The sequence below is a fragment of the Elaeis guineensis genome, chromosome 6 (assembly GCF_000442705.2).
Source record: "Elaeis guineensis isolate ETL-2024a chromosome 6, EG11, whole genome shotgun sequence".
Lineage (NCBI taxonomy): Eukaryota > Viridiplantae > Streptophyta > Magnoliopsida > Arecales > Arecaceae > Elaeis > Elaeis guineensis.
Genome location: NC_025998.2, coordinates 91,987,218 through 92,059,306, shown reverse-complemented (window position 1 = coordinate 92,059,306; position 72,089 = coordinate 91,987,218). Strand labels below are relative to the sequence as shown.

Here is a 72,089-nt window from a genome sequence, read left to right as displayed (position 1 = left end):
ATCTAGAATATCAGAGTTCTTCTCTGATACGATCTTTATTTACAAGTTTCTCAACCTATCTACATAGTTGGATCGATCAATATATTTTTATCTATAGTATCATGCAATAAAAATAAGAAAGCCATAATATAGACTTAAATCTATATAAAGAATAATAGTATAAGCAGACCATTCATGTTTGACATGCATAACTAGACGAGCACTTTTAAACTAGTTATATCTTTCACTATTTTATCAGATACTATAGCCCTCTCCTATGATAAATAAGAAATCCTAAACTGGTTTCTTAATGGGGTTGAGATCCTAATCCCTCAATAAAACCTTATGGATATCACAACAAATCTCAATGAGTTCAAAGGTAGGAAAGCCTATCTAATTGCATCTTATGCAACTCTCAACATAAATCTTATCTCTAAAAATACTCATAACTTTGTGGATATCACAACAAACTATAATATTTTTAGTTAAGTCAGACTCTTCATTTCCATACAGTCATATCTAAAAAATACTGCCCTTGTGGATATCACAACAAAGCAACATATCCAAAATATGCCATAAAGTATCTAATATGCACCAAGACAAACCCACATCAATCTCCATAGCAAGCCTTATGGATATCATAACAAACCTACTACAATTTTTAACAGGGTATTGACTAGGCATGAAGGAAAGTATATGTAGTATTCTAAATACTGAGCTACCTTCGTTGAAGATTCAAACTAATCCAATTGGTTAGAAAAGTGTTAAGATATTGGTGGGGGTCCTCCCATAAATTTTTTTAGACACCAATAAAATTGATTAGGCCAGCAACGGAACCAATTAAATAACCATCGCACTTGCAACACATCTTAGACACCAATTGAATAATTGATTCAAAAAATTGGTCAGCTACTGGTTCACAATACTACGACTTAATATAATTTTTATAAAAGCTTTAATGGTCTCAAGCACATCCTAATTCAATCAATCACAATGATGCACTATCATAGTTGTATCTTAACAATCATAATAACTAATCATGGCATCATATCATATTTCTAAGATATGAAAATATAATCATACAACATGATTATAACTAAGCATTTCAAGCATATCACATATGCATGAAGTTCTAATAACATGCATGAATATATAACACTCTTTTCATAGTTCTTCTTCTTGGGACATCATAGTAGCATCTCTATACGCCATAAGAGTACCCTATTGAATAGGAAGAGAGGGTCTATGAATCCTACTTGCTCTTATGACTGGCCAGCCTGGTGATGAATCCAATTAGAGTACTAAGCTACTAAAAAAGATTCTATACATATATCATGTATTTTATATTTAAAACATATTTTTAAGACATGCGAGAGATTGGATGTTCAATCAGGTTCAACCCTTGACCCGACTTGAACCAAACAAAAACCTATGCTTGATCATAATCAAGATAATATTTTAATCTTTGATTATATAGATCAAGATAGGCTCTGATACTACTACTAGATTTTGATGGTGCAGTGGAAGGACTAGATGTTTAAAATTTTCATTCAAAATACCTGATGCATCGAAAATCCAAATGCCCAAAAATCTTTGACTATAATAATCAAAGTATAATAAATATAAATTTGGATAAGAAGTATATCTGTAGTGTTAATTTTAATTTTTATGAGGCATCCAAGTATCCATCCTTCAATGGTGATCCACATAAAAATTGAACTAAAGACAGTACTCCTTCTTCACCTTGCTTCAAGAGTTCTAGCCCCTAGAACTTGATTAGCCTCATACCGATCAGGTTTCTCTAAGAACTTGACTCCACCCTCTCAGAACCTCCTCTAAATTTTTGATTCTCCTTCTTTAAAATTCTTACAACCCTTGTTAGGATCAGATGAGACTTTGTCCTAAATTCTAAAGCCTTGTCCTAAAACTAAAATAGGTTGTAAGAAAGAAAGGAGAGCAACTGAAACAAAATTGAAAACTCTTTCTGAATACCTCAGACACCTAGTGCCTAGGCCAATTTATAGCCACCAGAGGGATACCAAAAGAGAAGGACACACCTCATCCAAGAGGTCTATCTGATCTAATTATCAGAGATAAGAGTTTCTTCAAGCAGAAGGATTCCTATCAATGATACGTCGATCAGCACCCTGCTCTGCATGTGCGACCAGAGATGGGATGTTTTTGCATCCCTTCTCAAATCAAAAAAAATCATCAAAAATTAATGTGGATAGGAGATTCAATCTTGATCTCAGATCACCTAATAAGGAGATCAAAAAATTCATGAAGAGATGTGATCTCGCATACTTTCACACGAAGTCTGATCACTACATGCGTGCGCATGAGGAAGATTCTAGCATCCATTTGGTCATCTGATAAGTCTGAAAAAATTTTTAAAAAATCATCAAAAATAGCTTATTAAATGTGGAACATTATTACAAAATTATTCTAATTTGAAAGCATTTAATTAGGATAAGGACTCTTCAAATCATGGAGTGATGCGATGCTTCTGCGCATGCCCCAAACATCCTTCTTTTTTTAATTTTTTCTCTACCCCAAAAAAAATAGAAAAAATATATCTCATACTTTGAGATATGCACCAGAGGATAGAGGGTGAAGTGGGCTACACACACATCTTAATCCCATACCAAAAGGACTCCTTCTGCCCATGCCAACATGCACGCGCAAAACCTATTTTGCACCGAGAGTCCTTCATAACTTGGACTCTTTATAATTGGTGTTAACATGAAATGTGGCATCCCAATTAGAGCTGCTTCTAAGTGACATGATCTGATCCAAATGCTCACCAAATTGGGCTAGCTAATTTAAGAAGAGATGATACCAAATTGATCTCCAAAGGAGCAAGAATTTCCACACGTGCTGGCAAGCTTACTAGAGCCCTAATTGAATTCAAAATTACAATCAACCTTTTTCAAAAGGGTCCTTAGCCAATTTTTATATGTGTGTGACTCATTGGATTTCACATCTGTCCAACAGTAGGTCTGGATACAAATTGACCAAATTTGATTAGATTTCAATCTAATCGATTTAGGTCCAATCGAGCTAATCTGAGTTCAACAATTAGAATCCTTTCTAATTGGCGATCAAATTAAACTTTTAAATTTGATCAAAAATCTACAAGTCAAGATTAACATCTAGCAACATATCACGACTATCCAGAAGATATAAAATTTGATAAAAATATCAAATATATCCTTCAGTAGTAAGTTACCATGCAATTTAATCCTTCAATCATCTCTGCACCCTGAATATGTTCATGAGTATGGAATCATGTCAAACTCAAATATATATTTATATTAATTCTCAATTAACTAATGATAACTCTGATAAAGAAGTATTAGAAACTCTTTCTAATCTCCTTCCTACTTTTGGCCAAAAGACTTTTTCTTAGTCATCTAGGATTGAGAATACACAGGATGCGATCTTCTCTTACTAGGAGTGATCAATTCTATGTTGACCTACTCACAACCTCCATACACACTCCACCATATTTAGAACACCACGTACATATCTTAATACCATACCTGGGTATGAACCAAAATATGAGTTTATGTACACAAGATTCTATGATGGTCTCAAGTCTAAGGATCACTTGCACAACTTCCATTTAAAAAACTTTTTTTGACATGCAAGTAAGGCTTTCATAAGATGTTCTCTTTGATTGAGTCAATTCAATGGACTCATTTTTCAAATGAGTACCCATATCCTTGTATTAGTATCCCATACAAGTGGCTAGTGAGATTTGTCACCCTCTCCATCAAGCATACATAGGATGTGCCAGTTTATCTGAAATATTAATCTCCGACTCAATACTCCTACGATCAGAAATGTTTAAGATTAAGATTTTAAGATTTTAGGTCTCACTAGCACGACCCATTCATGTCTTCTAAAATCATTGTCCTAATCTTTAGGATTCATCATAATCTTAGACATAATAAGATGCAGCTAATGTGATGAATCAATACCTTAAATAATAAATATCATTACATGAGTTGAAAAATTACAAAGAAAAGTCCCATCACAATACTTGCGATTGGCTTGTAGGGTACTCTTCTTTTATTTGAAGATTCTTAGAGTTTTAGATCAAGAAGAAAAAGAAGAAGAAGAGAGAAGAATGATTCTTCTCTTGGGTCTCTCCTTTGGATTCTTCTAGGGCTCAAGATCTCATATGATTTTTAGCATGAAAAATCAGATTAGATCTAATTTTTATCATAAAAAATTAAAGAAGAAAAGTTCTTCTTAAAGGTGTGAAAGAAAGAGAAAAAAGTTCTTTCTTGTGTGTGAAAAAATTGAGAAGAAAGGATTCTTCTCTTGATCTCTATTGTAGAGATCTGATGCATGGATCTAGAAAAAAAAAAAAGAAGATCTTCTTATTCTTCATCTTCTTCATGATTCCTCTTAGATCAGCCAAAATATGGTGTCCTCATAAGCTAGCACTCTCGAGGAGATCGATCAGTACAAAGACTTCGTGTGGATACCTATAGAGGTCAGATGTATGTGCGACTGTCAAGCATCATGAAGAACCAAGTACCATAAATTTTGGATGCGGTGATCTACTACCCGCACTCAGATATGAGATTTTGATCTCAATTAATATTTAGATGTGATCTAAATATACACATAGATGTGATCTAATTACATATAGATATGATCTATACTTACTGAATTTTAGATTTCAATTTTGGATACATGCATATTAGTTCATGTTATAGATCCTGTATGGTGATTTTAGATTTATTTTATGCATGCATTATAGATTAAATTATTTAATCTATATATGTTCTGCTCTAAATTTTTTTTAAATGTATGCACAAAATCCACCATGCTTTCCTACAAATGGTATCAGAGCGAAGGTTCATTATGACATGAGCATATATGCATATAAAGTTAAAATCTAAATTTAGCAATGCATGAGATGTGTTATGATCTGATTTTATATATGATCTAATGTAAAATCAGATCTAATGTAATTTAGATTAGATCTAAATTTTTTTGTATAGATGATATGTGAATTAGATTAGATGTTCTGAGTAGCAAAGTACTCGGATTGGGTAATCACCAGACCATCTGATCATAGGAGCAAATAGGGTTACATGTTCTTCTCTTCCCATTCAATGGGGTGCTCTTCATGGTGTATAGGGGTGCTGCTGTGAGATCCTATGAAGAAGAACGCGAAAGAAAGAACTTACTTTTCTGCAAAATCTTAGATGTTGAAACCCTAGGATTTGTTGTATGTGATACAAAGCATGAATTGTATGAAAAGTAAAACATCTAATTTATATGATTAAAATTATTTTGATCATGAAAATAAAATTTGAAATCATAAAATATTTAGATATGATCTAAAGTTTGTTATGACTGATTTTATTTCAGTTTATGCAAGAATTTTTAGATCTGAAACTATGTGATGTCTATTGGCATGCCAACTGAGCCGACTAGTTTTGAACTAAGTCGATCCAGTCTCCTATTTTTTATTGATTCAGTATTGACTGATTCGATCTAGTTATTTCAGGCTAAACAGTAATGGTTACTATTCATAATCAGTTAGTCGATCAAGTATCAGAATTAGTCGATCCACTGAAGTGAGCCAACTCAATTCAGAGGTGAGCCGATCTAGTTTTCAGAGTAAAAAATTTTACATAAAGTGATGTAAAATTATTTTATAAAATTAAAATGATTTTAATTAATAACTTTAACCCATGTTAATGCTATACTTAATTAAGAATTAAAAAATATATTTTAGATCTAGAATTGTGATTAAAGATCTAATGATATTGCATAAAACATGGGGCTTCAATTAGATCCTTTTAACTTGGTTAGCCTAAGGTTAGAATTAAAAACTTAATGGACTAAAATGAGTAGTTGATCCAATCTAACCAATAGTTGATTTAGATTAGATCAAGAATACTCCAGATCAAAAATAATAGTTATAAATGATCGAGTCTATATCTTTGATTAAACCAAATGAACCTTGATTGAGGCTCAAAGGTTGAGCCCAAGTCATTAGGCCGATTAGATCGCTAGGTGACTTGGTTGACCTATATTATTAAGGTTAATCAGTATTACTAATTTAGGTACCCTGAATCAACTTATCGGTTGGACTGACTTGTCTCTAGTCCTTCTCATGACTTGGTGAAGTCAGTGGAAGGATTTATGATATGTCGGTTGGATCAGCTAGTCTCTAGTCCTTTACATGAGTTGATGAAGTCAGTGGAAGGATTTATAACTTGTGGATCGACAGATATCTTTTAAAAGATTTAATCAAATCTTTTAAATTATTAGGTCCATAAAATAAGCTAGTTATAAGGATAACTAGATCATAGCCTCCTATTAAAGTAAATGATAATGGGTCCATTATTTTTTATTGACATTGTAGGCACCATCCATCTGGTGTTCTCTCTGAATGATGAAATTATCATTCATCATATTATGACTCTGTTGAACTATCTGATGGTGGTCAGTTTGATCGAGCCATCCTCAGATCTGATCATTCTTTGGGTAGAATCACTGAGTAGGTTCATGTTAATAGTTGGACCTAACCAGAACTATCAGTAGAGGCCCATTTCCTACTGAAATAAAATCTAGGATGAAATTAAATACTAGAAGTTGTTTGAAAAACTAATTGATTGAGAACCTATCCATAGATGCATATGGGTTGATCGAGCCATCCTTGGGCTTACATGCAGTCTGTGTGGATTCTAATACCCGTTAAAAAATTAAAATAATTTTTTGAATTGGAGGTAGAGGCTACCAATTCGTATTAAATAGTAAAAAAAATTTTAGACTAAAGTTCAAATCTTTAGGCTTAAAATAGTTCATATACTGATAGGTCAATTGTTCTCTTTTCAAAAATAGATAAAAAATTATCGCCCTCTTCACTGTTAGATAGTGAAAATATTATTAGACCTAACTTCGATAGCCAGTATCAGAAGTTGAGTATAGTTTTAGAGCTAATTGATCAAAAAATCTCAGGCTAACCCAAATAGGCTTAAAAGAGAAATCAGCAAATGATTGCGGGTCAAGATAGTTATATGATAACTCTTTGAAGTTTCTCTATTGGTAATCCTACTATCAGGGTATAGGATACTGACAGTATAAGTCATGTTTGTAAATAGTTACAAAAGACTTCAGGATAGTAGAAGATATGAAAATGGCAAGAGACTCTTAAGTACAAGACATGGAAGTCTGTTCCAGTCTTAACATTAGAAATCGTCGAGTTTGTTCTTAATTCTGAAGATATCATTTTAAGTGATTCTCACTATTGTCCAATCTTATTGATGGTGTCAATAAGTATGATTATTGTAATATCATTATGAAGGATACTACAATAATGAGTGGATAATTAAAAATGATATAAACTCAATACCATAGCCTGTTAATATAAAGTACATGTCTAACTAGCACTCTAGATTAGATAATGTCACTAAAGTCTATCTTTGGTATTGTTGACTTAGTCATCTTTTATTGAAAATGGTGAATGAGTCAACGATGTTCTGAGTTTGGTACATATTGATGTATTTACACTCATGAACATAAGTGCCAGAAGAGGGCTTACTACTTCATTAAAATCTCTGATGACCTATCTTGACATGAGTGCATCTTACTTATGAAGTATAAATTTAAATCGATTGAAATGTTCAAACAATTCCGTAATGAGATAAAAAAATAAACTGCAAAAAGTATTAAAACTCGTCGATCAGATTGATGAAGTGAATACCTTTATAGTAAGTTTTGACATATCTAGGAGAAAATTAAATTCTCTCTCAATGGACCTCTCTTAGGATACCACTATTTAAAAAGATGTCTGAAAGAAAAAATCAAACTTTGTTAGACATAGTTTAATCCATTGTGGATTTGCTAGTCTATCTAAAGTCATGTTTTAGAGACTACTTGATATGTGCTTAAAAATATTTCAAACAAATTGATTACCAAATCTACATATCAGATATGAACTTGGATAATTCGATACTTCCTTATTTAGAGTGTCAGACTTATGTGAAATATTCACAAACCGACTAGCTTGGATCTTGGTCTGATAAATATTATATTAAGGATATCTCTTCTACCTTCCTGATAGACATGAGATGTTCATGAATCTTAAGGCATTCTTTTTGAAAAAAAAAATTGATGAAGGAACTGATGCCGTTAAGATCAAATTTGGTGAAGCTTGATAAGTAGAGAAACTGACTCTAACACAAACTAACAGAATTGGAGTTGATTAGATCAAATCCAGAGCTTGATGTAAAGACATCCTTGAGTAGATATAATAGAGTACCATATCATCTGAACAGATACTTCAGTTTCTAAATTTGAGATAAAAATTTGATCTCCTATACGGATGCTATATAGGGATCTAACTTTGAGAAGTGGCTTAGAGCCATTAAATCTGAACTGAAGTCCATGAAGATTGATGATGTATGGACATTCGTTGATTCACCTGAAAGGGTGAGACTCATAGGGTGTAAGTGGATTTTAAAATGGATAAGAGGTGTAGATGAAAAGGTGTAGACATATTAATTATGTCTGATTGACAAAATATTTCATCAAAGTTATAGTGTTGACTATGACGAGATGATTTCCTTATGACAATCCTCAAGTCCATTCGGATTGAATCAAGCTTTTCAAAGTTGGAATATATATTTTGAACATATGACTTTGTTGAGAATGAAGAAGAATCTTTTATGTAAATGGGCTAATAGTTCTGTAAAAATATTCTTTGTGTTGTTTGGATAAAATTCTCTTAATCGAGAATGACATCCCTACATTACAGAGAATAAAAGCTTGGTTGTCATCTCTGTTCTCCATAAAAGTTTGGAAGGTTATTAGAACTATCCTTAAGTATTTATGAAATACTAAGGATCAATGGCTCGTTTATGGAGAGTCTGACTTAAAACCTATGGAATATTGATCCTAGTTTCTAGTCAGATAGAAATGACAAAGTTGTGTCAGGTTATATTTTTATCTTAGAAGGAGGAGCAATATGCTGGAAAAATTTCATGCAATAGTCAGTAGTCAATTTTATTTACGATATGGAGTTCTTTATAGCATTTGATGCTGGTAAAAAAGTTGTTTGATTATGAAAGTTCATCAACGAGCATGGAGTAGCACCCTCCATTGATGACCCAGTCTTTCTGTATTGATAGTAGTACTGGAGCCATAGCTCAAGCTAAAAAATTGATGTTCCATCTAAGAACCAAATATTTTCTGCATTGCAATCAACTTGTTCGATAAGATCAAAATAAAGTCGACCTTAGGAAGATCGACTGAAAGGAGAACTTGACCAACTCATTAACTAGAGCAATCGGATCTAAAGAGTTCAATAATCTAAAATGAAAGATGGATATTTGATACCGATCTAATTGGCTTTAGTCCAAGTGAAAGTTGTTGAAAAATATGTCCTAAAGTCAATCATCTAGGTTGTAGATGATTATGCTCCATACAAGTATATGAATTATAAAATGATAAATATTATCTGGCAGATTCATCATAAGGAATACATCTTTCAAAATAGAACTTATATATTATGATGAAGTCCTTACAACTACTATCAAAATGATAAAAAAAAATTTATCATGTGGTTCTTAAATCCTGCTCATGACTAAATGATATAATTGTTACAAGGACGATAATTGTATCGAGTGTAGGTCATTTTATACCATATTGACTGATTGTCCTCTTAACTAAGATGTATGGTGACACAGATATGGCATATGGATGATTTGTAGGAGTATATTTCACTGAGTATGACCACTTCTAGAGCACTCTGCTATCAAAGATTGCTTTGATGGAATATGGGTATAAGTGTCCCTCAGACTTGAGGCTACCTCGGTGACTTGCAAGCAACTCACTATGCTTTGGTGTCAGACTATCCAAATTTCTAATTCGATGATAAAAAATTTTTGGATACAGTCAAGTATTTGTGAAGTCTAAGTGCGAATCAAGATAGAATTGATCGCTCCAAGTAAAATTGGAGATGATGCATCACTGTGTTTCAATTTAGCAAAACTTTGGCCAAAATAGTCCTAGTGAGGAGTCATAGGATTTTTAAGATTGAGACATAATGTGGACCACTCTTCCTGACTTGATAGTCTAACCCTTAGTCGTCCTTGACCATCAAGTGTCAAAGGGATAAATTATACGGTAACTATATCCACATTGATTCTAGAGTGTTGCTAGGCATACATTCGGTCTATCTAGATATTGTGTCCCATTGCTAGATGGTTACATCGATTAGTACAAAAATTATTCTTGTGCTACCGACTTAGATTCGAACCTATGAAGTCACACACATAGAAGTATCTGTCTGATCAAATGACTGATCGACAATTATGAATTGTTGAAGGATTTAATTATCAATTTAATTGATGATTAATCCTATGCAAAGATTGTAATAAATTATTTACTAATGGTTGATAAATTAAAGAAATAAATAATTAATAATAAGATTATTAATTAGCTTAATTTGATTAAGTAATAGAGATTGGATCAGATCTAATTGAATTGGATTCAATTAGATTGGTTTTGGATTGATTGGATGCATCCCTATTGAATAATAGGACTTGTTTCAATTGATCTCAGGGATGCAAATCAAATTCTAAGTTGAATGAGATTCAATTTAGTTTTTTATTATTTTGATTGGTCAAATCCTATTGGATAATATGTTTAATTGGATCAAGCCCTATTATCAAAAATTTCTCTGATATCCATTAAGAATCAATCCCTAGATCAATGGAATTTTAATCTAACTAATTCTCAATTGGATTAGAGCCTAATTGGTTTAATAATTGAGCTAGGATCCAATTAGTTAGTTTGTTATAACTAATTGCTAAATTGGTTAGGATTGGGTCCAAGGGTTAGTTAGAGTTGGAACAAGATATTGAATCTTATTTGGAATAGGACTCAACCAACCCAACCCTATGTGATATTTATTCCCACACCTCCTCATCTCTTCAATGTGAGATCCCATGCCCCACTAAAGGCCACACCCTTCTTATGTTTTGTGAGAGAAATAAAGCATCTCTCCCTCTTTTTCTTGTCACCAAAAACAACAAGGGGCGTCCAAGAGCTGGACGCCCCAATTCCCCATGATGCCAACCCCTCTTCTCCTCCCCATCTTGATGTGATTTTGTAAGGCTTTGCTTTTTGGTTTTTGGACCTCAAAGAGAGGCTCCTCTGTTGGTTTTACAGCAAAAAAATAGAGAAGAAAAGTTCTTCCCAAAGAGAAAAAGAGAAGGAAGAAGAAGGGTCTTCTTTCTTGGATGCCCCAATTCCCCATGATGCCAACCCCTCTTCTCCTCCCCATCTTGATGTGATTTTGTAAGGCTTTGCTTGTTAGTTTTTGGACATCAAAGAGAGGCTCCTCTGCTGGTTTTACAGTAAAAAATTAGAGAAAAAAAGTTCTTCCCAAAGAGAGAAAGAGAAGGAAGAAGAAGGGTCTTCTTTCTTATGTGCAGCCTTGAAGAAGAAAGAGTTCTTCTTCTAAATTTTTTTTAATTTTTTTATAATAAAAATTAGATTAGTTTTAACTTTTAATATAAGAATTTAGAGGAGAGATATCAAAAAAATCTGGTTGGATGTTTGGGGCTTCCTAGAGTTCTAAATCAAGAAGAAGAAGAGAGAAGAACGGTTCTTCTCTTGGATCTCTCTTTTGAATTTTTTTAGGACTTAGGATCTCATATGATTTTTAGCATAAAAAATTTAATTAGATCTAATTTTTATTATAAAAAATTAGAGAAGAAAAGTTCTTCTCAAAGGTGTGAAAGGAAGGGAGAAAGGTTCTCTCTTGTGTGTAGAAAAATTGAGAAGAAAGGGTTCTTCTCTTGATCTCTATTATAGAGATCTAATACATGGATCCAGAAAGAAAAGAAAAAGATCTCTTTATTCTTCATCTTCTTCATGATTCCTCTTAGATCAGCCAAAGCATAGTGTCCTCGCGAGCTAGCACTCTTGAGGAGATCGATCAGCACAAGGACTTCGTGTGGATACCTATAGAGGTCGGATGCATGTGCGGCTATCAAGTATCATGAAGAATCAAGTATCATAAATTTTATATACGATGATCTACTACCCATGCTCATGTATGAGATTTTGATCTCAATTAATATTTAGAAGTGATCTAAATATAAATTAGTTATGATCTAATTACACATAGATATTATCTATACTTGCTGAATTTTAGATTTTAATTTTGAATACATGCATATTAGTCATATTATAGATCCTGTATGGTGATTTTAGATTTGATCTTTGTATACGTTGTAGATTAAATTGTTTAATCTATATATGTTTCGCTATAATTTTTTTTTAAATGCATGCACAAAACCCACCATGCTTTCCTACAGGAAAATATAAGACATACACCTTTTTCCTTTTCTATGAGAAAGAGAGAAGAATTTTTTTGATGAGATCTGTAGATATCTTGTCATGGTCGGTTCTCAGCCTCATACTCTTCTTGAGCTTGACCAGCTACCAATTAAGAGTTAGTGAACCTCTTTAATCTTCTCATCCCAAGCTTTTTGACGATGTTCAAACTAGCTATTAGGGCCTCATATTCGACTTGATTGTTGGAGGCTTCAAAACTGAATCAAAGGGCATACTTGGTAATGACCCCTTCTGAATCTTCTCATCCCACATGAATTGGAAGCTCCATCGACAAGCAATACCCAAGTGGGCTCAACACTTCCCTCTTCAAACTTGTCCAATGTGGATTTTTCTTTGGGAATGGTACATTCAATGACAAAATCTACCAAAACTAAGCTTTCATAGAAGATTGGGGAATTCACTAAGCTCAACTACCCACTTGGCCATCCTTCTCGAGGTGTTGGTCTCTGCAAAAATATTTTCAATATTTGGTCGGTCAAAAAAATTATGGTATAGGCTTGAAAAATATGGCCAAAGCCATTGCACCAAGGTGATGAGGATGAACACCATTTTCTCCACCCCAAAGTACCTTGTCTTGCCATTCCATAGGATCCTGCTTGTGTAATAGATAGACTTCTGGAGACTTCCTTCTTCTCAGATAAGGGCTGAAATGACTGCATTAGATGAGACCGCTGGATATATGTACAAAACCTCACATATGCTTGGTTTTGATAATAGGGGGCGACCTGAGATACTTTTTGAGCTTTTTAAATACTACTTAGTATTCCTCCATTCAGCTAAAATCTTTTAGTTTTTATAAAATTTTAAAAAAATGGAGGCATCTCTTAACCGATCCGGAGATAAATCGATTGAGGGCCGCCACCCACATGATTAAGCATTGTACTTCCTTATGGTCGGATGCCGCATGTCGAGAATTGCCCATATCCTTTCTGGGTTCACCTTGATTCATCTCTTCATCACCATAAATCCTAGGAATATTTCTGAGGCCATGCTAAAGGTACACTTACTAAGATTAAGCTTCATTTGGTGTCACCTCAATGTGTTAAATGCCTCCTATAGATCAACAATGTCATGGTTGGCTTCTCTGCTTTTTATCAGTATGTTGTCAATATAGATCTCCATGTTCTAATTGATCTGGTACTTAAACACCTTGTTGATGAGGTGTTGATAGGTTGCATATACATTCTTTAGTCCAAAAGATATAACTTTATAGCAGTACAGATCTTTCTTACTGGTGAAGACTGTCTTCTCTTCATTCTCGGATGCTATCTGAATTTGATTGTAGCTCGAGACTATATCCATGAAGCTTAGCGACTTGTGTGCTGAAGTAGCATCTAGGTCAATTCTCGACAAAAAAAAGTTTATCTTTTGGACAGACTTTATTAAGGTCAATACAATCAATACAAATCTGTCATTTGCCATTGGCTTTCTTGACCATAACCACATTCGTTAACCATTTCAGATAGTTGGCTTCTCAGATGAAGTCTGCCGTTAACAATTTATCAACCTCCTAGTCAATCACCTATTGTCTCTCTGGGATAAAGCTCCACTTCTCTTATCATACATGTTGGTGTTTCAGGTCAATATTTAACTTATGGATAATAACATCAAAAGATATACTGGCATATTTGAAGCTAACCAAGCAAAAATGTTTGCATTCATTTGAAGGAACTCCACTAGTCGATCACAAAGGTCGGTCATCAGCAATGACTCATTCTGGTTGGTTCTGCTCAGCTCCTCTTTTAACGGGATGGAGATTAGCTACTCCATCAGCTTGCCTCATTCTTCTTCATCCTAAAGATCAAGTCCTTCAATGGGAAGGGATTTCATAGGCTTCTTCCCTTTGATTGTGGCCATAAAATATTATCGGGCGAGCTATTGATCTTCTCGGACTTTGCCGACTCCATGTCTTGCTAGGAATGAGGAGATAATAAGTTGATACTACAGTCTGGAGTGCACCTAGGTTGACTGAAAATGGCATTGTAAGCTGAAAGTATTCAGATGATTAGGAAAGCTAGCTAGATGGTAGCTTATTAAGGCTCTCATCTAGTAGTCACTAGGAGTACGATTTTTCCTTCCACCTTTGTCAAGTCATTAGAAAATCTGACCAGAGAAGTATTAACTTTCTTTAGTCGATCTAAAGACAATTACATCCGAAGAAAAGCATCACAAGATAATACATCTATCGAACTTCTATTATCAATTAATATATCATCATAAAGATAGTGACAATATCATCATAAAGAATCTAAACTTCTCATAAATCATCATTTCAAAAGGTGATGACATCCTCAATATGCCTCCTCTTCGACGAGCGATCTTCTGCCTGGCTTTTTGCCCCCTATTGCCAGCATGCGCAGTAATCATGTTGATGATCCTAGCCATAGGTCGGGTGCTGTTCTCCTTCTCAGCTTGGCATTGAGTTGGATCCTTGGTCAAACAATTTTCTGACCTCAAACATACTTTCTCAGATAGCCTCATGAATCAATGCTTCAATTTCATCTTTCAATTGGAGGCATTCATCAATGTCATGGCCGTGCTCCAGATGGAACTTGCAATACTATCACCTATTTCATTTGTCTACCAGAGCCTTCATCGATTGGGGCCTTCAGAGATATTTTTGGACCTCAATTTCTATAACGATCTAGGCCCGAGGAGTAGATAGGGGTGTGTGATTTTTAAACTGATGAGCAGGACTCCTTGATCTCGGGCTTCAGGGTCAATGCGGGACCACCTTCTCATTGCATGCCCGACTTGGTTTCTCCCAAGCATGATTCTTCTTCTTGGTGGCTTTCCAGACCTTGGACTCTTGTTGATCCACTACAGCTTCCTTGGCACACACATATTTTTGTACCCACGTGGAGCTCGGCGTAGTCCCTAGGAAATTCTTGTCTCGAAAAAAAGTAAACCTAGGTTTTGAAGTCCCTACTTCAAAGATGACAATGTGACCAATTCATTAGATTATAGATTTCTATAGTAGCGGCATTGAATCAAGCCACGACTCTCTCAAGGGTTCCCCTTCCCTTTGTTGGATGCAGAGAGGCTGTTCGAATTTTGTGGCTGCCTTCTACTCCTGTTGAAATACGTAACAAATTACCACACTCGAATAGACTTCTTGAGTGTGGCAAGAAAGGCAAGATAGAGGAGGGTATTAGAAGCCCCCTGAATCACCATGAGAGCCTTGTAGCTCTCGAGATAATCAAGTGGATTTGAGGAGCCATCATACAGCTCCAAATAGCATTTTGAACTGAGCTGAGATCGGTTCTTCCATAATTTTGTGAGAGAATGAAGGGCGCACATCAAAGCTGAGACCATCCTCCTATCCTCGCTACTTTTCTAGAGCGTCGCTAGCCGACGATCATTTCTTATAAATTACGATCAAGGTCGGCTACTCTATGAGATGCATTAGATGCTGCATATACCCTGGGGTTAAATCTCCCTCGAAAGACTTTGGGGAGTGATGGCACTAATCCTCTTGCCTTGGGCTTTGTTGGCAAGAGGGAGACTTGTGAGCTAGAAGCTCTAAATGATGAGCCCGTCTAACAGGATGTGCTTACTCGGGGCTCTAGCGACAAGACCATGGGCTGCAATGGGATTGTGTAGGCAAGGGAACATGTTCCTCTTGTTGTTACTGCTGCTTTTCTATCGTTTGCTGAAGACTCTAAATGACAGCTGTAAGGGTTTGGACTTGCTAAACTAGGGTGTTGAATTTCTGTTGGTCTGCCACAATGATGGGTTGAGATGGACCAGACTCGAGGTGTCGGTCCGGTTAGTCATTCTAATGAGATGACCACCAGTGGAAACTAGTAGAAGCATTCTGTGCTTGAGTCCTCATTATAATTTTTTCTTTCAAAATAGAACCCTGACAAAGCCTTTCCACTACACCAATCTGTTTCTACTAAACTCTGGAGAGGTTGGTAAACGATCGAGCTGAAGATTGGTTTTACAATGAGCTTAAAGTTGGTGAGAGATCGAGGAGGATGACCCCTTAACCTACAACCAAATATCCACATTTTGAAGTTTGTCTAACAAGTAACCCTCCGATACTTAAGTTAGTCGGAGTTTAGGAAAAAGCTGAGAGAAAGAAAGAGAAAATTGGAGAACTTATGTCCTAAAAAACTTATCTGAGGGTTCCCTTCACCTCTTTTATATAAAGGGCAATTTGTGAGCCGTTACTCTAAATCTTCAGGACATAGTTATAGTATTTATAGGTCTGAAATATAGGCAATTATTGCATTTATGATGAGTCATCGTAGATAGTTACTGTACCCATGATACCGAATTTGTTGCCCCATATCCGTGCAAATAAAGAAAACAGTCTGGAAGATCCATTAGGGCCGTTTGGTCCTTTAATTATCAGTCATTGGCATATGTCTTGAGGATAGAGCTCGGTAAATATCTGAGACAGAGAGAATATTCCATATAATCTAGAGAGTGAGGTTGGTAAACATCCAAGGTCAAAGAATTTGGTTATTCCCAAAACAAATTCCATGTAGAAATCTTTAGTTTTTGCAAGTTTTCTTTTTGTTTGAATTTTAAACAAGGGTTGATTCATTTTTCATAGATGTTATGTACATTTTAAATGTTTGGACAAGAAAATTTTTATTAGTCTATTCTGTTTCCTAAAGAGTCAGGTGTAAATAGATATATTTCACTTTCCTACCAAGCATGGTAATGGGTCATTGTTTCCTTGCTATCAAAACACACACAGCAATTCTTTCCCCTCTTCCTAGGTCTTTTCATCTTTTAGAGTCATGGAGTGGATGATCATGAAGATGCTTGGTTTTATATTCCTTGAGAGCCCAGAACAGTGCTGCCCATCCGATAGATTTGTTTCTGTTTTTGATGACAGGTTAGCTTATCTACCAATACAACATTTTATTTTGGGGTGGTTTCTTTCTGAAATTCTTTGTCATGTTGCTGGCCCTCTTTCATAAGGGTTTGGTTGATTGGTTTTGCGGATACCTTTATAAGACTATCCTTGTTGTGATTTTGGGGTAATCACTGATGATCTGGATTGGATGTTTTAAAACTCTAAGAATCCCTGTTTCTGTTTCGTTAGTTCTTGTGATGTCAAATTCCAATGGTGCTTACTCTAATGTTAGTCGTGATTCTTTGTGCTTCAGCATAATCTACAGCAAACAAAATTATCACAATTTTCTGCTGCTTGTCCTGTACTGTTGCCTTTTAAAAAAATTTTAAGTAGTTGGAATGAAGCAAGCAATTGTAAAACTCCTGGAAAAAAGATAATATAATTAATATACACTTGAGTGGCTTTAGAGTTTTACGAAAGCTCGAGGACCTGCACAGGTCTCATTTCCTTTTGGGGAATTCTTTGTGCAGACGGTGTGCGTGGTTATTAGCTCATACACGAAGCCGGATAAAAAATTAAAAAAAAATTTCGCGCCACCGTCCAGACGTGCGCATTTCGCACCGCATGCGGTGCACAAAGAATTTCTCTTTCTTCTTACTAATGTATGATTAGCATTTTTTTCTGGACTTTCCGAGTGAGTTAATGCCGCTAGTTGTTGGATGAACCAGAACTCTTCCCGGACCTCATCTATCGGATGAAGCAACCAAATATTGTACTTTGAGAATATATATATATATATACATATATAATTTCATGTGCTAATGCATGTAGAATTGGCAAATAATACTTGTAAATCATAAAGAAAGGAATGTTTATTAGAATATATGGATCCCTAGTTCTTCACAAATTTTCACAAAATTAATATACAGGTTACCTAAGGTTTTTGAAAAACATCTTTCTAATTCTTTAATCTAGTAACCCCTTGTCAATTGCTTCCTTACATAGGTCAAGGCAGCTAGTCCAATGACTGTACAAGCTTGGTTAGCTCAAAGATTTGGCACGTGTAAGATTGCAGCCCCAATTCCATAATCATGCATTCCTGTGATTCACACCATGATTATATAATGTAAATTTATACCAAATATAAAAGCATGGATATAGCACGTGACCGGAGCTCTTAGATCTTATCAACCCAATCTTGGCCACCTAAACTACAACAAAAGGAAGCCAAAAATAAAAAAAAAGCTCTTCCAATTCCACTGGCCACACAAATATTCTCCCAACTTATCTTTTCAACCCTTCGCATGCTAACTCGAGACTTAATTGGAATTTTAGATGATTCCGCTTCACCAGCTCGTGTCTGATTGCAAACCAACTGAAGAAGCCTTCCCCTTTGCTCAACTCTCAAATGAGAGCTATCCAAGCTGACAAAATCTCATGTAAAAGTTCTCTCTAAATCCCAACAATCCCCACCTCAAACCACTCCCACTTTATCCTAACCTACCCAACTGTGCTATCTTACCGATCCTTGTCACCCGGACCGGCTACTAGACATACCCCACCCAATCACCTTGGGAGAGTTTTCTCAGTGGGTTAGAGAATTATTGGTTTGTTTTTTAGATCAGAAATACTAATAAATTACTTAGATTCATTAATAGAAGATCCAATGGCTGATGTAGGAGATTGTTATATAATGTCTCTATTAGAAAAAGAGCGTCCCAGCGCACAAGGCTTTCACTATTGCAAAATTTGGGAAGAGTCAGACATGCAAAGCCTTAACCATATGTATTGAGAGGCTGTTCCATGTTTCAAACCTATGACATATCATGGCCTGGCCCATGTAACAAATTCCAGTCCAAATGAAAAAAAAAAAAAAATGAAAAGAAGAAACAGACTTCTTCTTTTCACCGGCTCCCAACCGAAGTCAGAAAGAGGCCCCCTCCGGCTCTATTTAAGGAGGGGATCCCTCCTCTCTCCCTCTCACTAAAAAATCCAGAGGTCCATCGACGGCAATCGCCGGAAAATTATTGCGGAAGGCCGACTCTGTGTCCGTCCAATTTTCTCGTCGAAGGTGAGCCTTCTCCCCTTCCTTTCTTCTCCTCCTTTCCGTGCCAGTGTGCACGCTTGCCGGCGATCGAAATCGCCGGATTTTTTTCAGAAAGGAGTTTCGATTTCATTTGGGTTTTAGCGCCGGTAGTCGCCGCCGGCCACTGGATTTATGTTTCCTTGGATGGTGGGTCGCCGCCCTCCTGTCGATGGCCGCCCCCATGCCGGTTGCACCGCCGATCGGCCAGCCAACGAAGGGATTTGAGATCCCCTGTTTCGGCCCAAGGCAAGCTGCAGGAAGAAGAAGAAGGAAAAGAAAAAAAGAAAAAGAAAAAGAAAAAAAAGAAAAGAAAAAGAAAAAAAAAGAAAAAGAAGAAGAAAAATAGAAAAAAAATATAGACTCTCTCTCCTCTCTCTTCCTCTTTTCTCCTCTCTCTAGAATTTCTCTTTCTCTCTTTACTTTCTCTCTTTAGATTATTCTCTCTCCTAAGATTTTTTAAAATTTTAAGAAGAATGATGATGAATTTAAATGATCCTAGTGATGAATTTTTGATCTGTGATCACTGGACGGTACACCGACATCCTCTTTGATCAGATAAGAAATTTTTAGATTTTATTTTTCATGATAATTTCAGCATGATTTGATTTGATCGATCAAATTTTTATTGAATCATATCGTCTGAAGAGTCCAAAATGAATTTCTCTCTAGAATTTTCTTTCTCTAAAATTTTCTCTTTCTAAAACTATTTCTCTCTCTTGATCGATTTATCAATGAGAAATTTTTTTTAATATTTCTGATCTGATGAAGAATCCTAATCTATGATGTCGGACAGCGTACTAGCACCCACCTTGATCAGATCAAATATCTTTAAATTTTATCACTCATAATTCTATTGAATTATCCATGTAGTAATTTCAGCATAATTTGATTAATTTATCTTGATCTGATCAATCTAATTTGTGGAACCGTATCATTTGATTAGTACAAATATATCTTCATGAATTTCTCTCCCTAGAATTGTATCTCTCTAGAAGTTTATTTTTTTAGAATTTATCAAAAAAAAAGAAAAGAATTTTATTTTGATGAGTTTGAGTGATGATGAGTTTGAATGATTCTAATGAAAGCATCCTGATCCGTTGTTGTCAAGTAGTATGCCAGCACCTTGATCAGACCATGAATCCTTAGATTTGATCATCCATGATTCCGATCTAGCCATGACTTGATTAGATAATGTTGATTTCATCAATCGAGATATTGGACCAATTGTAATGATGGATTGTGTCACCTGATCAATTCGAATTGTACCTCATGAATTTTCTCTCCTATGATTTTCTCTCTCTACTTGATTTTATAAAATCAATGAAGAAACTTCAATCCTATCACTTCAAATCTGATTTGATCTGATAGTCAAACTTTGGATCGTTTATGTCCTAACTAGATTTTGATTAGATAAAATTAGATGATCGGACTCAATCTAAATCATTGAAATATGATATTTGTATTCTTTCTGATTATTAAATTTGATCTCATATAGGTATTATTTACATCTGATAATCGGATATTGTGATATGATTTATGAACTGAAGAATTTTGAAAAAAAATTTATAGAATTATGTGGATTTATTGGAATACGTTCGAGGTAAGTAATGTTTCATTTTTTTCTAAATTTATTGACAAATTATAATATATTTTTCTGATATGATTTGTGAAACGATGCATGAATTGGATGAATGATATTTTTTTATGAAAATATCTTATTCGAAATGTTATGATGAAGCATGATTGAACATATTAATTTCATGATGCATTATATTGATTGATTTCGATACTATATGATTATGTATTTTCTTATCGAAATTAGAATATGAAATATGATTTATGAAGAATCTTGATATAAGAACAATATAAATTGACAACCTGACTATGTAAAGGACTCCGCCAATGGGAGCATATACGTTGGCAATTGATTTGTCCTGAGAATTTATGTCGTCAGCGAGACCAGCGGTAAACTGTCAGAGAGACCAGCGGTTCCGAAGGACTTTGCTGCCAGATGATTCGCAACTCACCACAAGAAGATACACGGTGTTATGATCCTGCCACAGAAAAAATATGGTCATAGCTCATGATTGACGAAAAGAACTTAAGAATGAAAGAAATTGAAATCTCGAAAGAAACTCGAATTTTTGAAAAAAAATAAATTTAACATGAATTATATTGCATAATTGAAATTGATTTCGAATTGATGAATTCTATATGCTTATATTCTATAAATGATTATTTACTTAAATGACTGATAGAATCTGTTGAAAGTAATCATTGCTTACTGAGCTGTCTAGCTCATTATCTCTTATTTTACTATTTTTATAGATGTTGAAGAATTAAGATGATACAAGATAGGAATGGAAGAGTGATTAGAAGCAAAACTTTCATACTTTTATTTTAGGTTGAAAGTCTTATTGAATTTGATGTAAGACCTATGGAACTTTGTTGACTTTATTGAGATATTAAAGTTGAAATTTGGATTGTTATATTTTTGATTTAAATTATTGACTAATTGTTCCACTGTGAAACATTGATATCGTGATAAAATACCTTGCATGCTTATGGAAAGAGTTTTCTATGAGTATGTGGTGGTTGTCATGACCCTCTATTCATAATCTCGAATCGAGGGATTTGAGATCCCCTGTTTCGGCCCAAGGCAAGCCGCAGGAAGAAGAAGAAGGAAAAGAAAAAAAGAAAAAGAAAAAGAAAAGAAAAAGAAAAAAAGAAAAAGAAAAGAAAAAGAAAAAAATAAAAAAATAGAAAAAATAGACTCTCTCTCCTCTCTCTTCTTCTTTTTTTCTCTCTCTAAAATTTTTCTTTCTCTCTCTAGGTTATTTCTCTCCTAAGATTTTTTAAAATTTTAAGAAGAATGATGATGAATTTAAATGATCCTAGTGATGGATTTTTGATCTGTGATCGCTGGATGGTACACCAATACCCTCTTTGATCAGATCAGGTATTTTTATATTTTATTTTTCATGATAATTTCAGCATGATTTGATCTGATCGATCAAATTTTTATTGAATCATATCGTCTAAAGAGTCCAAGATGAATTTCTCTTTAGAATTTTCTCTCTAAAATTTTCTCTCCCTAAAACTATTTTTCTCTCTCAATTTATCAATAAAATTTTTTTTTTATATTTTTGATCTGATGAAGAATTCTAATCCATGATTATCGGACAGCATACTGGCACCCACCTTGATCAGATCAAATATCTTTAAATTTTATCACCCATAATTTTATTGAATTATCCATGTGGTAATTTCAGCATGATTTGATTAATTTATCTTGATCTGATCAATCGAATTTGTTGAACCGTATCGTCTGATTAGTACAGATTCATCTTCATGAATTTCTCTCTCTAAAATTGTATCTCTCTAGAAGTTTATTTTTTTAGAATTTATCAAGCAAAAAAAATTATTTTGATGAGTTTGAGTGATGATGAGTTTGAATGATTTTAGTGAAAGTATTCTGATCCGTGGTTGTCAAGTAATATGCCAGCACCTTGATCAGACCATAAATCCTTAGATTTGATCATCTATGATCCCGATCTAGTCATGACTTGATTAGATCATGTTGATTTCATCAATCGAGATATTGGACCAATCGTAATGATGGATTGTGTCATCTGATCAATTCGAATTGTACTTCATGAATTCTCTCTCCTCTGATTTTCTCTCTCTACTTGATTTTATGAAATCAATGAAAAAAACCTCGGTCCTATCACTTCGAATCTGATTTGATCTGATAATCAAATTTTGGATCACTTCTGTCCTAATTAGATTTTGATTAGATGAAATTAGATGATCGGACCTAATCTAAACCATTGAAATATGGTATTTGTATTCTTTCTGATTATTGAATTTGATCTTGTACAGGTATCGTTGACACCTGATAATCAGATATTGTGATATGATTTATGAACTAAAGAATTTTGAAAGAAAATTTATAGAATTATGTGGATTTATTGGAATGCGTTCGGAGTAAGTAATATTTCATTTTTTTTAGATTTATCGATAAATTATAATGTATTTTTCTGATATGATTTGTGAAACGATGCATGAATTGGATGAATGATATTTTTTTATAAAAATATCTTATTCGAAATGTTATGATGAAGCATGATTGAATATATTAATTTCATGATGCATATTGATTGATTTCGATACTACATGATTATATATTTTTTTATCAAAATTAAAATATGAAATATGATTTATAAAGAATCCTGATATAAGAATAATATGAATTGACAATCTGACTATGTAAAAGACCCCACCAATGGGGACATATACGTTGGCAATTGATTTGTCCTGAGGGTTTATGTCGCCAGCGAGACCAGCGACAAACTGTCAGAGAGACCAGCGGTTCCGAAAGACTTTGTTGCCAGATGATTCGTAGCTCACCATAAGAAGATACGCGGTGTTATGACCCTGCCACAGGAAAAATGTGATCATAGCTCATGGTTGACGAAAAGAACTTAAGAATGAAAAAAATTAAAATCTCGAAAGAAACTCAAATTTTTGAAAAGGAAATGAATTTAGCATGAATTATATTACATAATTGAAATTGATTTCGAATTGATGAACTCTATATGCTTATATTCTATAAATGATTATTTACTTAAATACCTGATGAAGTCCATTGAACGTGATCATTGCTTACTGAGCTGTCTAGCTCATTACCTCTTATTTTACTATTTTTATAGATGTTGAGGAATTAAGATAATATAAGATAAGAACGGAAGAGTAATTAGAAGCAGAATTTCCATACTTTTATTTTAGGTTGAAAGTCTTATTGAATTTGATGTAAGACCTATGGAACTTTGTTGACTTTATTGAGATATTAAAGTTGGAATTTGAATTGTTATATTTTTGATTTAAATTATTGACTAATTGTTTTGCTGCGAAGCATTGATATCGTGATAAGATGCCTTGCATGCTTATGGAAAAAGTTTCCTATGAATATGCGGTGGTTGCCATGATCCTCGATTCACAATCTCGGATCGAGGGCGTGACATGATATGTTTCAAACCTATGACATTCGGATCAAAATGGAGTAACTTTTCATTGTACCAAGACTCACCCTTTTTATTTTATTTTATTTTATTTTTCCATACAAAGGTTGCCATGCAGAATGATGAATCATATTATGAGATGTTGTGAGTTTTTTGTTCAGTTAAAAAGGGAGAATTCCATTAGTTGTTTGTTTAGCCTGCATGCTACATGTGTCTTGTCCTCCAATCTACTTCGTTAATGACTTTGCCAACGTCCATCTATGGTTGTCCCTCTTTATAGAAGTATAAAACAAATCCATGAATTCAACAAGTCCCAGTTAATAGTTTGCATGGGTTTTCAAGGGTTAGTGATATAGCAGAATAAGTTACTAAGATATATTCAATGGATAGTGCTTAGAGCTCAGAAAGGTTGTCTGGTGGTGAGTTTTAAGTGCTATTTACTCTTTGTAATGGTGTAAATTTGCATTACATAGTCATTGTTGGAATAACAGGTATGCATGTCTTTGGTTAGCTTCCTTTCGATGGGTTTAGTGTCGCAATCCTAGAGGCACAAGATCGATGATTCCAAACACGATCTGGAATATTAGAATCCCTGAAAACAGAATATCTTGCGTTTTAGCGGTCCTTTATATCCATTCATCTATGTGGATGTTAAATGGACTGCACTTGTGCCAACATATATCATAGACCATAGACCAAATAGAAAAATTACATTTGCCATTTGAATTGTTCAACTTTGGGACCACTTGATGCATTAATAACAATCATGCAGGTCTTGGAATCTTTGATTTTTAGCCATTTTACATGTTGCAATTACATTTAACAATGTTGATTTCAACTTAGATTTCCCGTTATTAATTTTTGCACTTGTAGGATATCCCAAGTAGCTTGTTATAGATTAGTCTGCTATAGATATGTTCTAGATATGTGAGATGCCAGCAACTATTAGACTTTGAAATAGCTACTAGCCTGATACAGTCGCTTAGGGAAGAAAGAGCGTTGAGAATTATCTCGTGCTAGTGTTAGGCATGTGCAATTAGGGCTGCTAAATGAACGAGCTCAATGTAAGCAGCTCGTGTTTGGCTCAAGCAATTAATCATCAACCAAGCTAAAGCTGGAGCAGGCTTGCTTTAGCTTGGCTTGTTTAAACTTGAATTTGGAATAAGTAAATAAATAATAAATATATTCCATGTGTTATTTGTATTAGTATTTATAAATTAAAAAAAAATCTTTGTATTATAATTATCAGAAAATAATATTACATATAAAAGAATGTCATGTTTATTTATAAATTAGCTCACGGTGTATGGTGTGTCAGTAAATTAGCTCACAGTATATGGGGTGGGTGTCACCTTTCGGTTTTGGTTGCAGCAAGTGCTTATACAGAAGCTTATTTGCCAACTCGTAACACAAACCAGTGAGATCAAAGCAGGAAACAATGGAGCAATATCAAAAAGAAAAATCAGGCAATAATGGAGAATATTGCTGTTTAGAGGAATCTTATTGTACTAAACCAATTATCTTCCACTTGGAGGAAAAGATACAAATTATTATCTCAATGGAGGATGTGAAGTCAAGGGGCTCTTTACATAGAAAAGGTAGTTGTTGACAGAATTCCCTTGTTAGTAATTTACAGTTGCCTTTATTGCGTCGAGTACCTGCAAAGAGCGATAATAACCAGTGTCAGTGGATGCAAGCACACAAGCCAGAACAGCACAGGCACCCAAGCATGCACAGAATATTCAGACCTTGTTCTTGGTTGGCATGTAGAAAGGTTCATAAACAAGAGGGAAGGGAGTATCAAGACCACATATTCTGGCAACCGGTGCTTCCAACTGCAATCCATGCTAAGGCAAGCAATCAGAATCCAGAATCACAAGATTGTAAAAGGGTCTGAAAATTCATAAAAATGATGAACCTAGTTGACCCTGCAGAGGCTTCTATTACATGTGTGACTGCTTGAAGCAAAATCAACAGGCTTAAGGTCTCAAGCTATGCATATATGATGGTTTTGGGCACTATTTCACATCAAAGGCTTTATCCTTTGTTCATGAAAATCTTTTTCCTTTCTTCAATCATATTCCAGTAATGCTATTTAGACTCCTGCCTGTGATAAAAATCCAAGCCCCTTAATGAGCATTCAGAAACCTAAGGAAACGTTTGTTTCTTGTTTGGCACTATGTTTCATATTTATGAATGCAGGCTATGTTCTTTCTTCTCAGTATCGAGCTTATTTCATCAGTTTAAATGCCTAGAGTTGAACGGAGTAGCACCACGATGGTGGCAAAGAAGGGAAATGTCGGTTGGTGCCAAGATAGTGAAAATTGAAGAATGGGAGAGAGAGCAATTGAGGTCCGTAAAACAATGGTAGTGCCAATGGGATCTAAATAGAGAGAGTCATACCAATACTGAATCTCACACAAACAAACATACTCTCTCTCTAGAGAGAGAGAGCTTTAGGGATATGATCTTTCAGCCTTTACCTCAGGTAGAGAACACAAGAAGTCTAGGTTGTCTTCGGGTTTATCAAAGAAATTCTAGAAGAAAAGAATCACTTCAATCTCTCTCTTCTCCATTCTCTATTATTCAAATGGTACTATCACAATGATTGGTCAGAACATTAGAATGGAGGAGCCATGGGAGGCCAATGAGAACGTGAGAATATAATGCAGATGATCAAGTTATGAGACTGAGGGAACCCAAATGGTGCACCATCAATTGGATGAATAAAGGAGGATAATAAGAAAATAGAAGAGCGTAATGGCCTTGGATGGCTTCTCCTACCATTGCTACAATTTTATATTAATCAAAGTATATACATGTGTATTTGTTTTAACAATACAAAACAATGTTGTAAAACTCAAGTTTAACCAATTGACCAGGTCAACCAATCACTCGTAACTTGTAGGTTGGTTCATATTGGCACCCAAAATTTAAGAAACTTATTTGAACCCAAGGTTCACTGTCTCAATACCAAGTTTCGTACCGATACCATCCTATTACAACATTGATATGTGGTATGATACAAAAAGATGAGGCATACCAAGTATTGGTACGATCATCATTCGCTGAACCGGCCCGACCCAAGTGGTTTAGGACATGCTGAACCATACCAGTGGCTAATCGGTATGGTTTAGGCGTGTGATTTGGAACGCCGGCAAAAACAAAATGAGGGAGAAGGAAAGAGAAGAAGAGAGAAAAATGAGGGGAGGGAAGAAGAGGAGAAGCCTAGCGGTGGCCTGCTGAGGGCCCCGAAGGGCTGCCAAGACTCCGGGTCTCCGCAGTCCTTTGCAAGAGACTAAGAAGAGAGAGATATAGAGAGAGGAGAAGGGAGGGGAGAGGAGGGAGGGGAAGGTGGTGGAAAGGCCGTCGAAGGGCCGTCGGATGGCCCAAAACCCCCTCGCTACTACTGTAGGTTTGAAACAGAAGCTTTGCCCATGTTTTATCGAATTTTTAAAAAAATCTGATACATGGTGAAGCCAGTAATGAATTTATTAGATTTTTAATAAAATCCATTGTCGGCTTCATTGTGTGTCAAATTTTTTAAAGAATCTAATGAAATAGGGGTAAAGCCCCTGTTTCAAACCTGCAGTGACTGTGGAAGGCTTTAGGCTACCCGACAACCACCCAGCAACCTCCATGCCGCCTTCTCCTCCCTCCTCTCTCCTCCCTTCCCCTCTCTCTATCTCTCTCTTCTCAGTTTCTCTCGCAGAGGACTGCGAAGCCTGGGAGGCCTTAGCAGCCCTCTGGTGGCCATCACAAGCATCTCCGCTAGCCACCCGTTCCTTCTCTCCCTCTCCCTCCCTCTCTCCCTCTCTTTATCTCTTTTCCTCCCCAGTTCATCCCCGTTTCTGTGTCAGTGCGGGCCTGGTACAATCCGATATGGAGACGTACTGTCTCGTACTGTCGGCTAGCTGATACAGGGTCCGATTCCGAGTCAGCGATCCTTGAGTACGATACAAAACTAGATATCAATTCAGTATAAGTATGGTGTCTTATCAACCGATATGAAAGATCTTGTTTGAACCTTTGACTATGGTTATGCAAACTACCCGGACCACACAGGTTAAGCAATCCAATGACTCACATGGGTCAACAACTAGGAAAAGAAAATAAATAAGTGACACAAAATCATTGGCCATGCTATGCCTTACCTTAACTTCCCTCTTCTCTCGACCTTATGAGCCATCATTTTTGTTGGTCCATCCCAAAAAATCATCCATCATCACCAAGGAGTTGTTTTTGCCAATCATTGCTGAAGACCAAAAGAGGAAAATGTTGTTACCATCGATCTCTTCCCAGTTATTGTTGATCCTCCTCTTCTTCCAGCCTTCTTCTTGGATGAGAGGTAAAAGAGGGAGCCTACTAATAAGATTGGCATGGAGTTGCTTTTAGTAGTTGTTGGAGAACTAGCAACGAATTATCATTGATTTGCCTTTCTGTCCTTCTTTTATGCTTCATGAGCTATGATAGTGGAGGTGGTTGTTTCAGCCATATTTAGGTAGAAACATTGATGAGTAACTAAGAGAGAGATTAAGTGACAACTATGCGAGGAATAATCGAAAAGGGGTGATCCAACTATATTTTAAGCTAAGCTGCCCATGGGGGAGAGGTTTTGTAAGAAGTTGGTAAGGAATCAATGAAAGAGAGAGGTAAATGTAGTAGTTTAAGACATTAGGGAATAACAAAGATTTAGATTTTTTTTTGGAAGCAGAAGACTGAATTGACAACCTGGCTACGCTCAACCTGAAGTCTTTGTTGACACGTGATGTAAACACCACCACGAGTCAATGTTGGAGTAGGTTTAAAGATATATGATATCAATTTTCTATTAACAAAGAAAACCATACTTTCAAGATGTTTTGGTTATCCATCAAGTCATTTCAAATTTAACAATTTTTAATGGCATCATATAACATGATGATTTGAGTGATTTGATGCAATGGAAGGGGTCTCCAAAATATATGATTTATTATGAGGCATCTTAGATCATCAATATCACATTCAATAGATTAAATTTTCATTTTGCAACCCCACAATTGAACTTGGTGGTAGATGTAGGTCTAATGGTTGAGTGCATTATTTTTACATAAAACTCACTTATATTGAAAAGCAAAAATTGACAATTATAAATTAGTATACATAATTATGTATTATGAATGGATATTTATACATATCTTTTTTTATACTTTGAGCTTGAAAAAGCTGCTCTCAAATATTTTTTTCATTCAATAGTCTTAACAATATATTTAGTACTTTTTGAACTTTTGAATTCTTTCAACATCTTATCATCAAGATGATGGAATAGGGGAGATCACCAAAGTATTTGTAGCGTAATTTTAGGATCTTTATTTATGATGTTTTTACTTAAAAAAGCATGCATATAGGCTTAAGATATTTATATCTCCCCATATTGGTGATTATAGAGTTGATTCTTGTTTTCTTGGGCGAGACTAAGGCCGTGAAGCACACGACTCTCTAAGAATTTCTATCCTCAGCCATTTCAGTCCACATGCTCTATCTTCCACACATTTGCTTAGCCCTGAATCTCTAGCAACCACAACCAAGGAGATCACTACTAGAAGATCTTCCTCTATTATTGTAGAACAAGTCTTTTTCTTTTTGTCCCCTTCTTTTCTTGGAAAAGAAAATCTTTACCCTCCTTGCATCGCTCCTTTTTCTTTTAGCTTAACATGAAAACCTAGGGCACCTCCTCTATGTATTTATAGAGGAGGGAGGTCCTAGGGTTTCTCTCTTGGGTGCCTCCATTAGGGCTGCTAGAGTCCTAGTCGGACTCTACCAGAGAGGAAGGGGACCAGACAACCCTTACTTAGGTATCGGTTCTTCTAGGCATTGCACCCTGACATAGTGTGCCACCTAATGGTGCTAACATGGAAAGCAGGGGATAGCCCCTTTCTTAGTTGGCCACCCCCACTTCAATCGAAGCCAGGTAGATCTTAGGGTTTGACTCCGATTTAGTTTTGCTTAACCCGACACAACTTAAACCTTTCCTTAGACTATTTCTTTAGCCGAACCTCTTCTCCAATTTCTTGATCCGATATTTGAGAGAATAGTCAATTGGAAGCTCATTAAAATTGATCTAGAGATAGAGGGCACATAATAGATGCCCTACTAGGATAGGTTAACTCAAGTTCCCACTCACCAATGACCCGATCCTTCAAATCTACTCTAGTTACACATAAGCAACGTAGTTTAGCATGGGATGTGGTGCCCATATCACATTATTGAGCCAAAATTCACCGACTCGATATCAGACCCCGTATTGATACTATGCTGGTACAATGCTAATACACTTGATACAAAGATTAGTTTGATATATCAAAACTTGATATGCTGCCCATGCCAAGTCTCAGTTCGGTACCAGTATAATATGTCACGTTTGATATAGGATAGTGCACTAAAAGATGTGAAAATGATTGTTTATTTCTGTATATACAGCTACAATTAGTTCTCTCCTCTTATAGGCAGAGAATATAACAAACTAGGAGATAATCTCCTATACTAATTACCGGATATTCCTAGAATATTATAAGATATTTCTAGAATATTTACAGAATATTCCTAATCTAGATAAAAAAGGAAACAGTTTCTTTACAGAAAAAATAGATTCCACTGATTGTGTGATTCGATCCCTTTTTCCACACTCCCCCTCAAGCTGGCTTGAAGATATCTTCCATAGCAAAAGCTTGCTTACTAGATCCTCGAACTGTTTCTTAAACAACCCCTTCGTGAGAATATCAATAATTTGATCAATTGTTGGAATGTATGGCATGCAAATTATTCCATCGTCAAGCTTCTCCTTGATGAAATATTTGTCCACTTCTACATGCTTTGTTCTGTCATGAAGGACTGGGTTGTGAGCAATAGAGATGGCAACTTTATTATCACAGTAGACTTTTATTGATGAGGGGATAAAAAAACTTTAATTCTTCAAGTAATCTTTTTATCCATATCACCTCACAAATTTCATGGGCTACTGAATGGAACTCAACTTCAGCACTACTTCTGATGACCATATTCTGTTTCTTGCTTCGCCAGGTAACAAGATTACCTCTCACAGAAGTACAATAGCTAGAAGTTGATCTTCTATCAGTTACACTTCCTGCCCAGTCTGCATTGGTGTAAGCTTGTATTTGCAAATATCCTCTGTTTTGAAATAGCAATACCTTTCCAGATGGCCCCTTTAGGTACCTTAAGATTCTGTAGGCAGCCTCAAAGTGTTTTGATCCTAATGAATGCATAAACTGACTTACCACACTCACTGCAAAAGCTATATCAGGACGAGTATGTGATAAATAGATGAGTTTACTCACAAGTCTTTGGTACTTTTCTCTATCTACCACCTCGGTTTCTGCAGGCTGCAACTTCAAGTTGGGCTCTATTGGAGTTTCGACTGTCTTGCATCCGAGCATTTCAATTTCACTAAATAAGTCCAAGACATACTTTCATTGGTTGACGAAGATTCTCCTTGGATCTTACAAATTTCATGCCAAAGAAGTACTTTAGAGCCCCCAAGTCTTTGATCTCAAACTCTTGTGCAAGTTTTCTCTTAAGTTCTACAATTTCGGCACTATCATCATCAATCATTATTATATCGTCTACATACACAATCAAAATAGCTAGTTTACCAATTTTCGAGTGCTTGAAGAACAGTGTATGGTCAGCTTGACTCTGGATATAACCATAGCTTTTTACTGCCTTCCCAAACCTCTCGAACCATGCTTTAGGCAATTGTTTAAGTCCATACAAAGATTTTTTTCAGTCTACATACCTTTTTGGTCCCCAAGTCCTCAAAATCGGGTGGTACATCCATAAACACTTCTTCCTCCAAGTCTCCATTTAGGAAGACATTTTTTACATCAAATTGGTATAGAGGCCAATTGGAGTTTACCGTTAGAGAGAAGAAGAACTCGAATTGAGTTTATTTTTGCAACTGGGGTGAAGGTCTCCTGATAATCAATACTATAAGTTTAAGCGAACCTCTTGACAACAAGTCTGGCCTTGTACCTTTTAATGCTTCCATCTGCCTTGCACTTTACAGTAAAGATCCACTTGCATCCTACCATTGTCTTGCCTCTTAGTAGTTCTACATGTTGGGAAATATGTCCCAAAAGCCAATCGTCAACCTGTTGACGGTTGAGCAACCTTGTATTGTAATTAATTTGTTAATAAATAAAATATATTTTTGGCATTTTCATCACGAGTTTTCATCTTCTAATGAACTCCGTTGTTGTGATGAAGTCCTTAGGACTATTTAGGTTCGATAAAAAGAGGATTTATCGATTAGTCCTTAAAACTGTTCACGATCAAATGATGGGCTGTTAATAAGGACAACAGCTTCTATCGAGCATAGCTCGCTGTAGGCCATATGGGTTGGTTGTCCTCTTAACCAAGGAGTGTGGAGACACTGGTATGGCATACAGGTGAGATATAAGGGTACATCGTCATTGAACGTGACCAACTCCAGAGCATTCTGTCGTCGAGAATGTCTCTAATGGGATATAGATATGAGTGTCTCTTAGACCTGAGATCGCCTCAGTGACTTGCAAGCAACTCACTGTGCTTTGGTACTGGACTAACTGAATTTCTAATTCAATGACGGAAGGCTTCTGGGCACAGTCAACTACTTGCGAAGTTAGAGTGTGATCGAGATGGGATTGACCACTCCAAAAGTTGGAGAAGAATGAGTCGCTGTATTTCAATTTAGCAAAATCTTGGTCAGGATAATCCATCAGATGGATTTGATATTTTGAAATACAATGTGGACAATCTGATCAGAGTTGACAGTGGAACTCTGAGGTGTCCTATGAGCATTTTGGTCAAGGGGATGAATTATATGAAAACTATATCCGCATGGATTCTAAGGATGTTCTACACATTCGACCTATCCGACCGTCGGGTACCATTGCTAAATGGTCACTTCGATTGGTACAGGAATTTGTTTCTGTGCTACCGGCTTAGGTTCAGACCTATGAGGTCACACACATTAGAGTTCACGATCTGATCAGATGGTTGATCAACGATTAAGAATCGTTCTAGGGTTAAACGATCAATACGATTGACATTTAACCCAGTGCAAGTGTTGCAAGAAAATCGATTAGCAATTCGATTGCTAATTGACTTAATTTGATTAAGCCAAAGGACTGAGATGAAGTCTAATTAAATATGATTTAATTAGATTTGGTTTGGGGATGATTGGATCAAGTCTAATTGGTTTTTTGGATAAGCCAAGTGTAAGAAAAAATTAGTCCTAGTTCAAATAGGACTTGGGTCAACCTAATTTCTAATTTGATTAGAAAATTAAATCAGATTTAAATCTCATTTAATCTGATTAAATTAGGCTCTTAATTGGATTAAGACCTATTTTAATTAGGTTGATTTGATTTTGGTTTGATTTGGTTTAAGAAACCAAATTTGAACAAATCATAGATTGAATCCTAGTAAGACTAGGATTCCACCTTGCGCCACCCTAGCCCCGCGCCCACTCTCTTATCCCACGCCCACTCTCTCTTATTTTGTGCGACAAAACCTTCTCTCCCAGTTCTTCACGCACGTCCAAAACTGTCCTCTCTTTCTCTCTTACATGGAATGTGGTTGTGGATCATATCAAAGTAGAAATTAGTTTGAATTTCAAATTCTATGAGATAGAGTTTTAGGAAACCAAAACTCTTTCTTTATGGTACTGATTTTATCCAAATTTTTTTTGGATTTTCTTGACTTTTATGGCACATAATATGCGCCCTTTGCTGGTGGTCCACGGCAGAAAAGAGAGGGGGCGCCCAACTCCACGGCAGAAAAAGAAGGGGACACCCAAAAGTTGGGCACCCCTTGTCTTACCATGTTTGGATAATCCTTGACTAGATATTTGACCTAGACAAGGACTCTATCATATCTCTCTATTTAAAATAAATTTTTTCATGAAATTTTTGTGGAAAACAGAGAAAAGAGAGACCTTTAGGGCGTCCAAAAATCAAGGAGAAAGAGTCTTGGGGCGTGGAGATCTAATAGACACAAAACTAGGTGTCTGGGTTAGAGCAAAGAGAAGAAGAAGAGGATATTCTTCTAGAGTTGATGGCTTCATCTCTTCCCTTCCTCCATCTGTAAGTTTTCTGAGAGTGTCTCATCTAAAACTCCTCCTACTTCTCATCTTTGGAAGAGTCCAAATCAAGGAGGCATCTGATCGACCATCGAAGAAAAATCAGCACAGTACTAGCATACTGTGCTGATTTCCTGGATCAGGACTTCTGATCGTGATTCGTGGGCTCGTGTGGATGACTCTTAGAGGTCGGACGCGTGTGCGGCTCGCAACATCATCCTCAAGTCCGGATCAGCAAAGTTAGAACGTCTAACTTGCAAGGTAATAGATCTGATCTTTTATATTTTACATACATTAGATGTAGTATAGAAACATGTTGATATGATCAACATGTAGTTCTTGCTCTTTATATTTTAATTTCTGATTTAATACCATGTAATAATCATGTAATAGGATCTTAGATCTAGAGATTCTTTAATTTTATAAAATAAATTTTGATTTATTTTAATCTTCCGCTGCCTGATCTTGAAAAAATTTTAAGATCTAACCATGAAACTCTAGATCTGGTTCCTTCAATTGGTATCAGAGCCCAGATTGTTTATTACATGATTATTTATACATGCTTAGATTATTTTCTAGATTATATCTAATTTATAATCTGATTGTTAAATCTGAAATTAAAATTTTTAGATTAATCACGAACTATAGGTTGTCCTGCTGTAAGGTTTACCCCTTACAGTGCAAAGATTGTCCTAGTTCGTGTAGATCTATCTTTAATCATAAATTTGTTAGATGTGATCTAGATTAAATTTATGATTTATTAGATTTAAAAGATGTTTAAATCTAAAATGAAATCTCTTTGTTAATAATTCCCGCGCAAAGAACCATCATATATTTGTCTGAAAAATTTACACAGTTTAAAATTGAAATTGTTTCAATTACATGAATCTGTTTTGATTAGATTTAAAGTAGTTTCATACTTATTTCATTTGCATTTTGATTATGAATCAAACATGCAACTTGGTTGGTAGAACCATGTTGTAAAAATATTTTACAAACATGAAAATTGTTTTCGAAAAGTCGAACCCCAACCCTCAACCCAAAACTTAATTGAGAATTAAGAAGTTGTTTGATTAGGTTCTAGGATTGTGAATTAAAGAACCTAAGACACAAACCATAACACATTGGGTTAATGGGTTAGTGGGAATTAGGTCCATTAATTGGATTAGACCTAAGGTTAGATTAAAAATGGACTTAATTAGAGAGTTGACTAAATCTAATCAATTGTTGTCTTAGATTAGGTCAAAGATTCTCTAGATCAATTACAATAGTTGTAGTTGGTCAAGTCTATATCTTTAACGAGAACCAAATAGATTTGATTCTTGGCTAAGCGATCTAGCACGAACTGTTAAGTTGATCTAATCGAAACTAATTAAACCAGTTGGTGTCTAAAATAAACCAGATCGGTGGTTTTTAATTGAGAGCCCGCTTACCTGACCATTTCTGATGGTGTCTAAGGCAAGCTTTGGCAGACCCTCCCATCGATCGAACTTATCTGGCCTCTTGGTGAAATTATGTTTTGATCGGATCACTTGACTATTCGAGTAGACCCATGTCAGCTAGGTAAATCAATGTGACTGATTTAGGTGCTCTTAGATCAGCCCTTTTAATGGTCTCCCTTAAGCTGACTTAGTGAAGCCAGTGGGAAAATCATGATAAGCTGGTTCATCTGACCTCATTCTCTAAATCAATTAAATTCTCTAAAATTATTAGGTCCTTAAAATAAAATAGTTATGGTGATAACTAGATCATAGCCTCCCATTAAGTGGATGATAAAGGGTCCATCAGTTGGATAATCATTGGAGGCCCAAAGGCTTGGTGCTTATCGGTTGATGGAATTATCATTCATAATATGATTTCTTGACTGCATCTTTCTAAATGGTGGTTAGGTTAGCCAACCAAAGTTGGGCCTAATCATTCATTGGCTAGATGGGCCAAGTATGGTTATATTAATGGTTGGACCTAACCAGACCTTTTCAGTGGAAGCCAAAGCCTACTGATTAGGGACTGGAGCAAAAATAAAATTACTAGAAATTGTTTAGAGAAACAATTGGTTATGAACCTACCCTTAGATGTACATGAGTTGGCCAACCAAAGTTGGGCTTGTGTGCAGTCTAAGTGGATTCTAGTACCCACTAAGAAATTAGGATAATTCCTCGAATTGGAGGTAGAGGCTACCAATTCGAATAAAATAGTAGAAGAAACCTTTTGATTAAAGTCCAAATCTTTAGGTTTAATGAATCAATTACTAATTAGGTTATGGTTTTCCTTAGTGCAGATATGCCCCTACCCTATCGCTCCGATCATTGTTGGACAATGATAAGTTGGTGGGACCCAACTTCGGTAGCTGGTACCGAAAATTGAAGATAGTCCTGGAGCATGAACGGATTTTATATGTGATAACGGATCCTGCACCTGAGCCAGCTGCCAATGCACATGGAACAGTCAGAGACACTTATCAGAAATGGCTCAGTAACCGGACCACGGTGCGCTGCATCATGATGGCTACCATGAGCAACGAGTTTAGTCACAGATTTAAGACGACTCAGCCAAAGGACATGCTTCAAGTGTTGAAGGATGCCTTTGGCACACCCGATGATGTGATAATAGATCTTATATGTGATAACGGATCTTACATCTGAGCCAGCTGTCAATGCACATGGAACAATCAGAGACACTTACCAGAAGTGGCTCAGTGATCGGACCACGGTGCGCTGCATCATGCTGGCTGCCATGAGCGACGAGTTCAGTCGCAGATTTGAGACGACTCAGCCAAAGGACATGCTTCAAGTGTTGGAGGATGCCTTTGGCACATCCGATGACATGGAAAGGTACAAGACTAGTTGTGCCATCTTCAACGCCAAAATGCGGGATGGTGCCTCTGTCACTGATCATATATTGTACATGATCGAGCTGATGGAGTGTTTGAGCAACCTCGGCTTTTCTTTGCATGAGCAACTTGAGAAAGATGCAATACTGAACTCGCTACCCAAGTCCTATCTCCCATTTCTCACTTATTATAGAATGACAAAGCCTGAAGTAAACTACCAAGGGTTACTGGGATTGCTTCAGAACTTTGAGAAGGATCACCAACTCCACAAGGAGTCGGTGAACTTAGTGGGAGGTTCGTCTTCTGGTTCTCGACCCTTTAAGAAAGGAAAAAAGAACAAGAAGAAGAAAGTGAAGAAGGTGCAAGTTCAGGCTGGAACATCTGTGCAGGGCCAGACCAGAAAGATCAAGCCCGATAAGAGTCAAGCTGAATGCTTCTTTTGCAAGAAGCGGGGGCACTGGAAGAGGATCTATCCTCAGTACATTGCCTCCTTAGATCCGAACAGGCAGAGAAAGAAGCAAGCTATTGCTGGGCAAGATATTTATATGATAACTCGTTGCAATTTCTCTATTTGTGATACAACTGACTGGGTATTGGATACCGGTAGCCCTTACCATATTTGCAATTCGTTGCAGGGGTTGCAGGTCAGTAAGAGATTCGAGCAAGACGAGAAGTTCCTGAATGTTGGAGATGGAAGACCAGTTCCAGTTCTAGCATTAGGAATCTTGAAACTTGTATTTGAGTCCCATACCATTGTTCTTAATGATTGTCATTTCTATCCCAGTTTCTTTTTAAATGTTATTTCTGTAGACCTTCTGGCCAAAAATGATTATGAAATTTCAATAAAGAAACAAGTTTGTAATATCATTATGAATGGTGTTACTATTTTTTGTGGACATTTGAACAATGCTGTGTATATGTTATCACAACCTGTTAACGTAGTCTATTCTACAAGCAAGCACCCTAGATTAGATAGTGTATCAGATATCTACTTATGGCACTGTAGGCTAGGTCATATAAATAAGAACAGGATAAACAGGTTGACTCAAGAGGGAATCCTCGAAGTCAGTGATTGTGAATCACTTCCAACCTGTAAGTCTTGTCTTCTTGGTAAAATGACCAAGTTACCTTTTACTGAAAAAGGTGAGAGAGCTACTGAGCTCTTGGACCTAGTCATACTGATGTATGCGGGCCCATGAGCACAAGTGCTAGAGGTGGATATTTCTACTTCATCACTTTTACGGATGATCTATCCAGATATGGATATGTCTATCTGATTAAACATAAGTCGGATTCATTTGAAATGTTCAAACGATTTCAAAATGAAGTAGAAAAACAAACTGGAAAAAATATTAAAACTCTTCGATCTGACCGAGGAGGGAAATATCTTTCTGGTGAGTTTCTCACATATCTAGGAGAGAATGGGATTCTCTCCCAATGGACTCCTCCAAGAACACCACAGCATAATGGTGTGTCTGAAAGGAGAAATCGAACTCTGTTTGACATGGTCCGATCCATGATGGGTTTTGCTAGCTTGCCGATATCCTTCTGGGGATATGTACTCGAATCGGCCTATTATCTGTTAAATAGGGTTCCAAGTAAGTCTGTAATTAAGACTCCATATGAGATATGGACAAAGTGTAAGCCAGCACTTTCACACCTTAGGGTCTGAGGGTGTCCGGCCTATGTCAAACGGTTAGTTACAGATAAACTTGGATCTAAGTCTGACAAATGTACATTCATAGGGTACTCCAAAAAGACCAAAAGATATTTTTTCTACCATGCTGATGAACAAAAGGTGTTTGTCAGTCTTAAGGCAACCTTTTTAGAAAAAGAGTTCCTTGGTGAAGGAACCGTTGCCTCTAAGATTGAACTTGATGAAGTTCAACAGGTAGAAGGCCCGACACCAATAGCTGAACCTGAGTCGGATTTGATTAGATCAGATCTGGAGCCCAATGTACCTGCACCATTAAGACAATCCGATAGAGTACCGCGTCAGCCGGACAGATACTACAGTTTCTTGATCCGAGATGGTGATCCCATCGAACTCGATGAGAACGATGAAGATCCGATCACCTATATGGATGCAATGCAGAGACCTAATTTTGAGAAATGGCTTGAAGCCATGAAATCCGAAATAGAGTCCATGAAGGTCAACAATGTATGGACATTGGTGGACCCACCTGAAGGGGTTAAACCCATTGGGTATAAATGGGTCTTCAAAAGAAAGAGGGGTGCAAATGGAAAGGTGGAGACCTATAAAGACCGTTTGGTTGCCAAGGGTATCGTCAACATTATGGTATTGACTATAACGAGACATTCTCCCTTGTGGCAATGCTCAAATCTATTCAGATAATACTTGCAATAGCTGCCCATCTGGATTATTAGATCTGGCAGATGGATGTAAAGACAGTTTTTCTGAATGGAGAGCTGACTGAAGAGGTGTATATAATATAACCTGAGGGGTTTACATCCACAGATGAGTCCAAGGTGTGCAAGCTTCAGAGATCCATTTATGGATTGAAGTAAGCTTCTTGGAGTTGGAACATGTGTTTTGATAAAGTGATCAAAACGAATGGCTTCGTTAAGAACGGAGAAGAGCCCTGCATCTATAAATGGGCAAATGGTCTAGTTGTGGTATTCCTTGTCTTGTACGTAGATGACATTCTCTTTATCGAGAATAACATCCCCGCACTACAGGGAACAAAAGTTGGATTGTCATTACAGTTCTCCATGAAGAACTTGGGTGAAGCATCCTACATCCTAAGGATGAAGATCTATAGAGATAGATCTAAAAAGATACTTGGGTTATCCCAGTCCACGTACATAGACACTGTGCTGAAGAGGTTCAGCATAGAGAATTTCAAGAAGGGCTATCTACCGATAGGCCATGGAATTTTTCTCTAAAGAAGGATTGTCCGACAACTCCTGAAGAGAGAGCGTATGACTAGAGTCCCATATGCTTCGGTTGTGGGATCTATCATGTACGCCATGACATGTACAAGGTCAGATGTGGCATACTCACTAGGAGTAGTGAGTAGATACCAATATGATCCTGGAGAAAATCACTGAAAAGTGGTTAAAACCATCCTTAAGTATTTGAGAAATACTAAGGACCAATGGTTGGTTTATGGCGAGTCAGATCTGAAACTTATGGGGTTCACAGACTCCAGCTTTCAATCTGACCATGATGACAGCAGAAGCGTATCGGGTTATATCTTTACTCTGAATGGTAGAGCCATCTGCTGGAAGAGTTCCAAGCAGCATACTGTGGCAAACTCTGTTTGTAAGGCGGAGTACATCGCAGCATCGGATGCTGCGAAGGAAGCTATGTGGCTGAAAAAATTCATCACCGAGCTCGAAGTAGCACCCTCCCTCGATGGTCCGGTCCTGCTCTACTGTGACAGCACTGGTGCCATAGCTCAGGCGAAGGAATCCAAAGCACACCAGCAGACGAAGCACATTTTACGCCGCTTCCATCTGGTCTGGGAGATTGTGGATCGAGGTGACGTCGACCTTCAAAAGATCGACGGAAAGGAGAACCTGGCCAACCCCTTCACTAAAGCCCTGGCGATAAAGGAGTTCGACAACCACAAGTCGAAGATGGGTATTAGATACCGTGTTGAGTGACTTTAGGACAAGTGGAAGTTGTTAGAAAATATGTCCCAAAAGCCAATTGTCAACCTGTTGACGGTTGAGCAACCTTGTATTGTAATTGATTTGTTAATAAATAAAATATATTTTTGACATTTTCATCACAAGTTTTCATCTTCTAATGAACTCCGTTGTTGTGATGAAGTCCTTAGGACTATTTAGGTTCGATAAAGAGAGGATTTATCGATTAGTCCTTAAAACTATTCACGATCAAATGGACTGTTAATAAGGACGACAGCTTCTATCAAGCATAGGTCGCTGTAGGCCATATGGGTTGGTTGTCCTCTTAACCAAGGAGTGTGGAAACACTGGTATGGCATACAGATGAGATGTAAGGGTACATCATCATTGAATGTGACCAACTCCAGAATATTCTGCTGTCGAGAATATCTCTGATGGAATATAGGTATGAGTGTCCCTTAGACCTGAAATCGCCTCAGTGACTTGCAAGCAACTCACTGTGCTTTGGTACTAGACTAACTAAATTTTTAATTCAGTGACGGAAAGCTTCTGGACACAGTCAAGTACTTGCGAAGTCAGAGTGTGATCGAGATGAGATTGACCACTCCAAGAGTTGGAGAAGAATGAGTCGCTGTATTTCAATTTAACAAAATCTTGACCAGGATAATCCATTAGATGGATTTGATATTTTGAAATACAATGTGGACAACCTGATCAGAATTGACAATTGAACTCTGAGGTATCCTATGAGTATTTTGGTCAAGAGGATGAATTATATGGAAACCATAACCGCATGGGTTCTAAGGATGTTGTTCTACACATTCGACCTATCCGATCGTCGGGTACCATTGCTAGATAGTCACTTTGATTGGTACAGAAATTTGTTCCTGTGCTACCGGCTTAGGTTCGGACCTATGAGGTCACACACATTAGAGTTCACGATCCGATCGGATGGTTGATCAACGATTAAGAATCGTTCTAGGGTTAAACGATCAATATAATTGACATTTAACCTAGTACAAGTGTTGCAGGAGGATCGATTAGCAATTCGATTGCTAATTAGCTTAATTTGATTAAGCTAAAGGACTGAGATTAAGTCTAATTAAATATGATTTAATTAGATTTGGTTTAGGCTTGATTGGATCAAGTCCAATTGGTTTATTGGATAAGCCAAGTACAAGGAAAAACTAGTCCTGATTCAAATAAGATTTGGGTCAACCTAATTTCTAATTTGATTAGAAAATTAAATCAGATTTAAATCTAATTTAATCTGATTAAATTAGGCTCTTAATTGGGTTAAGACCTATTTTAATTAGGTTGATTTGATTTTGGTTTTATTTGGTTTGAGAAACCAAATTTGAACAAATCATAGATTGAATCCTAGTAAGACTAGGATTCCACCTTGCGCCACCCTAACCCCCACACCCACTCTCTCTTATCCCACGCCCACTCTCTCTTATTTTGTGCGACAAAACCCTCTCTCCCAGGTCTTCACGCACGCCCAAAACTTTCCTTTCTTTCTCTCTTACATGGAATGTGGTTGTGGATCAAGTCAAAGTAGGAATTAGTTTGGATTTCAAATTCTATGAGATAGAGTTTTAGGAAACCAAAACTCATTCCTTATGGCACTAATTTTATCCAGATTTTTTTTGGGATTTTCGTGGTTTTTATGGCACATAATATGCACCCTTTGCTGGTGGTCCACGACAGAAAAAGGAGGGGACGCCCAAGAGTTGGGCACCCCTTGTCTTACCATGTTTGGATAATCTTTGACTAGGTATTTGACCTAGACAAGGATTCTATCATATCTCTCTATTTAAAACGAATTTCTTCATGAAATTTATGAAAAACAGAGAAAAAAGATACCTTTGGGGCGTCCAAAAATCAAGGACAAAGAGTCTTGGGGCGTAGAGATCTAATAGATACAAAACTAGGTGTCTAGGTTAGAGCAAAGAGAAGAAGAAGAGGGTCTTCTTCTAGAGTTGCTGGCTTCATCTCTTCCCTTCCTCCATCTGTAAGTTTTCTGAGAGTGTCTCATCTAAAACTCCTCCTACTTCTCATCTTTGAAAGAGTCCAAATCAAGGAGGCATCTGATTGACCATCGAAGAAGAATCAACGCAGTACTAGCATACTGTGCTAATTTTCTGGACCAGAACTTTTAATCATGATTCGTGGGTTCGTGCGAACGACTCCTAGAGGCCGAACGCGTGTGCGGCTCGCAACATCATCCTCAAGCCCGGATCAGCAAAGTTAGATTGTCTAACTTGCAAGATAATAGATCTGATCTATTATATTTTACATATATTAGATGTAGTATAGAAACATGTTGATATGATCAACATGTAGTTCTTGCTCTTTATATTTTAATTTCTAATTTAATGCCATGTAATAATCATGTAATAGGATCTTAGATCTAGGGATTCTTTGGTTTTACAAGATAAATTTTGATTTATTTTAGTCTTCCGCTGCCTGATCTTGAAAAGTTTCAAGATCTAACCCTGAAACCCTAGATCTGGTTCCTTCACTACAATCTCCCAAGTCTCATTCTTTTCAAGAACATTCATCTCCTTCTTCACTGCTAATTTTTAATCTGGATCACCTAAGGCATCCTGAATAGATCTTGGTACATGCAGGTTAGAAATATTTGAAATAAATGCTTTATGGTTATTGGACAATTTTTGACAAGATAAATACTTTGCAATAGGATGATTGGTATAGGATCTTGTTTCTTTTTTGAAGGCAATTGGAACATCAAAGTTAGACAACTCAAGAGTAGATTTAGAATTAATTTTAGTGAAAGGACCATCATTCATAGGAGGACCATCATTCAGAGGTGCTGACTGACCAGTTGCAGGAGATATATTTGGATCCGTAGTACTTCTCTGAGGTTTTTGTCTAGTATAAACTTGAAGCTCAGGTTTCGGATTACTCGGATCCATGTATAGTAATTCTCCTCCTGTTTCAGATTCCATCATGCCCGGCACCTGTGGACTAAACAAATCCTTTTCTTCATTATTTGGATCAGTTATTTCCTTGATTTATTTGGTAGTGGTTCAGAAATTTTTCAAAAATTATCTTCTTCTTCAATATTCTCCCCCTGAAGATGATTTTTATTGAAATAGGCTTGTTTTTCCATAAAAGACACATCCATGCTTACATAAGTCTTCTTTGTTAGTGGATTAAAATGCTTATACTCCTTTTTATTTGGAGCATATCCAATGAAAATACATTTTTCAGTTTTGGGATCCAATTTGGATCAAAAAATTTGTGGACCATGAACAAAACAACTGCATCTGAATGTTTTTAAAGACAACTCAGAGTACAACCGAAAGTTCGAAAAAGATGTCTTTAAAGTATGTAAAGGGATTTTAAATTTCAAAACACGAGTTGGCATTCTGTTAATCAAGTAGAAAGCAGTTAAAACAGCATCTCCCTGGAGGTATTTAGGAATATTAATAGAAAATATAAGGGCCCAAGCAACTTCAAGTGTCTATTTTTTCTTTCAACAATACCATTTTGTTGGGCAGTATCACGACATGTTGATTGATATAGAATGCCTTTATCTCTTAAAAATTCTTCTAAACACTCATTAAAATACTCAGTTCCCTTGTCTGATCGAAGATGTAAATTTTTGAATTCAACTGAATTTCGATCATATAATAGAACTCTTTGAAAAATTTTTCCACTTCAAATTTTTTGCTTAGTAAGTAAATCCAACACAACCTAGTGTGATCATCAATAAAAGTTACGAACAACCTTTTTTTCAGATAAAGTGGTAACCTTTGATGGTCCCCAAACATCACTATGAATTAAGTAAAATGGTTTGGAAGGACTATAAGGTTTTGACACAAATTTAACATGATGATCTTTAGATAAATAGAAACTTTCACATTGAAATATAAAATAATCCACTCCTTTAAACAATTTAGGAAATAAGCATCTTAAATAAGGAAAACTAGGATGGCCTAGTCTAAGGTGCCATTGCATTATTTGTTCAAAAACAGAAATTGAACAAATACTACTCAACCCTTGAGCTTTTTTATTATCGAGGAAACCCTCATTGAAGTAGTATAGCCCGTTTATCTCTCTAGCACTGCCAATCTTCTCCAAAATCTGTCCTAAAATGTAATGGGAACCACAGAAGATAACATAGCAATTAGAGTCCCTCAAAAATTTATTGACAGATAATAGGTTGCAAGCAAGTTTAGGAACATGAAGTACTGATTTAAGACTAATATTTTTAGATATTTTGATTAGACCTTTATCTGCAGTAGATGAAAGAATACCATCTGCTATTCGTACTTTTTCATTACCAAAACAAGCAATATAGGAAAAAAATAGATTAAACAAATTGGTCATATGATCAGAAGCCCCTGAATCAATGATCCATGGAGCAGAATTCAACTAAAAAAGGCTAAGAAATTTCTATCTGAATGGGCCAAAGAACAATTAGGTGTACCAGATGATGATGGATTAGCCTTTAGCAGTTTCAGAAGTTAATCAATCTGCTCTTTGTTGAATGGACTCGAGTCAGCTATAGTGGCAGTGGTTTGTGATTGTCTAAATTTTGGTTTCCAATTGACTGGTTTTTCAAGAAGCAGCCAGCAAGTTTTTCGAGTATGACGTGGTCTGTTACAGTGATCACACCATACCCGAGGCTTCTCATCATGCTTGTGTTGATCAAGGACACTCTGTCCACTAGCAATGGCTTTAGCAGCAACCAGCACGGAGTTCTCAGTCAAACCACTCGTGCCACTATTCTTTTTTTCGAGCATTGCTGATCTACGGCTTTCCTCCCGACGAACATCTGAAAAAACTTCATTGAGTGAAGGTAGAGGATTTCGTCCGATAATCCTTCCTCGAACCTCATCAAATTCAACATTGAAACCAGCAAAAAATTTGAAGACTCGATTAGCCTCCATAATTTTTTGATTGTGTTTGCAATCGTCAGGAGACTTCCACTCGTAATCCTTGAACATGTCCAGATCTTGCCATATTCGTTTCAGAGAATGAAAGTATTTGGTGACAGTGTCACTTCCTTGTCGGACTTCTCCAAGTTTAAGAATAAGTTCATATATTTAAGATTGATTACCCAAATCAGAATACATTTGGGTAACATTATCCCATAGTTCCTTAGCATTCTGATAACACATGTAATTGGAACTAATATCCTCATCCATAGAATTCACAAGCCAAGTCATTACCATTAAGTTTTCAACATCCCAGGTTGGGTAGGTCAGATTTGCACTGTCCGGAACCAATGTATCCCCTGTCAAGTAGCTGATTTTGCCTCTTCCTCGGACGTACATACGCACCGATTGAGACCAGCATAAGAAGTTATCACCATTGAGTTGAATGGTGGTAATTTAAATTGGATGAGATTCAGCAGTAGAAGGGACCCGAGGAGCATGGGTCACAGCAGCAGGACCTGGTTTGGTAACGGCAGTAGGGCTTGGGTTAGTGGACAGAGTTGATTGGGAGGAGACATCAGACATGGTGAAGAAAAAAAAAAGGACAGCAGCAGCGTATGGGTAGCAGCGGCGTATGGGCGGCGGCTGTGTATGGGCAGCAGCTATGCTAAGGCGACCATAGGAGTAGAATAACGTCCTGCTCTGATACCATAAAAGACGTGAAAATGATTGTTTATTTCTGTATATACAGCTACAGTCAGTTCTCTCTTATAGGCAAAGAATATAACAAACTAGGAAATAATGTCCTACACTAATTACAAGATATTCCTAAAATATTATAGGATAGTCCTAGAATATTTATAGAATATTCCTAATCTAGACAAAAAAGGAAACAGTTGCTTTACAGAAAAAATGGATTTCGTTGATTGTGTGATTCGGTCCGTTTTTCCACATGCACACCAGTACAGCGGACCTTGATTGAACCTCAATTGAGCAAGAAGAAACAAGTTTGTCTCTATTCCTACATAAGCTTTATACTATAATTTAATCCCTCATCATTCGAATGTCCTTCTATAACCATTAATTACTGCATTGCCAAACCTTAGTTATATGGTCTTATGGCTCATAAGAATCTTGGATCATGTTAAACACCCTCTTATAAAAATTGTTCGCACAAAACCTTTTTAAAATAATTTTCTATAAATTATAACAATTTGGTCAGAATATTTTTTTCAAAAATTTTAACAACTTAGGCCCCAAGTCTTATGCATCTAATGTCATCTCTATTCTAACAGGGACACTACGTCATATGATGGTTTCCATGTTGGAGAGCCAGCCACTCACTCATATCTAAATCCAAAAAGCCACTATTCTCCCCATCAAGGACATCGTCCAAGGTATCATTGTTGATATATGGGTTTGGCTATGTAAAGCATACAGTATCTATTGGCTATGTTAAAGCATACAGTTTATATGAGTCGAAATAACAATATGGAAAGCGTAAGTTTGACTAAAGAAACTAATAAAGCATATTGGCATCATCTTTAGTGCATTGAACATTAATTTTAATTTTTTTCCTATTTATTAGTTAACTATAACAAAATGTTGTATTATATTTATACCGTAAATAAACACAAATCCTCTTGTTTGACTATAACTAATTAGTTATATGGTGGATAATGAGCTTACCAACCTAAAAACATTAATTGACTGCATTAGTGCTTGCACATCACCCTAAACAACCACCCCCCCCCCCCAAAAAAAAAAAAAAAAAATCCCATTTCACACCCCAACTCCAACCTCTCAAATCAGAAGAATAGTAGTTGTGCCCCTGAAAAATGTACTCAACTAAAGCCGTTAATGTAATAACATTGTGATTGTGTATGACAGATATCTAATACTCCAGCTATAGCTTTTAGAGAAAATCCAGTGATAAATTCTGAAAGTGACATGACTTGTCTATGGATGAAAATGACATCTTCCACTCAAGTTTGTCCATAAAATTACTGAGCAACAATAATCCCTAGAACAATAATGCCGATTGAGGTGCCATGATCAAAGAACAAACTACTTGTTTATTTTTTATGCCACAGTTGCTTAGTCTACTCAAACTACTTGGGAACAGCTAATCACATGGAGTGGCAAAAACTCGGATTTTTTTGCAATTACCAAACCAATCTGAATCGCATATATTTGGTCATGGACGTGAGCGAATAAGTGTGTGATGTATTTGATTGTGACCAATGTTGGGTCACTCATGGCTCCACCTTGATTTGCCCCCTCTCAATTATTTGACTCCGAGGTGAGTCAACATGGTGACTAAGTTTAGTCATGTATATGAAAACAAATACTACAAATTAAATGTAAAATGTAAAATAGAATATGTTGCAGTAATAAAAATGAAGGCCACTAGAAAACTTAATAGGAGAAGCATTCAAAAGATACAAGACAATGATATCATTAAAAAGCTATACTTGATTTAATGAGTACTAATTAATTACATATACTAACATAAGTTATTGGTGTAATCTAAAGATTTTATAGAATTAACATCTTAAAATTTCAGTACAGCATCACCAGTTAGAAGCATATATGCTTGATGAGGAGATGCTAGACAAACTCAACTTTCATAATCCAAGAAATAATTACTGGGAGTTTGTTAGGTTAGAAACATCATTTAATTAGAAGGGAACCTGACATAGACAATTTTTTCCTGCTGTTTCCAAAGAGTTGGCCAGTGATCCTAGTCATGGTTGACTCCGCCAAGAATGGCTGTCGCCTAAAAAATTGACTAGGTAGCCCTAAAAACTGACTCAACTCAAACATGAACTAGCATGTCAAGTTATCCAAAGTTGATGGGTTTAAGTTCGTCTTATCCAATCAGAATCACATTTGAGTTCCTCCCACAGACAAATGCAACTGGTGTGCATTATTGGGTAGCAACGTCAACCTATACAAACCATGATCAACAAGGTTATCCTGAGTGTCTGTTAAAAAGGATAAATACGTACCCTGAGGAAGCAGCGTTCAGCAATTGAAGCAGATATCTCAGCACCAAATCCTCCAGTCACAGGGGCTTCATGACTAACCTGCCACATGATTATACGCAAGGAAAACAGATTAGATTTGCCAGATGCCATACTAAGCTAGTTGATACCATGCAAAGAACTATCTTACAAGAAGCCTTCCGGTCTTTCTGACAGAGGCTTCTACTGTTTCCTTATCCCAGGGTATCAATGTCCTCAAATCTATAAGCTCGCAAGAAATTCCATCCTGTGAATATTTCACATACGATAATTTTCCACATTTCCTTTAAAAAGTAATGCAAAAGAAAATCTCATTGATACTCTAGATCAGATGAATTTGTGTACCTTTAACAATTACATGAAACATGTCCTTTGCAAAACATTAAGAGCATGTTTATTGCTAACATGACCATTAATTTTTCATTTAAAAAGAAAAGAAAAGATAATGAAACTTATATCAAGTACACCTTATTGATGTTTGAAATAATTTCTGGTCAAGGAATCCTGCAACGGTGAAATTGTTATGCCACTGTTGGGTTCCTAACTTTCAGGATAAGTATGTTAACTATAATGTAAACTCAGAGAAACAGAAAATTTGAATGCCGTTTACAGGAAACCAACCTTCGCAGCCTCATCACATGCACGTTCCAATACTGATAGCTGAGCTCCCCATCCAACAAGTGTAATGTCACTCCCTTGACGAATCACCTGGTGATAGATTATGTAAGATTTATGGTTTCTTGCAACCAAATGTCATAACACAGTAAATGCTTACCTCTGCCTGAGACAAAGGCAACATATAATCACGCTCAGGAACCTCTTCAACAGCCAACCGATACAACCACTGAACAAGTTGAAGTTAAAGTCATAAGTTCTACATGGTCAAGGTCTTTTTTGGCCGACTTATTTTTCTATCCCACAAATGACAGATTAACAGTTGCATTTGCATTCCTCAATACCATCATACCAAGAACCATCCCAATGGAACACAACTTGGTCAACAACCTGGTGGCCATTTGCTTCACATAATTATAATGCTTATGCAGCAATATTTAAAAAGAAAAAAAATACAATTTAGGAATCTTTTGATGACAATTTTTTTCTGAGTGATGCAATACTGTTGTACAAGAGATCATGTTTTAGTCCTATGATATTAATACCTTCGGTTCAAAAAATACAACTGGATTTGGATCACGTATGCAGGCCAATAACAACCCCTTCGCTTGCTGTGGGCTTCGAGGGATCACCACCTAAGAAAGAAATGTTCTTGAAAAGTTCAAATAAATTCTACCAGGTTCATTAAATGCTCATGCAAATACTTAAAGGATCCCTTTAATTGGTTCTAAGGACAGCAGAATTCATGTTACAAGTTTTTGAACAACACTAGATTTTTAATATATAAGTTTTAACTTTTTATGAAATCTCCTATCCAAAAAAAAGGAATATCAGAGGCAAAAATAACAGATACAACACATACAGCTACAGAAGCACAAGGATCTGCACCTTAAGACCAGGAACATGACAGAAGAAAGCCTCTGGTGATTGTGAATGATAATGACCACCATGCCCAACAGCTCCATATGGAGATCTTATTGTTAGACCTACGAAAACATACTGCTTCTAAAATGAAAATACCGGAAGTCCACAAAAGCACAGATAAAGAACTCAAAAAGCTACCTCCACAATTGAATTGGTTCCCACTCCGATACCTAAATTTAGCTGCTTCATTGACAATCTAAACAGTAGAAAAGATATTTGTCAAGTAAATTACTGTACACTGTGAAAACCAGTTGCATATTCACTGCAATGGCATATTATAATGACATGAAAAATTATTTTTTATGCACCAAGAGCTCTTTAAAATCTATCAAAATGCAATTTTAATATATGTAAATTTTTAAATATATGCATGGTTAATGTACAAAGCCACTTGAAATATTAAATGACCGATTTTTCCTAGAACTGTCTACAAGAATACTCATCATATAAAAACCTGCCAAGACATTGACACATAACCTCATGCCATTTTGACCCTTCAATTAAAGAAGTATCAAAACTAAATAATTTAAAGTACAATGCAATCTACAGTAAGCGAAAGGACTCTTTATGTTTTATTAAGTTAATTCAAACGGATTCTCTTGCCCCACCTTCACCCCCGGGATATTGCTATCATTGTAATCTCTTGGACGACAATGTTTATGTGGTTTCATATAATGCAATTTCATTCCACCTTTTGGAGGTTTGGAGGAATCATTGTGATCGGTAACAAGAATGAGAAGGTTGGCAACATAATCACTTCATTGCTGACAATTTTACAGCATGGGTAGGGCACTAGCAGGGTTATATTGGGGATGGTGAAGGATGGGAATGTTGGTGATGGTGATAATGCGTTGGACAGTGAAAAGTGATGAGACACAGTTAAAGTGGCAGCAGCATGAAATGGTAGAGATGGTGGGAAATGGGAGGAAGATAGTGGTCTTAAAGCTTTAGAGGAACAGTGTTCTAATGGTGGGAAATGAAGGCGGTCAAGGTGATGAAGTGTAAAAGGGTCTAAAGGTGATGATGGAGATTGGCAAAGTTGGTGAAAGTGGTATAATGCGTGGGGTCTTCCAGGTAGCAGTGCTGGAGTTTTAGCAATGGTTAGGTCCTAAAAGGGAAAGGGACAGGCTATGACAGAGGTACATGACAGATGGTAGCAGGTGTGTACTGCTAACATTGGTGCCTAAACACATACAAATAAAAGTTATCGCAAAGTTTACTTAATAAGAAAAGTAATCAACTGTCAGAACAATCCAATATATTATTATAGAATAGACTATTGTCACAAACTTTTGGGAGTAAGTTGCTCTGTCAACAATGTTAATAGTTCATAGAGATTACTAAAAAAAAATGTTCCTACATATTTGTGGCAAGAAATTTTAATGCTTGGTTTGTACCAACCATCAAATCAAAACATCATCGCTAAAAAAACAGTTTACTTAATAAGAAAAGTAATCAACCGTCAGAACAATCCAATATATTATTATAGGATGGACTATGTCACAAACTTTTGGGAGTAAGTTGCCCTGTCAACAATGTTAACAATTCATAGAGAAATTACTAAAAACAAAAAATGTTCCTATTTATTTGTGGCAAGAAATTTTAATGCTCGGTTTGCACCAACCATCAAATCAAAACATCATCGCTAAAAAAACCCATTATTCAGAAAATAGCTGAGTCCATATATTTGACTTTTACAAAGAAGCAAATTAAAGAAGTTTTGATTAGTTAAGATGGTAAGTTTGAGCTCATAATGTGTTGGATTTCTGTTTTGCCTATCATTGAAAATATACATAAGCAATCTTAATTAAAAAGAAAGCATTATGTTTAACAGCACAAGCATGACAAATTGAAAACAGAAGAAGTCTTCCTGTAAGCAGCCCCACTCCACTGCTTTTTTACCTTTTGAGACAATAAGAAGGGGTTTGTAGCCCCACTCGATTAATTGAGGTAATATTTTAAAATTGTACAGGTGGGACTCAGACCCAGGTCATCACTAGTAACAACTCCCAGCAAATTTACTAGTTGATACCCAATTCATGCGCCCTGTTTTTGGGTCATGCAACAGAACAGATGTTACAGAATTTAGAATCCTTCAGTTTACTGTTAACTTGCTAATGATAAGAAGTTTGTTTTTAATTATATAGAATATGTCATCAAGAATGAGTAAATAAAGAAAATCAGACTGCACAATAATTTCAGAGATCTCTGTTTCTCTCTTGACATAAGGGAAGAGAAGAGAAAGAGTTGTATTTAGTAATGATTTACGGTGTATCAACTGCTGTGCAAAATATCTACACACCATTTCAGAAAGGCCATTACAAGAAAGTGCAATTAAAACCTTTGTCACACATCCATCATGAAGAGAATCCTCAATCATAGTTCTTTAGATTTATGAAATCTTTCCTCTCTTGATGAAACATCTTCAAACTCTTGAATTCTTTCCTTATGTGCTTGAGAAGACGTTGAAAATCCTCTCTTGATTAGATCTTTTAAGAATCAATAGATCTTTCCTCTCTTGGTGAAATTACTTCAAGCATTTTAATTCCTTCCTTGGTTGCTTGAGAAGGCTGGCTTGCAATCTCATGGCTTCTTCATTGTTTCTCAGGCTTTGGGTTCATGTACTTTATAAAATGGATATGATGCTAATAACTAGGATGTTAACTCTAATCAGAGCCTTGTTTCTTTCAACAGTCTTCAAACAATTATAACCAGGGGCCTCACTCTTTAAGAATATTGAAACACTTGATGAAGGTTTTCACCTTGGAATCATCTATTATAATATGTTTAACTCAATTTCCCCTATCTTCATGTGCTGCTAGAGTGGGGTTTTCACCTTTTTTTGAATTGATCCCGTACACAATAATAATTTATGATAAAAAGCCTCAACTTATGTATTCACATATAGAGTAATTAACCATGGATTAAATATAACTCCCTTAATTTCAACATTCAAAGTATAAAGCAGATTTTACATAAAACCCTTAATAAATATCAAAACCTCATTTTTTATATTTAATATTAGCAATCACAATATAAACTCTGATGACTGTCAGTTGAATCTTCACATGCATTTCCGCCATACATGTGCTTTAACACACTGAAATTTTGTGCAAATAATGAGAATATGTACTTGCCAGAGTACCAAAGTCCAGAAAAAATTACAGTGAATATGCAAATACTAGACAGATTAAATCTTCACGTGGTTTATATAGTACATAGACTGAGAAAATCCATCCCATCTACTTGAAGTAACTTTTTTAGAATAGACCAATGAAAGAGACAATAAGAAGTAAAGATGCGAAATTCTATATAACAAAAGACATGCCTGGTCAAAAGCAGGATAGATGTAGTCTGCAAACTGAATTTCTGCAATAGCACGATTCCCCTATCATTCAAAAATAATGCTAAAGTTACAAATAATCTGTAGGACATAACAGAAAATTTAACTACTACGGTTGTACCAAATTGAATAAACAAAAAGATTGGTGAAAAATGAGGTGAAAAGTACAATGATATCACAACATAAAACATAATGCGCACCATTGCTGCAAGGCCAATGGCGAATCCTGCAATACCCTGTCCATGAGAACTTGTCAGAAACAGGACGATAAAAAGCGGAAATAAAAAAATTTCTTGATACTCACACCCACACTTCCATATAAATGATGGAAAAAATAAGTACTATAAAGATAACTATCACCAAAGAACATAAAGATCAGTGGTCATGTAATTTGGGGAAAAAAAAATTCATAGTATAAATTCTTGCACAATCACAGGGTTATTTCCCCAGTCCATTGCTGAGTGCTTGATATTCAGAGCATTTAAACACCGAGAGCAGAACCAAATAAAAAAAATACCTGTTCACATAAGGGAGTATTGAAAACTCGGTTTCTACCAAATCGATCGGCCAATCCTGTTGTGCAGCGAAAGACACCACCAAAACCTACATCCTCTCCGAATACATAAGCACTGCAGGAAAGCTTTTCACTTTTCAGTATAATAATGATTGATGAATAACACTAATTTCTAAAATGAAAATGAAGTGGCAGGAGGCCAGCCCCTGCCAACACATGCTCCATTAACAATTCACTGTCATTACCATCAAGTTAAAAGCAAATGCTACTTCACTCTGATTTTCATCATTTACAAGCTCATGGATTGTACATCAAGAAGATGCAGCTGGAGGGCATCAATAATTAGCATCTGCTACCCCCAGCATATTTTTTTATTCAAGTCCAGTGAGGTTCTAAAATCACTTTGACTGGGTCAAAAATTTCACAGATACAAATGTAGAAAGTGCAGAAGATGGAAGAGAGCACTTTCTGTAACAACATATTCATCAACAATATCCATAAAGTCACAAGGGCCACAACTGACTACACCAGCACATCTAAGTAGAATTACTTCTACATCATTTGAACATTTCTGGTCCTCTACTTGTGGTAACAATAAGTCTCTAAACAGAAGATCATTCTGCCCTTTGAATGCCAGGTAGAGGTCTTCATATGCTATTGTTGTTCTTTTGTATTTTGATAATAACATGCTCAATGGTCAAGAACAGCACAGTTTGGACAACTTCATTTGCATATCACATGCACGTTGCTTCTTTCTTTAACTACTTTTGACTCAATCTAATTTATATTTGAGATCTTCCTAAGTTAGGTTTTGATAAATACTGTTAGGCTACTAAATCATTTGGGTTTATAACGGGGGAATAAGATTGTGGAGTTATATTGAAAATGGTGCTTTTCCTGCTTGCTAGAACCCTATCAGGTGATAGAAAACTGATCACGATTATCAGTGTGTATTGAGAAAACCTTGAGAAGGGCTTTGATTAGCCTCATTAAGAAAGCTTTGATTTGTGTGGAATGCTCCGAGAAGTCAAAGGAAAGCCATAAAGAACTTTATTGCTATTGTGAAAAAGGATTGGTAATTACTTAAACCATCAAGGCATCAAGTGATATATTCCTTACAGAAAATCGGACGGCAAGAGAAAAATAATGGCTACAAAGACCAGATAGACAATATAAAGCCTGCAGACTGAGGGATAACTTCCCTATCTCTGATTAAAAAATATGCAGATTTGTATGCTTGCAAAACTGAAAATGAATCAATCTGTTTGAAGCGCTATGTGCTGATTAGCATCATATAGATGAAATCCTTCAAAGACATAATATATGACTTTTCTCACTGCTTTTAGTTTAGGAGCATATCGACAAAAAAGTTAACAAGCTCTTAAGCTTTGAGAAGCATTTGTATGTTGCTATTTTGACCTAACCCCAAAAATCATGATTACTTCGAGTTGAAAAGTTGACTTTTTATTTTATTTGAATATTTCCATAAAAAAACTCTAATGAGGGGTTTTTTTAATTTGAATATCAAAAGAAAATGAAAATAAAAATGGATTTTTGAAAAAGAACATCTAATAGAGCCTGTTTAATAGTTTGATTTGCTTTAGTAGCCTACCTGCAGAACCAAATATATATGTGACAACCTACCACTCAACTGACCTAACTGACCTAGGGTAATTGACCTACTTACCTGACCTATTTACTCAAGTGGAGCTACTTATCATGCTTATATATAAAAAGGCTATAGAGGGCAGTAAGGGAGAAAAGGACAGAGTGCATAAGTAGTTTTTCCATACCTTTAAATTTAAGGTTTGCCTGATGTTTTTGGTGTCACAGCCAAGGGTTCTCAGCAATAGTTTGTACCAGGCATGCCGATTGAGATATATCACATTTTTGAAACTTTCTAATCTAAGTATTGTTTTGAAGACCGAAATTTAGAGTTTCCCTTCAAACTTTGCACTACACAATCAGCTTTGGTTTGGAGGTGTTTTTTATATTGTGAGATCTGTGATTAATTTCAAAGATCTAAAGTTATTGTTCCTACAAAATCCAGCATTATATCAGTTTGAATCTATGACTTAGGTTCTATGTGGAAGTTCAAAATATGGGTTCCAAAGTGATATATTGAAACTTCTATATGTGTATTTTTACTTGAAGTTTCTTTCTTAGTAGAAACCCTTTCCACATCTGTTTATTTGCATTGGAACTTTTATAGTAATTGTTTAGTATGGCATTGTAAATTTCTACCAAATATAAAAACAATATCATATTGACCATTTGGTGGTATATGGTTGCCTCACTGGAACTATTGATGAGCATTTAAGTGGACCTCTAACTAGGTGGTACATGTGGCCTCAATCATACTAGGTGTTGCGGCCAATCTCCTGTTGCGTCCGTCACTGGTGAAGAGCACCTGCAAAAAAAGTCCACACTGACCGGAGTTGTATCCAGCAGAGATCCTCCGATGCTTAAGTCAGTGGAGAATGGTCGAACAAGAAGTAGAATATCAAAATTGATAGAATATCAGCCCAGAAGTATTTTACTCCTTGCCTGTTCCCTTACCCCCCCTTTATAGGTGACTCGGGTGTAACCGTCGAGCACGTGATCCCATTTTTTTATGGCACTAAGGGGTAGTTACTCCGATTATCGGACCATAATCATGGAGTTAGTGGGCAATTTACACCCACTAACGATCGTAGCATATAGTTATTATCCACGATTATAGTATCGTGATTATATATTTAGCAGTTGGCCGTTTGACAGTCGGTTGTTTGACCGTCGATAGTTGGTTGTTTGACAGTCGACTGTTATGATGCTGGTTTGGTCATGAAGATGGTCAGTCGGCCATGAAGATGGTCAGTCGGCCATGACATGAAGATGGTCAGTCGGCCATGAAGATGTTGCTTCAGCCATGATGACTCTGATTCGGCCATAATGACTCTGATTCGGCCATAATGACTCTGCTTCGGCTAGATGACTCTCATGAGAGTTGGACTCTGGAAATTTCTTCCGTTTCAAAGCCTCTCCTTTTGAAATCTCTTGACTCTTCTTATATAGGTATGGAACAAAGGACCGATCTCGAATATAGAAGCCAATGTAGAATCGAGGGGAGCAAATCCGATTATCCCAACAGTTGCCCCTCACTCCCAAATTCAAGGTGGCTTGACGCATTGGACAATGGAAGTCAGCATATTTTCTGCTATGACTTCGAGTTCCGATTTTGTGGTTATTTTAGTTGATAACGAAAGAATTTTTTTTTTGTTACCAGACCTTAGTCCGATTTGTAGCCTTCAGTTCGTAGTGAAAAAAAATTTTTTGTGTTGTCTTTTTAAATGTGATCATCATTCGTCATAGATAACTATTGAATATTTTCTGACTGATCGGAGTCGAGTTGACATATTCTTCTGACCGATCGTAGTTGAATCGGCATATTGTTCCGTCTGACCATAGCCGAGTCGGCATATTGTTCCGTTCGACCGTAGCCAAATCGATATGTTGTTCTATCCGACTGTAGTCAAGTTGGCCTGTTGTTCCGCCCGATCGTAGCCGAGTCGGCATGTTGTTCCATCCGACCGAAGTCGAGTCGACATGTTGTTCCATCTGATCGTAGCCGAGTCAGCATGTTGGTCCTCTTGAAACTCATTTCGATTTGAAGATCGGTATTTTTTTATTTTGGCCCTTCGGGGTTTGAGCCGGAGCTTGTATTTGTCATCGAATCATCTTTGAGCTGGAGCTCCTATTCGTCATCGAATTATCTTAAGCTGAAGCTCATATTTGTCGTCGAATTATCTTGAGTCGGAGCTCATTGTATCATATTTCAGTTGAAAGTATGTTGAAAATCGAATATGTCGTTCGAATATATTGTGTCGTAAAGATAACTTTACTGAAGATATAGTCGTAGATTGTTGGCATTCCATGTATAAAGGACAATCATTCCGTCGTAAAGGAACATTATTGTAGATTGTTCTGTTGATCCGGAATATGATCGTAAGTCATTCCATTATAGAGGAGCATAGTCATTATTTGGAGAAACTTTTCGAATCGTCGATCAGGATCGATTCATCATTTGGAGGGAGCTTTCCATATCGTCGATCACGATCGATTCGTCGTTTGAAAAAGCTTTCCGAATCATCGATCACGATCGATTCATCGTTTGGAAAAGCTTTCAGAATCATTGATCACGATCGATTCGTCGTTTGGAGAAACTTTTAGAATCATGGATCACGGTCGATTCATCATTTGGAAAAGCTTTCTAAATGTACATCATCATTTTTCCTTATTAGCTTTGTGGGGGGGGATAGGTAACGATCAGCGCATTAAGAGTAATGGGCTGAGTGGTGTGGCCAATCCCGTCGATGAGACTGTCTTCGAGATTATGCCATCATCGATTGTTGGTTGCATCGAAATGAGGCAGCCAATGATTGGCGGTGTCGATTTGAAGAAGCGATCGAGGATGGTGGGGCTCCCTTGATTGTTGCTGTGGAGCATAGGGCTCTACGTTCTGGCTCAGATAGCCTCTTCCTACGGAAAGATCGTCAGCCATTATTGATGGATATCTGCTGGGCTTTTCCTCTTGCCATTGCTCTTTCAGGGTTTGTTTACCCTCCTATCTGGCGCGCCAATCTCTTGCGGCCAATCTCATGTTGCGTCCGTCGCTGGTGAAGAGCTACCTGCAAAAAGAAAGTCCACTGGCCGGAATTATGTCCGACGAAGATCCTCCGATGCTTAAGTCAGTGGGGAGTGAGCGAACAGTAAGTTGAATATAGAAAGTGGTAAAGTGTTTGCCCAGAAGTATCTTACCCCTTGCCTATTCCCTTACCTCTCCTTTATAGGTGACTCGGGTGTAACCGTCGAGCACGTGATCCCGTCTTTTATGGCACTAAGGGGTAGTTACCCCAATTATCGAGCCATAATCATGGAGTTAGTGGACAATTTATGTCCATTAACGACCGTGGCATATAGTTATTATCCACGATTGTAGTATCGTGATTATATATTTGACAGTCGACCGTTTGACAGTCGGTCATTTGACAGTCGGTAGTCGGTCGTTTGACAGTCGGCCGTTATGATGCTAGTTTGGTTATGAAGATGACCAGTCGGCCATGATATGAAGATGGTCAGTCAGCCATGACATGAAGATGGTCAGTCGACCATGAAGATGTTGCTTCAACCATGATGACTCAAGTTCAGCCATGATGACTCTGCTTTGGCTAGATAACTCTGGTTCGGCCAAAATGACTCTGCTTCGGCCATATGACTCTCATGAGAGCTGAGCTCTGGAAGTTTCTTCCCTTCCAAAGCCTCTCCTTTTGGGATCTCTTGGCTCTTCTTATATAGGTATGGAACAAAGGGCCGATCTCGAATATGGGAGCCGATGTAGAATCGAAGGGAGCAAATCCGATTGTCCCAACACTAAGAAACCTCAAGAATTATAATATTTTAATAATAAGATGCAAGTGGCCACATCTGAATAATCGGGTATAACTGATCACAAGGGAAAATAGCAGTATAAATTAGCAGAGGGAACCAAATATCAAGTTATTCAGGCTTGGCTTGAGCTTGAACCAAGCTTAACATAAGTTGTTCAAGCTTGCTTCATTTAATATATGAACCAATCTTTTATTGAAACAAGCTGGACTTCAATTTATTTTTGCAAGCCATTCTAGTTTAGACTCAATTCATTTATGAAGCAAAGTTTTAAAATCTGTTTATCTTGTTTTTCTAACTGAGCTGATCTAGAAGAGCTGTCATCAAACCGATCCCAAGCTGCCAAAACAGCTTGGTTCATTCGCAACCTCATGCATAAGAAAAATTTTTGAAGAAGATGTGATCTTGTGTGGACTATTTGAACTGTTTTCAAAGTCAACTGCTCTAATCATTTTGTATCATCTTATTCCATAACAAATATTTTTATTTTGACAATTTGTCAGATAATACTTTTAGTGGACCTATACATGAGCTTTTCAATGGTTATTTGATTATGTCTTACATTCTAAAAGTCAGCTGCTTTCACTAGATGCTTAAATCCTTTCGATAGGGGCAGGCCTTGGTGCAATGGTAACATTGTTCCATTGTGACTTGGGTGTCATGGGTTGGGAATATGGAAACAGCATTTCCGAATGCGGGGGTAAAGCTACGTGCATCCAGTTCTTCCCACCCCTTGTAGTGGTAGGAGCCTTGTGCAGTGAGATGCCCATTTTATTAAATCCTATTGACCATGGTTAAGTTACATATTGAGTTGAGTAACTCACTTCATTCTCACACATTATTTGCTGGACAACCATGTGTGAGGTCCAAGTCATCCAGCTAACCTGCTATGGATGGTTGCTTTTCAAGGGGTTAAAGTCATCTGGTCAAGAGGCCGAAAAGTGAGATAACTGGGTTAAGTCTAACCTACCAGAAAGGTGGGATATATGTTACTCATGGAACTCTCTCTTCACTAGCTTACTTTTCCAAACTTTTCTCACATTATTCCACTAACCACAAACTTCAAGAAAATTACACTTCATATTAATACATTATTGACATGATCTTGGAGCATTTTTGAGAGTTAGGTTAGCTAACATGTGTTACCATCATGCAATCAAACAGGGTTGAGGGTCCCCAAATCATTTGGTGAGGGATATGGCAGAACTTTTCAAAGACAGGAGACTTGGTATTTTCCAGTTGCTTTTGGATATAATTATTGAAGCAGCACCAGCAATATAGTGGACCATGTTCTTTTACTATTTCTAAATGTATACCTTTTATATGAAACAAGCTATGTTTAATGCTTTGTAAGTAGATTTAATTAAGATATATGGTTTCTAATGCACATCAGTTGTGCTCTATTAACTTATATGGTTCGTAAGAGAAGTTTCATATCATTACTACTTTCGCACTCATATTTGATCAAGTATGATAGCCTGCCTTGGAATTTGAGTAAGTTCCAGGCTCAAGGCATGACACATGATTATGACCTTTTTTTTAATTAATTTATGAAGGCAAAGACATTAAATGAGGCCTCTAACTTTTGATGAGGTGTAGAGATAAGGCTCACTATCACATACCTGCAGATGCCTTCTCCAACACAAAATAATCATTAAACAGAAGATAATCACCTTTCATGATACTCACCTAGTAATATGGAAATGATAAAACAAAATGATAAAGAAAAACTAAATGCAGAAATAGATAACAAGTCCTGAGGCATATGATTCTATGTGATAATCTTGTGTGGACATTGATCAAATAAACCAATGTAGCGTCATTCTACACGAATCTGCAACAATTTTTGGCTCAGATCTGATCTGATATGATTATACATCAATCACAGAACCCATTTGATCAGTTATTATGAAAAATCAGTTTCAAATCTAATTTCTGATTTGCTGTTTAGGGATTGGCAGCAATGAAAATTGTTTCAGATCTAAATTCTGATCTTATAACAGCAGTAAATCCGCAGGATTTTAGAATAGGGGAAATTAGAGTAGAATAAGAATATGGTAGAAGGGAGAAGGATAAGAAAAGAGCGAGAAGGAAACAGTAAGCATAAGGCAACAACTATTCTGAAGAAATCTCACGTATAATTCTCCAAAATCACCACAATCACAGCCCCACTTCTCCCTTTCAATAAAACTAACCAAACATTATTCCTACTACAATAGGACTTTTGAATTGGAATAAAAAAAAAAAGCCTAAATTGAACAGCCAAGTTGACCTTTATTGGTGCGGGGGGGTTGGTTGGGACGGGGGGCGAGGCGGGGCGGGCGCACGGAAGAGATTAGCTGGCCCACTATTAGTCACACACCAGTACTACCTAACCTAGAGATGAACTGAGCAAAATAGAGCATCCAGATTACTCCATAAAGCGATGGTTATTGTCCATAGTATTGTAGCATGAATAGTACTCATGGATAGTGTGCCACAATAAGTGACCACCTAAAAAGAAAATAATAAATAAAAAACATTTAAAATAAATAATGCATCAAAAACTGAAACTGCTACCAGATATTCTATGCAATATAAATTATAGCATGATTTATAACTAGAAATCCAACCATACAGGTGGCTAAGTTTTAGGCCTACTTAATGACCAAAGACCAAAAATCTTTCCCACGACCTTGAGTGGCAAAATAGGATGCAAAGCAGCATAAAGAGATAAAAACTCACCAAAGAGGAGGAAAACTCCAGCATTCAGCTTAATTGATTTTTGTATCATTCCTCATGGGATTTGTCTACCTCTTCTCATACCATGCAAGTCCCCCCCCCAAAAAAAAAAGGAAAAAGAAAAAGAAAAGAAACTCAGAATCAAGTTGAACTATTGTACCTTTAGAAAACCCTAGAATCCTAAGCATAGGTTTGTTTGAACTTCTAACATCCTTTGAAATTGACTGTGGACCCAAAATAGCAAAAAGTGACTCTAAGAACTGATCTTTCACTCATAACTCACATCACTCAAAACAAGGTTTGAAATACCAGTTCACATGGTCTGTATCCATCAATACACACCTTCACAACCCCTTGGAGCTAGAAACAGGCATCGGTTCCAGATAAATACCAGCTGATGTGCGGCTACATGCTTAAACCAACCCAGAAGTGAGGTTAACCCCGAACCAAGCTGGAATCAGCACAACTAAAACAACCCCATTTCCAATTCTTATCTGCTGCTTGAAGGTGGAAAAGTGTCAGAGATGGGAAGACTGCCTCAGGATGTTGGTTTGCCGGCTTGTTGTTCAATTTTTGGGGCTACGAAATCATTCTAGCTAAGTAAATTTTCAATCTCCCTTTTCTTTCTTATTTCTTAAAATCCTTGAGTGGAATTTGGTGTCTAATTGGAAAAAAAAGACTCATGGAAAGTTTTGCCAAATGAGGATTAAAAGGTTGTTTGATCATCATATCACGTATCTAAGCATGAACAAATATTGCAAAACTTTTCTAATTATCTTGCTGATGGTGTTTCACACTAAAATTCAAACCATCCTTTGATTGTGCGCTGTTCTAGAAATGAGAAATAGCTAGTGTTTGTTTTTCTTGTTTCTCCTTCAAGGGTTGTTTAGCAAAGAACCTCTCCTCAATAATATTGTACTTTATATTTAATGCCATAATATTGGAAGTGTCATAGTCGATAGAGAAATTAAACATTCCAACTTAAGGTCATAACAACAACATCGATGTTGCAGTCAAGGGTCAAATGGCTCGGATGGCTGGATCGGTCTCTACTCCCATATGCGTGAGGTATTGTTCACTTCAGCTCTAGCTGTCTCGAGCTTTAGTGGGCCCTGGTGGCTTTAGTGGACCTTGGCTACTTGAAGCCTCACACTTTTGCCCTTTAAAAGGTGCTTCACGCGGGAGAGAAGGTCCCATTCTATATAAGCTAGATTTCCTCTAACCCACAATCGATGTGGATTAAAGGTGCCCTCCTCCCGCAACAATCGGAAATTCTAATAATCCTAAGAAAAAGCTTACTACATTATGAAGAGAACTAACCATAAGTGGTATGTATGAAGAAGCTTGACTAGGTCAACTTGATGTTCATTTTATTGTCAGGGACCGGGCAGTCTTCCATAATTTTTGCCCTTCTGAACACAATAGGACCAATTTTATGCATTTCACATTCTTAGATCAGTAAGTTGTATTGGAGTAAAGCAAGCACTTCAGCCCTTTCTCTTCTTGCACCCTTCACTTGAAACTTAATTCCCTTATCAAACACTCAAATTTTGTACAACTACAACCAAACTATTTAGGCCAAACATGAAGGCAAAAATCAGTTTTTTTTCCAATTTTTTTAAAACACATCAACCAAGATTAGTCTTTTCAGCACTCTAATTCACCCATGCAACTCAAACTGGAAGAAACGCCCGCTTCTGAAAATAGATAACCAGCCATGCCGCAACTTCATTCTTTTAATGCTCAAAGACTATAAAGTAAAGAGTTACAAATTAAATAACCCAATGTTGTAAAGCATATCATATAACCAACTTGGTAATATTAGAGGAACACAAACAATAATCCTTAACGAGGACAAAAATTCCAAAGAAATACTACACCGAGATTACAAAGGCCATATCTGAACTTTTACAGAAATATCTGAATTTTTACAGAAACATCAGAAATCCTTCCTTGAAACAAAAGCTTCCACATCTAAATCACTGTCAAACCACAACGCGACATCATCGAGCAAAAGTCAGAAGGTCCTTACGATCCAAGCTCCTCATAAAGATATAAAAATACTCCCTTTTTCCCGTTAAAAATCTCCACTTGAGACCCAACTCAAACAGGCCAGTATAAAGAAAGGCACATAAACAATAATCCTTAACAAGGACAAAAATTCCAAAGAACTTCCACACCGAGAGTACTAAGGCCATATTTGAACTTTTACAAAGGCCATATTTAAACTTTTACAGAAACATCAGAAATCCTTCCTTATAACAAAAGCTTGCACATCGAAATCAGTCTCAAAACACAAAGCAACATCATCAAGCAAAAGTTAGAAGGTATCCAAGCTCCTCTTAAAGATATAAAAATACTCTCTTTTCCCGTTCAAAATCTCAACTTCAGACTCCACGCAAAGCACCAGTATAAAGAAAGTAACATCATAAAACACGGCATTGGCAATTGGGCGTAGAGGAAACCACTAGAACTCACCGGGAATCGGTCTCCAGAGCGATGTGGAGAGCCTGGTTGATTGCAGAGAAGAGATTGATCTGCTTCCCATCCCTCGGGCGCTTCTCGACTTCCGAAGCGCTCGAGAAGCATCTCTTCCCGATCGAAATCCTCCTTCCCAATCCCCTCAGAGCCATGATAGGCTCGGGCTACTTTTTTCGTTTCCGTTGAACGGGTGGGGCTGCACGGATGGATAAGCACAGGTGTCGCCAGCAAAATACCAAAACTCAGAATTCGTCCCATTAAGTACCCACAGTAGACGGAAGTTTTCTAAAAAATATTATTTTTAAAAAATTTAATTTTTAAAATATTTTTATTTTAAATAGATCAGTCGGAGACATCGGCCCACGCTGCCGTACGCCAGTTCTGCCGAGAAAGACAACACGTGCCACGGTAAGAGAGAAAAAAAAAAAAAGGAATGGGTTACAACAGCAGCAATAAAATATTCTAACATAGAAAAATATTAAAAATTTTAATAAGATGAATTATAAAATAATTTTTTATTCTGATTTATTATCAAAATATGGGTTAAAGTATCATTTGAATGAATGGTTATAGGGCCTATAATTATCTGTGATTGTATTCAAAATCTACTTGATGTTTTTTTGTTGAATGAGTTATATTTTTTTATTTTAAAAGAGGGTGATGGACAGGTTTGGTATCATTAATTTTTTTTGAACAAAATAAAAAAAAAATTCCTATAGTGAAGAGGATATATGCCCGATAATTTTTTTTCGCTTGGAGAAACAGAATAGTTTATGACATGTTGTGAAATTTTCGGCTCTACTTTGTCTTTAGCCTGTGTCTCCATTTTAGTGGCTGAGCATTCCCTGATATCATATATAGAAAATCCGAGTCTTTATTTTGTTACCGATATGAACTGATATATTCCAAGATATCTATCGATGGGATATGGATATATAAGCCAATATTTTCCAACATGCACATTTTCAGCTTTTCAAATTTCTTTTAATACATAAAATAGTTGCCAATTTAATAATTATCATATTGATCAGGTTTCATATCATGCTTTTGGAGTACCCATTGAGATCTAGAGAAAATCTTGAATTCTTTTTCCAAATTTCTCTACCTTTTAATTCCATCAAAATAAGTCAAAATTTCATGTCATCTAAATCCTAGTCACCGGTTGAGATGATAGATGTATAATAACCATATATTTTTAAATTATTATCAAATGCATGATGGACGTAAAACTACACAATGAGGCGATGTATAATAACCACATGAACATTTATTTCGGCCTGCAGTCGGAATAAAATTTTCACTGCATGGTGGACCTAAATTGCATCATTCTAGAGAAGCAGGAAGTTTGGGACGAAGGGATGAACAAACCAATGAATAGTGGTGTTACATTCCACCCTGTTGGTGACATTTTTTTTTTCCAGGGTAAGAACCCTATCGGTGACTTTGACCATGATTTGTCACCCTCGTGGACGTCTAAGGTGGGGCCAGGGTACTAACCGCTCACTGTCAAGAGCGGCTTCGTGCAGTAGAGACGCGTGACATTTTTCCATTCCAACTGCAACAGGCATCAAGATCACCTTTCAAAACCAGAGATAGAGTGCGAAATTTGCTCTTTCTGCATGATAGATTTTTTTCATATTATTATGGAAGTAACCCACGGACCGGGATAACCGCTCTTTTTGGGTGCATCCATACCAACTCAATGAAATCGTGTAAATCATGTCTAATTCGGGCTCAAAAACTCAACCACATGTCCATTTCAAACCACCAACTTAATTTTTCACATGAGTGAAGCCACAATAGATATCCACCACTAATAACCTTGAACTAAAAGTTAGTAGATAAGCTTCTCTCTCCAACGAATGACCAGCATATAGTCCAATGATCTAATAACTTACAGATTCTAGCTAGCAGCTTATGGCTGAGCCTCCATATGAAAGAGATATAAAGGGGACTCTGAGATAAGGAAGAATTCTGGGAGGAGAACTCTGGAAAAAAAGGATGGTCTCTTCCTCACCACTCTACTATTTTCCTCCAATGTTCTCTAACTCTAACTAACTTAGATATCAGAGGATCCTCCACCAGAATATCCCCGATCGTATGGACTTTTCTTGCAGGTTCCCTCTGGCATCATGTCTCCTGGACAGCATCAAGCTCCAACCATATCTGCATCTGATTAGAGTCTTGCAGTAATAGATTGGTGCTAAAGAAAGGGCTCTATCCATTTAATGAGAAAAAAGAGTATGGTATGGATGAAAGCCCACAACTCCATCGCCCCTCACCAACAGTCTCTCTGCCGCAGCTAGAGCAGCACTGCTTGTGGGTTTATCATAGTACTGTTGGGAAATGTGTCCCAAAAAGCCAATCGTCAAGTTGTTGACGGTTGAGCGACCAAGTATTGTAATTGATTTGTTAATAAATAAAATATATTTGGCATCTTCATCATAAGCTTTCATCTTCTAATGAACTCCGTTGTTATGATGAAGTCCTTAGGACTATTTAGGTTCGATAAAGAGAGGATTTATCGATTAGTCCTTAAAATTGTTCACGACCAAATGATAGGCTGTTAATAAGGACAACAGCTTCTATCGAGCATAGGTCGCTGTAGGCCATATGGGTTGGTTGTCCTCTTAACCAAAGAGTGTGGAGACACTGGTATGGCATACAGGTGAGATGTAAGGGTACATCGTCATTGAACGTGACCAACTCCAGAGCATTCTGCTGTCGAGAATGTCTCTGATGGGATATAGGTATAAGTGTCCCTTAGACTTGAGATCACCTCAGTGACTTGCAAGCAACTCACTGTGCTTTGGTACCGGACTAACTGAATTTCTAATTCAGGGACGGAAGGCTTCTGGGCACAGTCAAGTACTTGCGAAGTCAGAGTGTGATCGAGATGGGATTGACCACTCCAAGAGTTGGAGAAGAATGAGTCGCTGTATTTCAATTTAGCAAAACCTTGGCCAGGGTAATCCATCAGATGGATTTGATATTTTGAAATACAATGTGGACAACCTGATCAGAGTTGACAGTTGAGCTCTGGGGTGTCCTATGATCATTTTGGTCAAGGGGATGAATTATATGAAAACTATATCCGCATGGGTTCTAAGGATGTTGTTCTACACATTCGACCTATCCGGACGTCGGGTACCATTGCTAGATAGTCACTTCGATTGGTATAGGAATTTGTTTCTATGCTACCGGCTTAGGTTCGGACCTATGAGGTCACACACATTAGAGTTCATGATCCGATCGGATGGTTGATCAACGATTAAGAATCATTATAGGGTTAAATAATCAATACGATTGACATTTAACCCAGTGCAAGTGTTGCAGGAGGATCGATTAGCAATTTGATTGCTAATTGGCTTAATTTGATTAAGCCAATGGGCTGAGATTAAGTCTAATTAAATATGATTTAATTAGATTTGGTTTGGGCTTGATTGGATCAAGTCCAATTGGTTTATTGGATAAGCCAAGTGCAAGGAGAGATAGTTTTTTGAGAGGCCTTTCTGCCATCCAAAAATTAGAGAGAAATACCTTTGGGTCGTGGAGATATAAAAGACGCAAGTTTGGGTGTCTAGAGAGAAAAACGTGAAGAAGAAGAGGGTCTTCTTCTAGGATTTTTATTTTCATATCTTTCCTCCTTCCATCTTGAGTTTTCTGAGAGCGTCTCAGATCTGAAACTCCTCCTTCTACTTTCCATCTTTGGAAGAGTCCAAATCAAGAAGAAGGAGGCACCTGATCAACCATCAAAGAAGGATCAGCGCAGTACTAGCATACTGTGCTGATTTTCTGAAGCAGGACTTCTGATCGAGATTCGTGGGCTCGTGTGGATGACTCCTAGAGGCTGGATACGTGTGCGGCTTGCAACATCATCCTTAAGCCTGGATCAGCGAGGTTAGAGCGTCTAACTTGCAAGGTAATAGATCTGATCTATTATTTAATACATACATTAGATGTAGCTAGTATAGAAATATGTTGATATGATCAACATGTAGTTCATACTATATTTATATATATTTTAATTTCTGATTTAATGCCATGTTATAATCATGTAATAGGATCTTAGATCTAAGGATTTTCTGATCTTAGAAAATAAATTTTGATTTATTTTAGTCTTCCGCTGTATGATCTTGAAAAAGTTTCAAGATCTAACCTTGAAACCCTAGATCTGGTTCCTTCAATTGGTATCAGAGCCTAGGTTCTTTATTACATGATTATTTATACATGCTTAGATTATTTCTTAGATTAGATCTAATTTATAATCTAATTATTAAATCTGAAATTAAAATTTTAGATTAATCATAAACTGCAAGGTTGTCTTGCTGTAAGGTTTACCCCTTACAATGCAAAGGTTGTCCTAGTTTGTGTAGATCTATCTTTAATCATAAATTTGTTAGATATGATCTAGATTAAATTTATGATTTATTAGATTTAAAAGATGTTTAAATCTGAAATAAAATCTCTTTGTTAATAATTTTTATACAAAAAAATTATTTAAAGTTGAAATTGTTTCAATTACATGAACCTGTTTAGATTAGATCTAAAGTAGTTTCATGTTTATTTCACTTGCATCTTGATTATGAATCAAACATGCAATATGATTGGTAGAATCATATTGTAAAATTATTTTACAAATATGAAAATGATTTTTTGAAAAGCCGAACCCAACCCTCAGTCCAAAACTTAATTAAGAATTAAGAAGTTGTTTGATTAGGTTCTAGGATTGTGAATTGAAGAACCTAAGACACAAATCATAACACATTGGGTTAATGGGTTAGTGGGAACTAGGTCCATTAATTGGGTTAGACCTATGGTTAGATTAAAGATGGACTTAATTAGAGAATTGACTAAATCTAATCAATTGTTGTCTTAGATTAGGTCAAGGATTCTCTAGATCAATTACAATAGTTGTAGTTGGTCAAGTCCATGTCTTTAACGAGAACCAAATGGACTTGATTCTTGGCTAAGCGGTCTAGCACGAACTGTTAGGTTGATCTAATCGAAACTAATTAAACCAGTTGGTGTCTAAGGTAAACCAGACCGGTGGTTTTTAATTGGGAGCTCGCTTACCTGGCCATTCATGATGGTGTCTAAGGCAAGCTTTGGCAGACCCTCCCACTGATCGAACTTACCTGACCTCTTGGTGAAATTATGTTTTGATCGGATCACTTGACTATTCGAGCTGACCCATGTCAGCTAGGTAAATCAGTGTGACTGATTTAGGTGCTCCTAGACCAGCCCTGGTCTCCCTTAAGCTGACTTGGTGAAGCCAGTGGGAGGATCATGATAAGCTGGTTCATCTGACCTCATCCTCTATATTATTTAAATCCTCTAAAATTATTAGGTCCTTAAAATGATAAAGTTATGGAGATAACTGAGTCATAGCCTCCCATTAAGGTGTTTGATAATGAGTCCATGAACTCAATAATCATTGCAGACCCAAAGGCCTGGTGCTTGTTGACTAATGGAATTATCACTCATCATATGACGACTTGGAAGTATCTCTCTAATGGTGGTTAGGTGAGCCAATCAAAGTTGGGCTTAATCATTCGTTGGTTAGATACACCAAGTATGATCATGTTAATGGTTGGACCTAACTGGATCCTTACAGTGGAGGCCAAAGCCTACTGATTAGGTTTCTGGGGCAAAATTAAAATTACTAAAAATTGTTTAGAGAAACAATTGGTTATGAACCTACCCTTAGATGTACATGGGTTGGCCAACCAAAGTTGGGCTTGTGTGCAGTCTAAGTGGATTCTAGTACCCGCTAAGGAATTAGGGTAATTCCTCGAATTGAAGGTAGAGGCTACCAATTCGAATAAAATAGTGGGAGAAACCTTTTGATTAAAGTCCAAATCTTTAGGTTTAATGAATCAATTACTAATTAGGTTATGGTTCTCCTTTGTGCAAATATCGCCACTTCCCTATCGCTCCGATCATTGTTGGACAATGATAAGTTGGTGGGACCCAACTTCGGTAGTTGGTACCGAAAGTTGAAGATAGTCCTGGAGCATGAACGGATCCTATATGTGATAATAGATCCTGCACCTGAGGAGCCAGCTGTCAATGCACGTGGAACAATCAGAGACACTTACCAGAAGTGGCTCAGTGATTGGACCACGGTGCGCTGTATCATGCTGGCTATCATGAGCGACGAGTTCAGTCGCAGATTCGAGACGGCTCAGCCAAAGGACAAGCTTCAAGTGTTGGAGGATGCCTTTGGCACACCCGATGACGTGGAGAGGCACAAGACTAGTTGTGCCATCTTCAACACCAAAATGTGGGATGGTGCCTCTGTCACTGATCATGTATTGTACATGATTGAGCTGATGGAATGATTGAGCAAGCTCGACTTTTCCTTGCATGAGCAGCTTGGGAAAGATGCAATACTGAACTCACTGCCCAAGTCTTATCTCCCATTCCTCACTCATTATAGAATGACAAAGCCTGAAGAGAACTACCACAGGTTACTGGGGTTGCTTCAGAACTTTGAGAAGGATCACCAACTTCACAAGGAGTCGGTGAATTTAGTGGGAGGTTCATCTTCTGATTCTCGACCTTTTAAGAAAGAGAAGAAGAACAAGAAGAAGAAAGTAAAGAAGGTGCAAGTTCAGGCTAGGATATCAGTGCAGAGCCAGACCAAAAAGGTCAAGCCTGATAAGAGTCTATTCTACTGGCAAGCACCCTAGATTAGATAGTGTGTCAGATATCTACTTATGGCACTGTAGGCTAGGTCATATAAACAAGAACAGAATAAACATGTTGACTCAAGAGGGAATCTTCGAAGTTAGTGATTGTGAATCACTTCCAACCTGTGAGTCCTGTCTTCTTGGTAAAATGACCAAGTCACCTTTTACTGGAAAATGTGAGAGAGCTACTGAGCTCTTGAGCCTAGTACATACTGATGTATGTGGGCCCATGAGCACCAGTGCTAGAGGTGGATATTTCTACTTCATAACTTTCACGGATGACCTATCCCGATATGGATATGTCTATCTGATGAAACATAAGTCAGATTCATTTGAAATGTTCAAACGATTCTGAAGTGAAGTAGAAAAATAAACTGGGAAGAGTATTAAAACTCTTCAATCTGATCGAGGAGGAGAATACCTTTTTAGTGAGTTTCTCACATATCTAGGAGAGAATGGGATTCTCTCCCAATGGACTCCTCCAGGAACACCACAGCATAATGGTGTGTTTGAAAGGAGGAATTGGACTTTGTTAGACATGGTCCGATCCATGATGGATTTTTGCTTGCTTGCCGA

General features: G+C 36.8%; 1 protein-coding gene across 5 annotated transcripts; it reads right to left on the bottom strand.

The window, feature by feature from the left end:
• Positions 1-25,768: 25,768 nt before the first annotated feature.
• LOC105035247 (2-oxoisovalerate dehydrogenase subunit beta 1, mitochondrial) lies at positions 25,769-65,061 on the bottom strand. 5 transcript variants are annotated; one of them, XM_010910729.3, is made up of 13 exons: positions 64,816-65,060; positions 54,196-54,307; positions 53,879-53,914; positions 53,664-53,723; positions 50,474-50,531; positions 50,300-50,397; positions 49,957-50,046; positions 49,572-49,640; positions 49,418-49,504; positions 48,948-49,043; positions 48,782-48,859; positions 26,047-26,145; positions 25,769-25,956 (listed from the first exon to the last, which is right to left on the bottom strand). In XM_010910729.3, exons 1-13 carry the CDS (start codon positions 64,968-64,970, stop codon positions 25,921-25,923), a joined length of 1,074 nt encoding a protein of 357 aa, XP_010909031.1. In that variant the 5' UTR covers positions 64,971-65,060; the 3' UTR covers positions 25,769-25,920. The 5 variants fall into 5 exon arrangements, with proteins under 5 accessions (XP_010909031.1, XP_010909032.1, XP_010909033.1 ...); XM_010910730.3 differs by having other exon boundaries at positions 26,047-26,133; positions 64,816-65,059; XM_010910731.3 differs by lacking the exon at positions 49,957-50,046 and having other exon boundaries at positions 64,816-65,061.
• Positions 65,062-72,089: the final 7,028 nt, after the last annotated feature.

Excerpts from the sequence above, each read along its gene's own strand:
- LOC105035247 (XM_010910729.3), bottom strand. The coding sequence starts at position 64,970 with ATGGCTCTGAGGGGATTGGGAAGGAGGATTTCGATCGGGAAGAGATGC. Across the intron at positions 53,724-53,878 it reads CCATTGGCCTTGCAGCAATG|GGGAATCGTGCTATTGCAGA; the intron begins GTGCGCATTATG and ends TTTGAATGATAG. Across the intron at positions 25,957-26,046 it reads ACATGCCAACCAAGAACAAG|GTACTCGACGCAATAAAGGC; the intron begins GTCTGAATATTC and ends CGCTCTTTGCAG.